This window comes from Triticum aestivum, chromosome 3D (genome assembly GCF_018294505.1).
Source record: "Triticum aestivum cultivar Chinese Spring chromosome 3D, IWGSC CS RefSeq v2.1, whole genome shotgun sequence".
NCBI lineage: Eukaryota > Viridiplantae > Streptophyta > Magnoliopsida > Poales > Poaceae > Triticum > Triticum aestivum.
In genome coordinates this window covers 496,077,133-496,149,221 of record NC_057802.1, presented here as the reverse complement: position 1 = coordinate 496,149,221, position 72,089 = coordinate 496,077,133, and positions in this window count along the sequence as shown.

Genomic DNA, 72,089 nt, shown 5'->3' with positions numbered 1-72,089 from the left:
TCTTGACCTCTCCTACCCCACCCCAAACCCTGGACCCAATAGAGGATGAATGGAGATGAACTCACATTTCCGGGACCGATAAGTCAATTGGAGACAGACCGATGGATTTAGAACATGGAGGATCATATGGAGAATAACACTATAGCCGGAAGGGATATGACCCAGCATGCTCTTCAGTGCTTTGAAAGAGGTGCTGCTACTTGGTGGAGGATGTACCAAACCATCAATGGATGGAAAGGAGTAACCACTTGGGAAGAATTTAAGATGACTCTGCTAAAGTCTCGGTTTGTGTCCCAGAAATTGAAGCCTTATGGAAAGGATATGAAGAAAACTTGTGCATGCAAGCTTTGTGGAGAAATAAGACACAACCATAAAGAACACAAGGATGAATGCCCTAATTGTGAAGGAAGTCACCCAGCTAAAGAATGCCCAACTAGGCAGATCACTTGTTTCTTGTGTGAAGGGACTACCCACTACCCTGCTCAGTGTCACATTTACCCCATGGTACAAAGAACCATCCAGCAGAAGAAAGAAGCAATGAAAGGAGCCCTCATGGAAATTTTACAAGAACCTGTGATGAAGGAAGAGGTGGAGGACACACCCAAAGAAGACCCAATTAAACCTTGCACCAAGTCATGCTATTCATGTGGAGAAGAAGGACACATCTCCCAGAATTGTTTGAATGGGGATCTAGTAGAATTCCTGACAGAGGAAGTAGAGTATGATCCACAGGAAATAGAAGCCCTGATTAGAACGGAAAAGTCCAGGAAGAGAAATAGATTGGATACCAGGAAGGACCTGAGTCATATCACCTGTTTCAGGTGCAAGGAGTCAGGGCACTACCTCAGCGGTTGCCCAAAAAGAAAGCCGACGACCCAAGGAGGCTATGTAATCACAAGGAAACCTCGAGACTTGTCAGCAGTAATATGTTTTCGCTGTAATGAAGCAGGGCACTTTGCCAGGGATTGTCCCAAAGAGAAGGAGGCTAGTGTTAAATAGATGAGTGTGTAAGAAGTATAGTAGTAGCAGTGGGAGCATTCCTTATATTATTAAGGTGATGAGTTGAGGCATGTAATGGAAATGCAGGAGATTGTAATAATTGGGAAATCAATAAAGTTAGCCTCGTTGGTACTGATTTGGATTTTATGAGTTGTTACTTTATGAAGAAAGATTTTGACCATTTTCGAGGATATGAGAAATATGGTCTATGGAAGATTGGAGCATTCTAAGGGTGGTAGTACCCTGTGAGGAGATTTGACCCTTGGAAAATATAATGATATTCCACGGAGTGGATTTCAGACAAAATAAGTGTGAGTTTTGTCTCGATATGTTGGATACCCCAAGAATATGAAGGGATGAAGTACTATTGGATATAAAGGCGGTATGATGTTGGTAATATGGAGCAATTGTAACTCCATGATGAGTCTGAGTAATCACGTCTTAGTTTGGTGCAAATAGAAGGAAGGGAGACAATACAATTGGAAGGATTTTAGGTATGCTTGGAAGCTGGAAGTTGGATGTGGGAATAACGATCAGCTGCCCCGAGGATGAGTTCAAGGTTTACAAGTGATGAGATGGACCATAACCCACAGGCCCCAGGACCTGCCAAGGAGCAATCACAATCTTGCTGAAGGAAAAACCCTGGAAGAAGATTACGACTATACCAGCAGACGGTCTTATAGGAGTAACGCAAAACCTAAGAGTTGTGAAGGAACAATAGATATTTGTTTGGCTTGCAGAATCAATGGATTTATCCGAACTTGGTTCGTTGACAAGAGAAATTCTGCAATGCTTGTGAGGATGACCGAGTGTTAGAATACGAGATTCGCTAAATCATATACAAGGTAATGATTTGGGTGTGGGATGGATTGATCACCATACCGACTTACTCTTATTATTCGCCTTGCTATGTGGGATGGTAAATCTGAGTGACTTACCTATAGTAGAGAGACGACGAATATCAAAACCTTATTTAAACCTTAGAATGGTATGACAATTTTCCCTTGTACTGGGCAGTTGTTGCCAATCATAGGATATACGGTGAGGTTCAACCCAGACCCATTTCCTGCAGGAGAAAACCATAAATTGTTGACCACCATGAGATATCGATAGTTGTTTAGTATTGGCGCCAGACCCGTCAGCTAAGCAGACCCAATCTCGGAATAACCTTACCAAGATGAAAGGATAGAAGAATTGAGGAAAAGGTTATGCCACTACCGAAAGAGCCCAGAGAAGGAATTTTCCCGAGAATCTGCGGAAACCGACACTGTCAAGAATAAGGATGGAGTATACACGGTTATGATGAAACCGTATCAATGCTTCTAAGGGTGGTAGCCCCGAGACCCCGGAGATGATCGATGGATTTTGAGAAGACCCCGAACCTAACCTATTTCTTTCTAGCCTCTCCGAATCTCGAGGACAAGATTCATTTTAAGGGTGGTAGGTTTGTAACATCCCAAAATTCTAAATTTTGGAATGTTATAATAAATAGATAGATTTGATTGTTTGCTTGTTTGTGGTGTGATTGATTGACTGAAAGTGAGTGAATTCGAAATTTTTGAAAGTTAAATGAGAGGGAATAAAAGGACTTTCCCAAACTTTCATTTTTGCTTTTATGATCTTCGTGAATTCAAATTATTTTCACCACAAAACCCTGGAGAGAAGATGACATGACTTCTTCCATTTATTTAAATGACAAGGGGTGTCGAAAATATTTGAATTTCATTGGAGAATATTTCCAATTTTGAAACTTTATGCAACTCAATGATTTTCATGAGCGAAGATAAAATGACTTCTTCAAAACATATGAAATATGAGTTGGGAGTTTCAAAGGATCAAATTCAAAGTCCTTTTGGAAATTGTTTTAATTTGGGGTTATCTGGGTTTTATTCAAATTATTTTTCTCCAAAAATAAATTACATGGAAATAGGGTAACATGATTCCCTACAATAGAAAATTGGAGAGAAATAAATTTGAATTCATTTTGGTATTTTTTAAAATGATTTTTGTTGGATTTTATTAGAGCAGTAGCACTCTTGGCTTTCTTTAAATTTGTGTGGATTTTATTTGACTCTAGAAAAATGTTCAACTTGTAGGAAATGTTTTTCTGAAAATTTTGATATATTATATGCCTATATTAATTTTATTTATTTATTTTGTTTTATTTATATTTGTTGTCTGGAAAATCTTTATTTAAAAAAAATAAAAAAAAGAATCCCCGCCGACTGGGCCGGCCCAGCTCCTCGGCCAGGCCTAGCCTAGCTCGCAAACCGCCTGCGTCTCCGAGCTCGGGACTTCGTCCCGAGCATGGCCGACTCCGCCGCCGCCGCCGAGTCCCGGTCGGGCACGCCTCCCCTTGCCCCTCCTCCACGCCTTGCGCCTCCCCTCTCCTACGATAAAGCCGCCGCCCCGGGCCCCGTTTCTCTCTTTGCTCGCGCCGCCGCCTCCTCTCGCAGCCGCCGCCGCCGTGGTCAACCGCCGCCGCCGCCTTACCACGCCACCGTATGCTGCTCGCCGCCGCGCCGCCGCTCGCCGCTGCCGCACCACGCCGCCGCCCGCGCCACCGTAGCCGCCGCTCGCCGCTGCCCCCTCGCCGGAGTCCGCCGCCTCGCCGGAGCCGCTGCCGGTTTTCCCAGCCAAACCGCCCCGACAGGTAAAACCGTTGCCCCGGTTTGATTCGGTTTAGTGCGGGTTTCTAAAAAACCCTGGATTTGTTTTTTTTAGGTTTATTACTTAACAAACGTTTTCTGTTTAGTTAGTTTTAGTGAACGTTTTCGTTCTGTAGATCTGTGTAGCGAACGTTCGTTGTTTAGTATTTTTCTTTTTTTTATTTCGGCCAGGGACCTATCTGTGATGATTTTATTTACAGATTAGTCCCGGATTTTCAAACGATCACTACTTTTTACTCGTTTGTCCAAATCCAACGAAACCAACGCCCACGTCTTCGATATGATCCCCTCTATCCAGATAAACAACTTCAACATGTTTTTGAAAGTTTTAAAATTTAATTTCAAATAGATTTGTATTTGAACTTCGTTTGATCATAACTTGAGTTTTATAACTCCGTTCGAGTTGATTCTTTTTGCTATTCGAAGCTCTTGACCTAAACTTTCTGATAAGGCCAAATTCACCTAATTTTGGTACTGTTAGAAATTGTTTTATGTTGCAAGAGTTATTTGCTTGGTTTTGATGTTTTCCAAATTGTTTCTTCGCTCTTTCCGATCTGTTGAGTGATTGCTTATGTGTGGTTACTATTACTTGCTTACGATAGATTGACCGGAGTGTGGCGAGTAGAACTATCAAGAGTTTTGAGTGCGAATCATCTTCATCAACATTGCAGGCAAGTTCACACTTTGATCATATCCCTTTCATACCTAGTTTTTATGCATTAGTTCCACCCTCAAACATTGCATGGTTAGGAATTGATAACATGTGGGTATTGGGAAGTAGATGATGAGGTAGGAACCTATTGCCCTTTTATATCAAACCCTTGGGAGTTACTTCTACGTTATGCTTATACTGCTATGCTATGTTCGTAGACGTGGATTGGGTTTGAGTGAATTCATGACAGATGTGAGAGTTGTTAATTAATGGTTAACTTAAGGTGGCTACTTGAATACACATCTGGGTGGAATGGTTGGGGCACCCTAGAGCACCCAGTGGTTTGCCCGGGCACCTGGAGAACCCAGTGCTTGCCCAAGGGGATCCCGGAGGACCTGTTTGATCACCCAATGGAATGCCACCCAGGCTCAAAGGGATCATGAGATTATTCATGCTAGAAGATATTATGGGCTCTATCATAGTTGAGTAGGTTACAGGACCTCTTGAAGAGGTGGGCTAGCAGATGTAGGGGAAAGTAGGTGTAACTGTCCACCCGGAGTAAAGAGTTATTGTTTCTGAAAGACTGTGTCTCGGTCATCCGTTTCTCAAACACCATGTAGTGCGAGAAATCAAACGGAGGAGATCGAGTCTTGTGGGGAAAAGTGCGCAAACCTCTGCAGAGTGTACAAACTAAGAATGGTTAGCCGTGTCCCCGGTTATGGACATCTTGAGTATCTAGTTCTTGGATTATCATGTGAATCTCATCATCATGTTACTTAATTTAATTTGATTGGGTTAATCACGTTCTTAATTGGGATTGAGTTGGAGGTACCTTCTCAATGTTCAACAACCACCATGATAGTTAAATAAAATTTATTCCTTTGTTGTAGGGAAAAATTGGCTTTTCACAAAAACATTAAAACCATAGAGCTTTTCCACCAGCCATATATGCATGTAGTGATAGTTATTATTCATCATTATCCTATGGTGTGAATTTGCCAGTACATTCAATGTACTGACCCTTTGTGGCTGCAACGTCTCATGTTGCAGGATTCTTACGACGAGTAAGTGATACGTTAGGGTTATGATTTCTACACTCAACTTTGCCATTGGTGTTGATGGGAATCCACAACCTTGTTGTTACTTCCGCTATTTGGATTGAGGTAATAGTATTTACGTTATTTTATACATGTGATTTACCTCTGTTATAAATCCTCGAGTATTGTGTGTGTCAACATACCGATCCAGGGATGACACTTAAGCACAGAGACTTGACCATCTGTGGTCGGGTCGCTACATTTTAGCAATTATTTTCGTGAACAGAAAGTTTCTGGAATTTTCTGCAAGATCAAATAACTATCATCCAAGAAGATCCTATAGGTTTAACTTGGTACAAACACTAATTAAAACATAAAAACACATCTAACCAGAGGCTAGAACAAATATTTATTCCTAAACAGAAGCAAAAAGCAAAAAAACTATAAATAAAATTGGGTTGCCTCCCAACAACCGCTATCGTTTAACGCCCCTAGCTAGGCATAATAGCAAGGATAGATCTAGGTATTGCCATCTTTGGTACGCAAATCTTTAATAAGACATCTATCACTTTGGATGTTTCTTTATTTTTATTAATTATCAAACTCCTAGGCATAAAATTAAAAAAATTCATTTGTAGCAAATGGTTCGTTAATGATAGCAAAAAGATTGGGATGAATACTTATAGATTTGAGATCCGCAGTTTCCTTACTAGAGGATTCACCCTTGTTTTTAGGAACATACATAAGCTTGGCAATTTTAGTTGGAGGACTTGGAGTATTCTTTACGGAAGAAAAAGCGGTTCCCAAGTTGGTAATGACACCCTCAAGTTTATCGATTCTAGTGGAATCTTGATTTATTCTTTCATTAAGTAAGGGTTCCTTCTCCTTAATATTTTTCAAAGTGACTCCTACTTTAGATCCATATTGGGTAATTTGGTTGTGGATCTTTTTATCTAAATTTTCAATTAACTCTACGGTAGCAACTTTATTTTCAATAATTTCAAGTCTTTGCATTACATGCTCCAAAGTTAACGTAGTTCCATTAACCAAAAGAGGTGGTGAGCCAAACAAATCTATCATAGCATTAAAAGAATCAAAAGTATGGCTACCCAAGAAATTCCCTCCGATAATGGTATCAAGGATATATCTGTACCAGGGAGTAGCGCCTACATAAAAATTGCGGAGAAGAACGGAAGTACATTGCTTCCGGGTAGATCTATTTTGAGCATTGCAAACTCTATACCAAGCGTCTTTTAGATTTTCTCCCTCCCTTTGCTTAAAATTTAGAACTTCATTCTCGGGAGACAATGGAGAAGATAGAGGACTAGCCATAATGACAAGCAAATGGAAAAGAGGCAAACGTAAAAGAGAGGGCGAATAAAACGGCAAAGGTGAAGTGGGGGAGAGGAAAACGAGAGGCAAATGGTGAATAATGTAATGCGGGAGATAAGGGTTTGTGATGGGTACTTGGTACGTTGACTTTTGCGTAGACCTCCCCGGCAACGGCGCTAGAAATCCTTCTTGCTACCTCTTGAGCACCGCGTTGGTTTTCCTTTGAAGAGGAAAGGGTGATGCAGCAAAGTAGCGTAAGTATTTCCCTCAGTTTTTGAGAACCAAGGTATCAATCCAGTAGGAGGCCACGCACGAGTCCCTTGCACCTACACAAACAAATAAATCCTCGCAACCAACGCGATAAGGGGTTGTCAATGCCTACACGGTCACTTACGAGAGTGAGATCTGAATAGATATGATAAGATAATATTTTTGGTATTTATATGATAAAGATGCAAAGTAAAGAAAACAAAAGAAAAACGGTGCCAGAAATAGCTTGTTGTCGGGAGATTAATATGATGGAAAATAGACCCGGGGGCCATAGGTTTCACTAGTGGCTTCTCTCAAGAGCATAAGTATTTACGGTGGGTGAACAAATTACTGTTGAGAAATTGACAGAATTGAGCATAGTTATGAAAATATCTAGGTATGATCATGTATATAGGCATCACGTCCGAGACAAGTAGACCGACTCCTGCCTGCATCTACTACTATTACTCCACACATCGACCGCTATCCAGCATGCATCTAGAGTATTAAGTTCATAAGAACAGAGTAATGCTTTAAGCAAGATGACATGATGTAGAGGGATAAACTCATGCAATATGATATAAACCCCATCTTGTTATCCTCGATGGCAACAATACAATACGTGCTTTGCTGTCCCTACTATCACTGGGAAAGGACACCGCAAGATTGAACCCAAAGCTAAGCACTTCTCCCATTGCAAGAAAGATCAATCTAGTAGGCCAAACCAAACTGATATTTCAAAGAGACTTGCAAAGATAACCAATCATACATAAAAGAATTCAGAAGATTCAAATATTGTTCATAGATAATCTTGATCATAAACCCACAATTCATCGGTCTCAACAAACACACCGCAAAAGAAGATTACATCGAATAGATCTCCACAAGAGAGGGGGAGAACATTGTATTGAGATCCAAAAAGAGAGAAGAAGCCATCTAGCTAATAACTATGGACCCGAAGGTCTGAGGTAAACTACTCACACTTCATCGGAGAGGCTATGGTGTTGATGTAGAAGCCCTCCATGATCGATGCCCCCTCCGGCGGAGCTCCAGAACAGGCCCCAAGATGGGATCTCACGGGTACAGAAGGTTGCGGCGGTGGAATTAGGTTTTTGGCTCCGTATCTGGTAGTTTGGGGGTACGTAGGTATATACAGGAGGAAGGAGTACGTCGGTGGAGCAACGTGGGGCCCATGAGGGTGGAGGGCGCGCCCAGGGAGGTAGGCGCGCCCCCTACCTCGTGGCTTCCTGGTAGCTTTCTTGACGTAGGGTCCAACTCCTCTGGATCACGTTCGTTCCAAAAATCACGTTCCCGAAGGTTTCATTCCGTTTGGACTCCGTTTGATATTCTTTTTCTGCGAAACTCTGAATAGGCAAACAACAGCAATTCTGGGCTGGGCCTCCGGTTAATAGGTTAGTCCCAAAAATAATATAAAAGTGTATAATAAAGCCCAATAATGTTCAAATCAGAAGATAATATAGCATGGAGCAATCAAAAATTATAGATACGTTGGAGACGTATCAGAATGCATCTAGAGTATTAAGTTCATAAGAACAGAGTAATGCTTTAAGTAAGATGACATGATGTAGAGGGATAAACTCATGCAATATGATATAAACCCCATCTTTTTATCCTCGATGGCAACAATACAATACGTGTCGTTTCCCTTACTGTCACTCGGATCGAGTACCGCAAGATTGAACCCAAAGCTAAGCACTTCTCCTATTGCAAGAAAGATCAATCTAGTAGGCCAAACCAAACTGATAATTCAAAGAGACTTGCAAAGATAACCAATCATACATAAAAGAATTCAGAGGAGATTCAAATATTGTTCATAGATAAACTTGATCATAAACCCACAATTCATCGGATCTCGACAAACACACCACAAAAGAAGATTACATCGAATAGATCTCCAAGAAGATCGAGGAGAACTTTGTATTGAGATCCAAAAAGAGAGAGGAAGCCATCTAGCTAATAACTATGGACCCGAAGGTCTGAGGTAAACTACTCACACATCTTCGGAGAGGCTATGGTGTTGATGTATAAGCCCTCCGTGATCGATGCCCTCTCCGGCGGAGCGCCGGAAAAGGCCCCAAGATGGGATCTCACGGGTACAGAAGGTTGCGGCGGTGGAAACAGGGTTTTGGCTCCGTATATGATCGTTTGGGGGTACATAGGTATATATAGGAGGAAGAAGTACGTCGGTGGAGCAACGTGGGGCCCACGAGGGTGGAGGGCGCGCCCAGGGGGGTAGGCGCGCCCCCTGCCTCGTGCTCTCCTGGTTGATTGCTTTACATAGACTCTAAGTCCTCTGGATCACGTTTGTTCCGAAAATCACGTTCCCGAAGGTTTCATTCCGTTTGGACTCCGTTTGATATCCTTTTCCTTCGAAACACTGAAATAGGCAAAAAACAGCAATTTGGGCTGGGCCTCCGGTTAATAGGTTAGTCCCAAAAATAATATAAAAGTGTATAATAAAGCCCAATAAACATCCAAAAGAGAATATAATATAGCATGGAACAATAAAAAATTATAGATACATTGGAGACGTATCATCCACGCGCGCACTCATATGATGGGCACCAAAGGACAGCAACATAAGCACAAGCAAATTAAACCAATCATAGCAATTCACCAATTACCGATAGGACAACGAAAATCTACTCAGACATCATAGGATGGCAACACATCATTGGATAATAATATGAAGCATAAAGCACCATGTTCAAGTAGATGGTACAGCGGGTTGCGGGAGAGTGGACCACTGTAGATAGATGGGGGAAGGTGATGAAGATGTTGGTGAAGATGACAGAGGTGTTGGTGTAGATTGCGGTGACGATGATGGCCCCGGCGGCGTTCCGGCGCCACTGGAAGAGAGGGGAAGAGAGCCCCCCTTCTTCTTCTTCCTTGACCATCTCCCTAGATGGGAGAAGGGTTTCCCCTCTGGTCCTTGGCTTCCATAGCATGGGAGCGGCGAGAGCCCCTCCGAGATTGGATCTGTCTCTCTGTCTCTCTCTGTTTCTGCGCTCTCTGATTCTCGCCTTTCACCGTTTCTTATATTCCCGGAGATCCGTAATTCCGATTGGGTTGAAATTTGAACATGATTTTTAGCCGGATATTGGCTTTATTGCAGCAAAAGAAGGGCACCATGAAGGAAATATGCCCTAGAGGCAATAATAAAATTTTTATTTATATTTCCTTATATCATGATAAATGTTTATTATTCATGCTAGAATTGTATTAACCGGAAACTTGATACATGTGTGAATATATAGACAAACAGAGTGTCACTAGTTTGCCTCTACTTGACTAGCTCGTTGAATCAAAGATGGTTATGTTTCCTAGCCATAGACATGTGTTGTCATTTGATTAACGGGATCACATCATTAGAGAATGATGTGATTGACTTGACCCATTCCGTTAGCTTAGCACTTGATCGTTTAGTATATTGCTATTGCTTTCTTCATGAGTTATACATGTTCCTATGACTATGAGATTATGCAACTCCCGAATACCGGAGGAACACTTTGTGTGCGACCAAACGTCACAACGTAACTGGGTGATTATAAAGGTGCTCTACAGGTGTCTCCGATGGTACTTGTTGAGTTGGCAGAGATCAAGATTAGGATTTGTCACCCCGATTGTCGGAGAGGTATCTCTGGCCCCTCTCGGTAATGCACATCACTATAAGCCTTGCAAGCAATGTAACTAATGAGTTAGTTGCGGGATGATGCATTACGGAACGAGTAAAGAGACTTGCCGGTAACGAGATTGAACTAGGTATTGAGATACCGACGATCGAATCTCGGGCAAGTAACATACCGATGACAAAGGGAACAACGTATGTTGTTATGCGGTTTGACAGATAAAGATCTAAGTAGAATATGTAGGAACCAATATGAGCATCCAGGTTCCGCTATTGGTTATTGACCGGAGATGAGTCTCGGTCATGTCTACATAGTTCTCGAACCCGTAGGGTCCGCATGCTTAACGTTCGGTGACGATCGGTATTATGAGTTTATGTGTTTTGATGTACCGAAGATAGTTCGGAGTGCCGGATGTGATCACAGACATGACGAGGAGTCTCGAAATGGTCGAGACATAAAGATTGATATATTGGACGACTATATTCAGACACCGGATGAGTTCCGGGGGTCACCGGATATTTATCGGAGTGCCGGGGGGTTATCGGAACCCCCGGGGGATATAATGGGCCAACATGGGCCTTGTGGGAGAGAGAGGAGAGGGCCTAGGGCTGGCCGCGCCCCCCCTTGGGAGTCTGAATTGGACAAGGAGGGGGCGGCGCCCCCTCTTTCCTCCCTCTCCTTCCTTCCCCCTTCCCCCTTCCTAGTAGGACTAGGAAAGGATGAATCCTACTCCTACTAGGAGGAGGATTCCTCCTCTCCTTGGGCGCACCAAGGGCCGGCCGGCCTCCCCCTTGCTCCTTTATATACGGGGGCAGGGGGCACCCTAGGACACACAAGTTGATTGTTCCAAGCCGTGTGCGGTGCTCCCCTCCACCATATTCCACCTCGGTCATATCGTTGCAGTGCTTAGGCGAAGCCCTGCGCCGGTGGCTTCATCATCACCGTCATCACGCCGTCGTGCTGATGAAGCTCTCCCTCGAAGCTCTACTGGATCGTGAGTTCGTGGGACGTCACCGAGCCGAACGTGTGCAGATCACGGAGGTGCCGTACGTTCGGTACTAGGATCAGTCGATCGTGAAGACGTGCGACTACATCAACCGCGTTGTCATAACGCTTCCGCTTACGGTCTACGAGGGTACGTGGACGACACTTTGCCCTCTTGTTGCTATGCATCACCATGATCTTGCGTGTGCGTAGGATTTTTTTTGAAATTACTACGTTCCCCAACACACCAACCGCCTTACGGGGTTGCCAGGAGGGTCAGGGGCACGCCCCCCTGCCTCGTGGCCCCCTCGGGCATCGTCTCACGTTCATTCTTCTTCCCAAAAATCACATATATTCCAAAAAAGATCTCCATCAGTTTTTATCCCGTTTGGACTCCGTTTGATATGGATTTTCTGCGAAACAAAAAACATGCAACAAACAGGAACTGGCACTGGGCACTGGGCACTGGATCAATATGTTAGTCCCAAAAATAGTATAAAAAGTTGCCAAAAGTATATGAAACTTGTATAATATTGGCATGGAACAATAAAAAATTATAGATACGACGGAGACGTATCAACAAGCAATAATCCTATCTGGGGCATTTCTGTGATATTGAAAATTCCTCAAAGTTCTAATGTGAAAATCTCTAAGTGCATCTTTGAACTCATAAACATTGGTGAAGAATAGTCTCTTAGAAAACTATTCTCGTGGTTCTGGAAGTTTGTATCAAACCATGCACTTTCCTTCAACTTATTATTCCTTCTCTTCCTACCACCTGGTAGTTTATAGGCTCCTTCAGGCTCATCTTCTTCATCAGTGATGCCATAATCACTAGGAAAACATGAAGGAAATATGCCCTAGAGGCAATAATAAAGTTGTTATTTATATTTCCTTATATCATGGTAAATGTTTATTATTCATGCTAGAATTGTATTAACCGGAAACCTAGTACATGTGTGAATACATAGACAAACAAAGTGTCCCTAGTATGCCTCTACTTGACTAGCTCGTTAATCAAAGATGGTTATGTTTCCTGACCATAGACATGTGTTTTCATTTGATGAACGGGATCACATCATTAGAGAATGATGTGATGGACAAGATCCATCCGTTAGCTTTGCATAATGATCGTTTAGTTTTATTGCTATTGCTTTCTTCATAACTTATACATATTCCTCGGACTATGAGATTATGCAACTCCCGATTACCGGAGGAACACTTTGTGTGCTATCAAACGTCACAACGTAACTGGGTGATTATAAAGATGCTCTACAGGTGTCTCCGGAGGTGTTTGTTGAGTTGGCATAGATCGGGATTAGGATTTGTCACTCTGTGTATCGGAGAGGTATATCTGGGCCCTCTCGGTAATGCACATCACTATAAGCCTTGCAAGCAATGTGACTTATGAGTTAGTTGCGGGATGATGCATTACGGAAGGAGTAAAGATACTTGTCGGTAACGAGATTGAACTAGGTATGATGATACCGACGATCGAATCTCGGGCAAGTAACATACCGATGACAAAGGGAACGTATGTTGTTATGCGGTTTGACCAATAAAGATCTTCGTAGAATATGTACGAGCCAATATGAGTATCCAGGTTCCGCTATTGGTTATTGACCAGAGATGTGTCTCGGTCATGTCTACATAGTTCTCGAACCCGTAGGGTCCGCACGCTTAACGTTCGATGACGATTTGTATTATGAGTTATGTGATTTGATGACCGAAGTTTGTTTGGAGTCCCGGATGAGATCAAGGACATGACGAGGAGTCTTGAAATGGTCGAGAGGTAAAGATTCATATATTGGAAGGTTATATTCGGACATCGGAATAGTTCCGAGTGATTCGGGTATTTTTCCGGAGTACCGAGGGGTTACCGGAATCTCCGGGGAAGTTAATAGGCCTTAGTGGGCTTTAGTGGAGAGAGGGAAGAAGGGCCACGAGGTGGCGTGCGCCTCCCCCTGCCCAAACCGAATTGGACAAGGGGTGGGGGCGCGAGCCCCTCCTTTCCTTCTCCTTCTCCCGTCCTTCCTTTCCCTCAAGTGGAAGAAAGGAAAAGTGGGGGGGGGGGCGAATCCCACTTGGACTGGGAGTCCAAGTAGGACCCCCCCTTGGTGCGCCCCTCCTGGCCGCAGGCCTCTCGCCCAGGGGGAACTGAGGGAGTCCTGGACTAAGGGGCCCTCGGGCGTCCGGCCTGTTAGCCATGGGCCGGACTGATGGGCTGTGAAGATACGAAGACCGAAGACTGCACCCGTGTCCGGATGGGACTCTCCTTGGAGTGGAAGGCAAGGTTGGCGACCGGATATGTAGATCCCTTTCTTTGTAACCGACCTTGTGTAACCCTAGATCCTCCCGGTGTCTATATAAACTGGAGGACTTAGTCCGGCAAGACAGATACTCATTACCATAGTCATACAGGCTAGACTTCTAGGGTTTATCCACTACGATCTCGTGGTAGACCAACTCTTGTAATACTCATATCCATCAAGATCAATCAAGCAGAAAGTAGGGTATTACCTCCATAGAGAGGGCCCGAACCTGGGTAAACATCGTGTCCCCTGTCTCTTGTTACCATCGACCTTAGACACACAGTTCGGGACCCCCTACCCGAGATCCGCCGGTTTTGACACCGACATTGGTGCTTTCATTGAGAGTTCCACTATGCCATCGACGACAGGATCGATGACTCGCCTCGTCCTTAAAGACAATATCACCGCCGGAGGAGAACTGGCCTCAGGCCAAACCCTCCGGCTGGACGGCTTTACCATGACCGTCCGTTCGGCCGCTAAGCCGACGATGACCTCTCGGGCCACCGAAAATCCCCTTCATATCGACCCCAAACACTCCAAGCAGATGGATCCGGCGGAGTTTTCATCCTTAAACGAGCTCCTTGATCACATCGCCGCCCTGGGAATCACCACAGATTACGATTGGATTGGGCTTAAACCCGACCAAAGAGAAATCAAATCTCCACCGGTCACCCACCAGATAGCGGTAGTCGAGGAGCAAGACGGCGACTCTTCCCCTATACTAAAGATGGACTATGTCCGGGTCGCCAACCCTGCAGAGCTAGACACCCACTAGCAAAAGGAGGTGACCACCCTTCCGAACATAGAATCGGACGGCAGGCACAGGCAACCAGAAGATACTCCGGAGGCTGGACTCTTGAGTCTAGAAAACCTTCAGACTCTGGATCATCGACCGGGTCAGGGTCCGAATCCAATTCCACCCACCCACCCAGACATAAGCGCTCTCATGAGCATACAACAGCGGTCTCAGGAAATGGTCCACCACTTCTGGGCCAGATTCCTCCTTGTCACGGACAAGGTTAAAGATTGCCGTGACGAGGACGCGATATTTGCGTTCTGCAACAATTGCACGAACCAAGGAATCCTCAACGCCATTAATCGCCGCCGTATACTGCACTTCGCCGACATGGAAACTATCGTACAGAAGTACATCGCAATGGAAAGCGCCTGGAAAGATAAGGCAGCTTGTTGGGAGCCATCGGTCCCAACTCAACCGCTGGTCCAGACGAAAAGGGCACATCCTCGTGACACGCCCAGTCTAATAGCCAAGAAACATAAACCCATTACGCAGCATGGAACCGTTCTAGAGGGATGGCTCGATGGCCCATGCAAAATACACACAACACCGGACACCATACCAACCCACAGCCTTAGAGCATGTTGGATACTCTGGCAGGTAGCCAAGAGCGGCGAGGGCATCCTTACCAAAAACGCCCCAGAGCTACACCCTCCAGAAGACGACGACCCCAGAGTATTGACGGTCTTCGAGACATTCGCGTCAAACAGTAAGCGCAAAAGGGCACTCCGCGACCTCGCCGAAGTCTGCCAAATCGCCGCGATAAACCCTTGGAACGACACGGCTATAACCTTTAATGCCGGTGACGAAGCGCAATACAAGACAGGCTGAGCGCCAGCCGCATTAGTCCTCAGTCCCATCGTGGACAGCTTTAGACTCACCAAGGTCCTCATGGACGGCAGCAGCGGACTAAACCTCATCTATGAGGATACACTCCACAAAATGGAAATAGACAGGAGCCGCATCAAGCAAAGCAGCACGACCTTCTGAGGAATCATTCCTAGTCGGGAGGCGCGGTGTGCGGGAAAAATCACACTTGACGTGGTATTCGGCACGCCGGAGAATTATCGGTCTGAAGAGATCACCTTCCAAGTGGCTCCTTTCAGCAGCGGATACCACGCCCTGTTGGGGCGGGGCGCTTTTACACACTTCCAAGCTATACCTCATTACGGGTATATGAAGCTCAAAATGCCCGGACCAAATGGCATAATCACTCTTGTTAGTGATCCGGACATAGCACTCCGCACCGAAAACAAAACCGCATCCTGCTACCTCTTGAGCACTGCGTTGGTTTTCCCTTGAAGAGGAAAGGGTGATGCAGTAAAGCAGCGTAAGTATTTCCCTCAGTTTTGAGAACCAAGGTATCAATCCAGTAGGAGGCCACGCACGAGTCCCTCGCACCTACACAAACAAATAAAATCCTCGCAACCAACGCAATAAAGGGGTTGTCAATCCCTTCATGGTCACTTACGAAAGTGAGATCTGATAGATATGATAAGATAATATTTTTGGTATTTTTATGATAAAGATGCAAGTAAAATAAAAGGCAATAAAAATAGCTAAGTGTTGGAAGATTAATATGATGGAAAATAGACCCGGGGGCCATAGGTTTCACTAGTGGCTTCTCTCGAGAGCATAAGTATTACGGTGGGTGAACAAATTACTGTTGAGCAATTGACAAAATTGAGCATAGTTATGAGAATATCTAGGTATGATCATGTATATAGGCATCATGTCCGCGACAAGTAGACCGACTCCTGCCTGCATCTACTACTATTACTCCACGCATCGACCGCTATCCAGCATGCATCTAGAGTATTAAGTTCAAAAGAACAGAGTAACGCTTTAAGTAAGATGACATGATGTAGAGGGATAAACTCATGCAATATGATATAAACCCCATCTTGTTATCCTCGATGGCAACAATACAATACGTGCCTTGCTGCCCCTACTGTCACTGGGAAAGGACACCGCAAGATTGAACCCAAAGCTAAGCACTTCTCCCATTGCAAGAAAGATCAATCTAGTAGGCCAAACCAAATTGATAATTCGAAGAGACTTGCAAAGATAACCAATCATACATAAAAGAATTCAGAGAGGATCAAATATTGTTCATAGATAATCTTGATCATAAACCCACAATTCATCGGTCTCAACAAACACACCGCAAAAGAAGATTACATCGAATAGATCTCCACGAGAATCGTGGAGAACTTTGTATTGAGAACCAAAGAGAGAGAAGAAGCCATCTAGCTAATAACTATGGACCCGAAGATCTGAGGTAAACTACTCACACATCATCGGAGAGGCTATGGTGTTGATGTAGAAGCCCTCCGTGATCAATGCCCCCTCTGGCGGAGCTCCGGAAAAGGCCCCAAGATGGGATCTCACGAGTACAGAAGGTTGCGGCGGTGGAAATAGGTTTTTGGCTCTGTATCTGGTAGTTTGGGGGTACGTAGGTATATATAGGAGGAAGAAGTATGTCGGTGGAGCAACGTGGGCCCCACGAGGGTGGAGGGCGCGCCCTCTGAAAGAACATGCGGTGCCCCCATGTTTGGTTTTGGTAATTGATGACAATCTCTATGGACTAATGGTTGCATTGAGTTATATTTGAAGGATTTGTCCATGGGCTTTTCTTGAAGTCCATGTGTTGGTTTCAAGGAGTTTATGAGTTGACCAAGGTGCTATTAAGGAATTATCCAAAGATCGGTCATGTGAGTGTTGAGCTTATTGCAAGCATGTCTTGAAGAAGAAGATTGTGTGATCATTCATGTCTACCTTCAAGACATCATCCAAATGAAGAGAGTTGGAAATATTCAACACACAAAGCGCACAAGATGTACCGAGGGATCAAGTGATCCCATGGTATGGTAAGCATTATCCATTACGCTTTGTGTGCTAACCCATGGTCTTCGTGAGAGTTCTTTGTGGGGTTAGGTTGCGGTGTGCAAGTTCAAGTGGAGCATCACGAAGAGATCAAATGCTTGAAGCTTGCCGTCCATTGTGGTGACAATGGATTTGTGAAGATGTGCGGAAGAGTGGCTCACCCATAGTGGAGTATGGGGGAGCAATCAACTAGTGTTCATCGAGCAAACGCAATCAAGAAAGGTGGTCCAACTTGAGGGAGTCAAGATCATCATCATCTAGCTCAAGTGGACCATGTGCTAGGCAAAGGTTTGCCCTTGATAGGTTTTCTATTTTACCGGTCTCATGGTGGTTATTGGGAGACCGGGTTATAGGATCGATTGCCGTACTATCAAGGGGGGCTCTCGATGAGTAGCTTGATCGTATCATTCGTAGAGAGTTCAAACCATTGCATCCTTGCATCATCTTTCTTGGTTCTTGTTTGCTTCTCTTTGTGAGTTTTGGAGCTTTTGGTCATCTTGTTGAAAAGCTCGAGTTCATCGAAAACGGAGTTCACGTGCATCTTCTTTGATGTTTTCGATGTTGGAGGGTATGCCGGTTCTTCTCTGTTGGAGGTTTCACTCCTCTGTTTCACTCCTCTGCTGTTTTGATGCTACTCATTGTCTTGTTTCCAACAAGATTGAGTTTGCTCAATTCGGAGCTCTCATGAAGAAGTTATGGCAGTTTTGGGTTTTCTCCCTGCGGTAGTACCGTGGTCGGCAGCGGTAGTACCGCTCGTCATGCGGTAGTACCGCTCCAGTACCGCTCTACTACTACCGCCTCGATTTTGGGTCTTGCACTTTTCGTGTCGGGTTTAGCAGTAGTTGCACGGCAGTAAGGCACGATAGTTCCGCCTATAATCGGTAGTACCGCCCCGATTGGGCGGTAGTACTGCTCCGGTCGGGGGGGGGGGGTAGTATCGCTACTGCATTACTGCCGCCGTACTCAGCTCTGCCCTGCCTCATTTGGTCCCGTGTTCTGCTCCTCCGGCGGTAGTACCGCTGGGGTGAGCGGTAGTACCGCTTATAAGCGGTACTACCGCCCCAAGGTTCATGTTTTGTTGCTCCTTTTTCCCTGCTTCTTTCGCCCGAGCGGTAGTACCGCTCGTGTGCGGGCTGAGCACATAATGGCTGGATTTTCCCCCTCCTATAAGAGGGGTCTTCTTCCCCAATGAACCTTATCTCTTGAGCTCGTGTTCTTCCCCCATTGTTGACCTTCATCGAGCTTCCTAACTCTCAATCCCTCCATGGTTTCTTGCTAGTTTTTGGGGGAAAGGAGAGAGGAGATCTAGATCCACATTTCCACCAATCACTTTCTCCTTTATGTGAGGGGAACCCCTTGGATCTAGATCTTGGGGTTCTTGGTGTTCTCCTTCTTGTTCTTCCTCTCAGTTTCCTCCCTAGCATTAGTTGCTTTGGTGGGATTTGGGGGAGAAGGACTTGGGCACTCTGTGTGCCCTTGACATTGCATTTGGTGCATCGGTTTGAGTTCTCCACGGTGATACGTGGAAGTTACAAGTTGAGAAGCTTATTACTCTTGGGTGCTTGGTACCCTTGAGCTTGCTCCTCTTGGGTGCTTGGGCGCCCTAGACGGTTGGTGGTGTTCGGAGCTCAATCATTGTGGTGCAAAGCTCCGGGCAAGCGTCGGGGTCTCCAATTAGGTTGTGGAGATCGCCCCGAGCAATTTGACGGGTACCGGTGACCGCCCCCAAGGGTTGCCAAGTGTACGGGTTCGGTGACCGCCCCCAAGGGTTGCCATTTGTACGGGTTCGGTGACCGCCCTCAAGGGTCCCTTAGTGGAATCATGGCATCTTGCATTGTGTGAGGGCGTGAGGAGATTACGGTGGCCCTAGTGGCTTCTTGGGGAGCATTGTGCCTCCACACCGCCCCAAACGGAGATTAGCATCCGCAAGGGTGTGAACTTCGGGATACATCGTCGTCTCTGCGTGCCTCGGTTATCTCTTACCCGAGCCCTTTACTTATGCACTTTACTTTGTGATAGCCATATTGTCTCTTGTCATATATCTTGCTATCACTTAGTTGTTTATCTTGCTTAGCATAAGTTGTTGGTGCACATAGGTGAGCCTAGTTGTTGTAGGTTTTGTGCTTGTCAAATTAACCGCTAGGTTTATTCCGCATTTGTTCAAGCCTAAACCGTAATTATTTTAAAGCGCCTATTCACCCCCCTCTAGGCGACATCCACGATCTTTCACCCTCCTACCTTGTGCCTTCCTGGTAGCTTTCTTGACGTAGGGTCCAAGTCCTCTGGATCACGTTCGTTCCAAAAATCACGTTCCCGAAGGTTTCATTCCGTTTGGACTCCGTTTGATATCCTTTTTCTGTGAAACTCTGAAATAGGCAAAAATAAACAGCAATTCTGGGCTGGGCCTCCGGTTAATAGGCTAGTCCCAAAATAATATAAAAGTGTATAATAAAGCCCATTAAGCATCCAAAACAGAATATAATATAGCATGGAACAATAAAAAATTATAGATATGTTGGAGACGTATCAAGCATCCCCAAGCTTAATTCCTGCTCGTCCTCGAGTAGGTAAATGATAAAAACAGAATTTTTGATGTGGAATGCTACTTAGCATAATTTCAATGTAATTCTTCTTATTGTGGCACGAATGTTCAGATTTAATATGATACAAGATAAAAGTTTAATGTTGACATAAAAATACTAATACTTCAAGCATGCTAACCAAGCAATTATGTCTTATCAAAATAACATAGCCAAAGCAAGTTATCCCTACAAAATCATATAGTCTGGCTATGCTCCATCTTCCCCACACAAAATATTCATATCATGTACAACCCCGCTTTTAGCCAAGCAATTGGTTCATACTTTTTAACGCACTTCAGCCTTTTCAACTCTTACGCAATACATGAGCGCAAGCCATGGATATAGTACTATGGTGGAATAAGGTATAATGATAGGGGTTATGTGGGAAGACAAAAAAGAGGAGAAAGTCTCACATCAACGAGGCTAATCAACGGGTATGGAGATGCCCATCAATTCATGTCAATGCAAGGAGTAGGGATTACCATGCAACGGATGCACTTAGAGCTATAAGTGTATGAAAGCTCAAACAAAAAGAAACTAAGTGGGTGTGCATCCAACCTGCTTGCTCACGAAGACCTCGGGCATGTGAGGAAGCCCATCATTGGAATATACAAGCCAAGTTCTATAATGAAATTTCCCACTAGTATATGAAAGCGACAAAATGAGAGAATCTCTATCATGAAGATCACGGTGCTACTTTGAAGCACAAGTGTGGTAAAAGGATAGTAACATTATCCCTTCTCTCTTTTTCTCTCATTTTGTTATTTGGGCCTTTTTTTATGGCCTCTTTTTTAGTCCGGAGTCTCATTCCGACTTGTGGGGGAATCATAGTCTCCATCATCCTTTCCTCACTTGGGACAATGCTCTAATAATGATGATCATCACACTTTTATTTACTTACAACTCATGAATTACAACTCAATACTTAGAACAAAATATGACTCTATGTTGATACCTCCAGCGGTGTACCGGGATATGCAATGAATCAAGAGCAACATGTATGAAAGAATTATGAATGGTGGCTTTGCCACAAATACAATGTCAACTACATGATCATGCAAAGCAATATGACAATGATGGAGCGTGTCATGATAAACGAAATGATGGAAAGTTGCATGGCAATATATCTCGGAATGGCTATGGAAATGCCATAATAGGTAGGTATGGTGGCTGTTTTGAGGAAGATATAAGGAGGTTTATGTGTGATAGAGCGTATCATATCACGGGGTTTATATGCACCGACGAAGTTTGCACCAACTCTCAAGGTGAGAAAGGGCAATGCATGGTACCGAAGAGGCTAGAAAATTGCGGAAAGGTAAGTGTGTATATAATCCATGGACTCACATTAGTCATAAAGAACTCATATACTTATTGCAAAAAATTATTAGCCCTCGAAGCAAAGTACTACTACGCATGCTCCTAGGGGAAGGGTTGGTAGGAGTTAACCATCGCGCGATCCCGACCGCCACGCAAAGGATGACAATAAATAAATACCTCATGCTCCGACTTCGTTACATAATGGTTCACCATACGTGCATGCTACGGGAATCACAAACTCCAACATAAGTATTTTTCAATTCCACAATTACTCAACTAGCACAACTATGATATTACCACCTTTATATCTCAAAACAATTGTCAAGCATCAAATTTCTCATGATATTATAATTAAAGAAAATTGCCATGCTATTTTAAGACTCTCAAAAATAATATAAGTGAAGCATGAGAGATCAATAGTTTCTACAAAACAAATCCACCGCCGTGCTCTAAAAGATATAAGTGAAGCACTAGAGCAAAACTATATAGCTCAAAAAATATAAGTGAAGCACATAGAGTATTCTAATAAGTTCCAATTTATGTGTGACTCTCTCAAAAGGTGTGTACAGCAAGGATGATTGTGGTAAACTAAAAAAACAAAGACTCAAATAATACAAGACGGTCCAAGCAAAACACATATCATGTGGTGAACAAAAATATAGCTCCAAGTAAAGTTACCGATGGAAGTAGACGAAAGAGGGGATGCCTTCCGGGGCATCCCCAAGCTTTGGCTTTTTGGTGTCCTTAGATTATCTTGGGGTGCCATGGGAAGCTTAGGCTCTTGCCACTCCTTGTTCCATAATCCATCAAATCTTTCACCCAAAACTTGAAAACTTCACAACACAAAACTCAGCAGAAAATCTCGTGAGCTACGTTAGCGAAAGAAAACAAAACACCACTTAAAGGTACTGTAATTAACTCATTATTTATTTATATTGGTGTTAAACCTACTGTATTCCAACTTCTCTATGGTTTATAAACTATTTTACTAGCCATAGATTCATCAAAATAAGCAAACAACACACGAAAAACAGAATCTATCAAAAACAGAACAGTCTGTAGTAATCTGTAACAAACGCAAACTTCTGGTACTAAAAAAATTCAGCCAAAATAGGACTTCCTAGAAAATTTGTTTATTGATCAGCAGCAATTGGAATCAATATTTTATCCCGTTCTGGTGATTTTTAACAATTGTTTTCGTGAACAGAAAGTTTCTGGAATTTTCAGCAAGATCAAATAACTATGATCCAAGAAGATCCTATAGGTTAAACTTGGCACAAACAGTAATTAAAACATAAAAACAAATCTAACCAGATGCTAGATAAAAATTTTATTCCTAAACAGAAGCAACAAGCAAAAAAACTAAAAATAAAATTGGGTTGCCTCCCAACAAGCCCTATCGTTTAACGCCCCTAGCTAGGCATAATAGCAAGGATAGATCTAGGTATTGCCATCTTTGGTAGGTAATTCTTCAATAAGACACCTATTACCCTTAGGAGTTTCTTTCTCTTTATTAATTATCAAACTTCTAGGCACAAAATCAAAAAAATCATTTGTAGCAAATGGTTCCTTAATGATAGCAAAGAGATTGGGATGAATACTTATAGATTTGAGATCCGCAGTTTCCTTAGTAGAGGATTCACCTTTATTTTTAGGAACATACATAAGCTTGGCAATCTTAGTTGGAGGACTTGGAGTATTTTTTACAGAAGAGAAAGCGGTCCCCAAGTTAGTAAGGAGACCCTCAAGTTTATCGATTCTAGTGGAATCCTGATTTATTCGTTCATTAACTATGGGTTCCTTCTCCTTAATATTTCTCAAACTGACTCCTACTTTAGATCCATATTGGGTAATTTGGTTGTGGATCTTTTTATCCAAATTTTCAATTAACTCTACGGTCGCAACTTTATTTTCAATAATTTCAAGTCTTTGCATTACATGCTCCAAAGTTAACATACTTCCATTAACCAAAAGAGGTGGTGAGCCAAACAAATCTATCATAGCATTATAAGAATCAAAAGTATGGCTACCCAAGAAATTCCCTCCGGTAATGGTATCAAGGATATATCTATACCAGGAGTAGCGCCTACATAAAAATTGCGGAGAAGAACAGAAGTAGATTGCTTCCTGGTAGATCTATTTTGAGCATTGCAAATTCTATACCAAGCGTCTTTTAGATTTTCTCCCTCCCTTTGCTTAAAATTAAGAACTTCATTCTCGGGAGACAACGGAGAAGGTAGAGGACTAGCCATAACGACAAGCAAGCGAAAAAGAGGCGAACGAAAAGAGACGGCAAATAAAACGGCAAGGGTGAAGTGGGGGAGAGGAAAACGAGAGGCAAAAGGGAAATAATGTAATGCGGGAGATAAGGGTTCGTGATGGGTACTTGGTATGTTGACTTTTGCGTAGACTCCACGGCAACGGTGCCAGAAATCCTTCTTGTACCTCTTGAGCACTGCGTTGGTTTTCCCTTGAAGAGGAAAGGGTGATGCAGTAAAGCAGCGTAAGTATTTCCCTCAGTTTTTGAGAACCAAGGTATCAATCCAGTAGGAGGCCGCGCACGAGTCCCTCACACCTACACAAACAAATAAAATCCTCGCAACCAACGCAATAAAGGGGTTGTCAATCCCTTCACGGTCACTTACGAAAGTGAGATCTGATAGATATGATAAGATAATATTTTTGGTATTTTTATGATAAAGATAAAAAGTAAAATAAAAGGCAATAAAAATAGCTAAGTGTTGGACGATTAATATGATGGAAAATAGACCCGGGGGCCATAGGTTTCACTAGTGGCTTCTCTCGAGAGCATAAGTATTACGGGGGTGAACATATTACTGTTGAGCAATTGACAAAATTGAGCATAGTTATGAGAATATCTAGGTATGATCATGTATATAGGCATCACGTCCGCGACAAGTAGACCGACTCCTGCTTGCATCTACTACTATTACTCCACACATCGACCGCTATCCAGCATGCATCTAGAGTATTAAGTTCAAAAGAACAGAGTAACGCTTTGAGTAAGATGACATGATGTAGAGGGATAAACTCATGCAATATGATATAAACCCCATCTTGTTCTCCTCGATGGCAACAATACAATACATGCCTTGCTGCCCCTACTGTCACTGGGAAAGGACACTGCAAGATTGAACCCAAAGCTCAGCACTTCTCCCATTGCAAGAAAGATCAATCTAGTAGGCCAAACCAAATTGATAATTCGAAGAGACTTGCAAAGATAACCAATCATACATAAAAGAATTCAGAGAGGATCAAATATTGTTCATAGATAATCTTGATCATAAACCCACAATTCATCGGTCTCAACAAACACACTGCAAAAGAAGATTACATCGAATAGATCTCCATGAGAATCGTGGAGAACTTTGTATTGAGAATCAAAGAGAGAGAAGAAGCCATCTAGCTAATAACTATGGACCCGAAGATCTGAGGTAAACTACTCACACATCATCGGAGAGGCTATGGTGTTGATGTAGAAGCCCTCCGTGATCAATGCCCCCTCCGACGGAGCTCCAGAAAAGGACCCAAGATGGGATCTCATGAGTACAGAAGGTTGCGGTGGTGGAAATAGGTTTTTGGCTCCGTATCTGGTAGTTTGGGGTACGTAGGTATATATAGGAGGAAGAAGTACGTCGGTGGAGCAACGTGGGCCCCACGAGGGTGGAGGTCGCGCCCCCTACCTCGTGCCTTCCTGGTAGCTTTCTTGACGTAGGGTCCAAGTCCTCTGGATCACGTTCGTTCCAAAAATAACGTTCCCGAAGGTTTCATTCCGTTTGGACTCCGTTTGATATCCTTTTTATGCGAAACTCTGAAATAGGCAAAAAAAAACAGCAATTCTGGGCTGGGCCACCGGTTAATAGGTTAGTCCCAAAATAATATAAAGTGTATAATAAAGCCCATTAAACATCCAAAACAGAATATAATATTGCATGGAACAATAAAAAATTATAGATACATTGGAGACGTATCACATCCCTGGCCCTTGAGGCATTATCTGAAGCCCTCGCGGCCAAAGAATTAACCGCACTGCGCTCTATGGTGGATAAGGACGATGTGATCTTAGACAAACGACCCAAATCCACCTCCTTCAGGCCGGCAGAAGAAATAGTCAAATTCCAGGTCCACCCAACGGACCCCAAAAAGACAACATCTATTGGAGCACAACTAGACCCAACGGTCGACGCCGCACTATGGGATTTCCTTCGCGAAAAATGGGATATATTCGCCTGGCACCCTTCTGATATGCCTGGAATCCCACGTAAACTGGCCAAGCATAGTCTCAATATATTAAAGGGATACAAACCAGTCAAACAAGCACTGCGGCGCTTTTCCGAACCCAAACAGCAAGCCATGGGGGAGGAGTTAGACAAGCTAATTGAGGCCGGATTCATTAGAGAAATAAAGCATCAGGACTGGCTGGCAAACTTGGTGATGGTACCAAAGAAGGGCAAATCCTGGCGCCTGTGCGTCGATTTCAAAGACCTCAACAAGGCTTGCCCTAAGGATCCCTTCCCTCTCCCCCGCATTGACCAAATCATCGATGCTACCGCAGGACACGACTCACTGTGTTTCCTTGATGCATATTCCGGATACCATCAAACCAAAATGAAGGAGTCCGATCAAGCTGCAACAACATTCATTACCCCATATGGGCCATTCTGCTACAACACCATGCCCTTCGGGCTTAAGAACGCTGGTGCCACATACCAACACATGATTCAAACATGCCTGGAGAAACAGATCGGCAAGAAAGTTGAAGCTTATGTCGACGATGTCGTCATCAAAACCAGGCACGTCGAGACACTAATAGACGATTTACGTCTCACATTCGACAACCTCCGCGCGTATGACATTAAGCTCAATCCGGAAAAGTGCGTTTTTGGCGTCCCCGCTGGAAAACTGCTGGGCTTCATCATTTCCAACGGAGGAATTGAAGCAAATCCAGCCAAAATCTGAGCTCTGTCACAATTGGCTACACCAACAGACCTTAAACAAGTCCGAAAACTCGCGGGTTGTGTGGCAGCTCTAAGTCGCTTTATCTCCAGATTGGGAGAAATGGCACTGCCACTCTATCGCCTTCTACGGCGAACCGATCACTTCGAGTGGACGGACGCGGCAACAGCCGGACTTGAGGAAATAAAAACCCTTCTTGTGAGCAACCCAATCCTGGCCGCGCCAAACGGCGGTGAACCGATGTTATTATACATATCGGCAACACATCAAGTGGTGCGCCGTGCTCGTCGTTCAACGAGAACAGGACGGACACGAATTCCCGCTTCAGAAGCCAGTATACTACATATCCACTGTCCTCACACCATGTAAATCCCGGTACCCCCATTATCAAAAGATAGCATATGCGGTGTTCATGGCATCCCGAAAGCATCCGTCACTACTTCCAGGAGTGCTCGATTACGGTGGCTTCCGAAGTACCACTCAACGACATAATAAACAACCGTGATGCCACGGGCCGGATTGCCAAATGGGCCATTGAGCTCCTTCCATTTGATATTACATACAAACCACGTCGAGCTATCAAATCCCAAGTATTGGCTGACTTCGTCGCCGAATGGACAGAGGCCGAACTCCCTAAAGAGTACGGCACATATTCCAATTGGGTTATGTACTTCGGTGGCTCCAAAATGCTGGCAGGGCTAGGAGCATGCGTTGTTTTAACGTCCCCTACTGGAGACGTCGTTCAATACGTACTCCAAATACTATACACAGACTCCAACAACGCAGCTGAATACGAGGCCTTATTGCACGGTCTCCGGATGGCTGTCTCCGTGGGCATACAACGCCTGGAAGTGCGCGGGGACTCAAACCTCGCAATATCTCAAATAAATGGAGACTTCGATGCCAAAGATCCGAAGATGGCAGCTTATCGTAATGCCGTCATAAAAATGTTGACTCGGTTCGAGGGGCTCGAGTTCCATCATGTGGCTCGAGAGAGTAATCAAGCGGCGGACGTTCTTGCTCGTATCAGCGCTAAGCGCGACCCCGTCCCACCTAATATCTTTCTGGAAAGGCTTTTTAAGCCATCCATGGTGTGGCAGGGAAAAAACGACAACACTAGTCCAGATCTGAACATAACCCCAGATTCCGAAAACACCGACATCATCGGAGGCTCAGCCACCGAAATAACACCGCCGGCGCATCTCATCATGGCAGTCATTGCCCCGTGGACCAAACCCTTACTGGCCTACCTTAACAGGAAGGAGCTTCCCAAGGACTAGAATGAGGCCCGCCGCATTGTCCGGCGTTCGAAGGCCTACAAGGTTCACGACGGAGAGCTCTATAAGAAAAGCCCTACCGGAGTCCTTCAAAGATGTATCTCTGAGGAAGAGGGGCGACAGCTACTGGCTGAGATTCATGCCGATCTCGGCGGGCACCACGCCGCAGCTTGGGCCCTTGTTAGTAAGGCCTTCCGTATAGGATTCTATTAGCGGACGGCCCGAGCGGATGCACAGGACCTTGTCCAATGTTGCGTTGGATGCCAACTCTTCGCCAACCAAAGCCATATGCCCCCACCACCCTACAAAGAATCCCCATCACTTGGCCTTTTGCGGTCTGGGGACTGGATATGATTGGACCCCTTAAAGGGGGAAGCAATAAGAATAAATATTTGCTAGTCATGGTGGACAAATTCACCAAGTGGATAGAGGCTAAGCCAGTTAAAACAGCCGAGTCCGGGACAGTAATAGACTTTATATCCGGCGTTGTACACCGTTACGGTGTTCCGCACAGCATCATCACTGATAACGGCTCCAATTTCACAGCCGACGAAGTGAAAACCTGGTGCGCTAATCTGGGCATCAAGCTCGATTACGCCTCTGTATATCATCCACAAACAAACGGTCAAGTCGAAAGAGCCAATGGTCTTATTATGAGCGGCATTAAGCCTAGACTAGTACGGGCTTTGAAAGAGTCAGATAAGCACTGGGTTGAGGAGCTCGACTCCGTACTCTGGGGGCTGCGGACCACGCCCAATCGCACTACCGGATTCACACCTTTCTTCATGGTGTACGGCGCAGAGGCAGTACTACCCTGCGACATTATTCATGACTCACCTCGTGTGCGCACGTACGAAGAGAGAGAGAGGCCGAGCTCGATCGGCAGGACAGCTTAGATGCCCTGGAGGAGGAGCGCGACGTCGCAAAAGCCCGTTCCGCATTTTATCAACAGCAGGCTCGCAGGTATCAAAGCAGAGAGGTGCGGGCCAAAACTTACAACGTCGGCGAACTCGTTCTGCGCCTACCGGAGAAGAAAAAGGACAAACTCAAGCCCATGTGGGAGGGTCCCTTCATCATCGACGAAGTTCTTACCGGAGGGGCGTACCGCTTGCGTGATGCGTCGGACAATCGATTAGAGCCGAACCCCTGGAACGCGGCGAGACTCCGAAGATTCTATGCCTAGCGCGGAAATCTTTGTTCGTCTCCTTCCCCCTATTGTTTCCATTATTTTTTCTCTCTCTTTTCGTTTTTATTTTCAGCTTTAAAAGCTTTCGTGCGGTTAGATCATACACCCCCGATGCATACGTCTTGAAGTATGTACGTCTATTATACCTGGGGGCTTCTTGGACAGAAGCTTGGTATTGTTATTTCCCGAGCATCAAGCTCCTCACATATGCGTTTTCTCCCATATGTACCTTTTCTTCGCCATTATATGCATCAATATGACTTAAGTTTTGGCCAAGCTGGGTTGCCTGGCTCCTGTGCTTATGCCCTACGTTCCCGTTAATTCGGCTAGGGCATAAAGGGAGCACCTCTGCGATTGTTACTGCCGGGTCATCTGGATGTGTACCTCAGACTGGGTGAAGCCAAAAGCTACTTAAGGGAATAATCGGTTGGTGAACTAAAGATGTTTTTGCATTCGTCCCATCATGAACCCCTAGAAGCTATACACATTGTGATTTCTTCATCACAGTTCGGACATGCACATCGATGCATGCACACCCAGGGAAAGGAACCCTTAACGGAACTATTCTCTCTGGAAGATGTTTCTTACACTTTTAATGTAATATAACATAACTAGCCGGATAATTGTCTGTTCAAGCAACTATGACCCCTACGCCTGGTTTCCATGCATACCCGGTCTACTGGCCGTTCTGGTATTCGGAAACACTCCACACCTTCGGGTCGAGAGGTTAAAGCGAAAAGGTCCGCCATGAAAATCGTTTTTAGCTAGAGCTACATATACAAAGGAAAGTACATCGTCACTTGGACTCAAAAACTTCCTCCTCTATGCCGTCCCGCAGGCTATTTAACTTACAATCCTGCTGGGAATACTTGGCGGCTACTTCTACTTGGTTATATACTAAACTAACGGGAATTTCTTCCCCATTTGACCCTAGCGGTCCGACCCGGGCCATGTGATTCGGATCCAGCTTGGTATATCGTGTTTTTACCATGGCCCAGGTGAGGGAGTCCTGGACTAAGGGGTCCTCGGGCGTCCGGCCTGTTATCCATGGGCCGGACTGATGGGCTGTGAAGACACGAAGACCGAAGACTATACCCGTGTCCGGATTGGACTCTCCTTGGCGTGGAAGGCAAGCTAGGCAACCGATTATGAAGATTCCCTCCTATGTAACTGACTCCATCTAACCCTAGATCCCTCCGGTGTCTATATAAACCGGAGGGCATAGTCCGGATAACACAGATTCATTACCATATACTCATAGGCTAGACTTCTAGGGTTTAGCCATTACGATCTCATGGTAGATCAACTCTTGTAACACTCATATTCATCAAGATCAATCAAGCATGAAGTAGGGTATTACCTCCACAGAGAGGGCCTGAACCTGGGTAAACATCGTGTACCCCGTGTCCTGTTACCATCAATCCTGGACGCACAATTCGGGACCCCCTACCCGAGATCCGCCGGTTTTGACACCGACATTGGTGCTTTCATTGAGAGTTCCGCTGTGCCGTCGACAAAAGGATTTGATGGCCCCTTCGATCATCAGTAATGACATGATCCAGGGAGAAACCTTCCTCCCCGGACAAATCTTTGTATTCAGCGGCTTCGTACTGCGGGCCAACTCGCTAGGCTATCTGGAGCAGATCGATAGCTATGCCCCTGGCCATCAGGTCAGATTCGGAAGCCTGAACTACGTCGCGGACATCCGTGGAGACTTGATCTTCGACGGATTCGAGACCGCGGCAACCGCTCCCCTTCGCCCCGATAAACATGGCTTAAACCTGTCATCGGGCCGCATCCAGGAGATAGCTCCTGTAACAACTCTAGCCTTAGATACGGAGCAGATCAAGTCATCCGAAGATGGGAAACTCAACCCCATCATGGGGGCTACCAACTCGGCGGCGGTGGAGCCGCATGCAGATTCCACTTTGTACGATGCTTGCATCAACAGAACCCCGGACTTGTCTCCGATATCGAGTTCCGAACCATGCGAGCCCGCGGATACCGAACTCGATCGGCTAAAGTTCAGCACCACGGATATCTTCCAACACTCGCCCATGGGCGACCTACTAAACTCACTAAAAAACCTATCCCTGGCAGATGGCTCGTCGCCGAACTAAGTTCGGTTTGACCTTACGGCGGATGATGGAGAATTTTGCTTCCCACCCGCCACCCACTCCATAGCCACCGTCGAAGAACCAACCAACACACTTGACCCCTGCTCCGAAGACATCGACGGTTTGGACGACGATGAGGGGCAAAACCAGAGCTTCCTATCCGCTAAACATGGGGAGACCACTTCCTGGTATGACGTATGTATGGTGGACACACCCAACGACGATTTCGACGATGACAAGGAGGATCTAGTCGAGGATAAGCCTCCTGGTACACAGTCCGAACACCGGTGCCCCCGGGGCCACTCAAGGGAAAACAATATTAGCATCGGAGATGATAGTACTTCGGACAACAAAGACCCTGTTAAGATAGGATCCGAACAGGATGAACAGGAAAGCGGGCAGGATAGCCCTGATGAACAGGCCACATACGGAGACTCGGAGGATAGTAATTATCTTCCACTCTCCGAGGAAGAAGAGAGCCTCGGCAACGAGGAATTCATCGTGCCTGAGGAACCTCTAGAACAGGGGCGCTTTAAACGCCGGCTCATAGCCACTGCAAGGAGCCTAAGGAGGAAGCAGCTGCAGCTTCAAGTGAGCCAAGACTTGCTCAACGATAGATGGACCAAGGTCCTGGCCGCCGAAGAATATGGCCTTAGCGTCCCAGACAAAAGCCACCACTACAGTAGGTGGCTCCCTCAATACGATGGCAAGGCTTTGGAGCCCACATCACCATCGAATAAGCTGGTAGGCCGACCACAATTCGGTTCGGGCAAAGCAGCAGCCCCAGCAGAGCACCATACCAACCCATCCGGCCGTCCAAGCAAGAATAAAGAGGCTCGGGGGAACACTCGCGACATCCAACAAGACCCGGAGGGTAGAACTGGACACAACAGACCCGAGCACGCTCGGTCCGAAAACTGTAAGCGGAGTCCACCAGATGTGATTCACAGTGTGGCCCAACATAGAGGAGCCGCACACCCTCTTTGCTTCACCAACAAGGTAATGGAGCATGAATTCCCAGACGGGTTTAAACCCATCAACATCGAATCATACGATGGAACAACAGATCCCGCAGTATGGGTTGAAGACTTCCTCCTCCATATCCACTTGGCTCGCGAAGACGACCTTCATGCCATTAAATACCTGCCTCTCAAGCTTAAGGGGCCAGCACGGTACTGGCTAAACAGTTTGCCAGAAAATTCTATTGGCAGCTGGGAAGATCTTGAAGACACCTTTCGTGACAACTTCCAAGAAACATATGTCCGACCACCAGATGCCGATGACTTAAGTCATATTGTCCAACAGCCCGGCGAGTCAGCCGGGGAACTCTGGACTAGGTTCTTAGTCAAAAAGAACCAAACTGTCGACTGTCCGGACGCGGAAGCCCTAGCGGCCTTCAAACATAGCGTTCGGGATGAATGGCTAGCACGTCACCTTGGCCAGGAAGGACCTAAATCCATGACCGCCCTTACCGCTCTAATGACTCGCTTTTGTGCGGGAGAAGACAACTGGCTCGCTCGCAAAAGCAACAACGCCAGCGACCCGGGCACTTCCGAAATCCGAGGCGGCAACGGCAAGCCACGACTAAACGAGCATAACAGTCGCAACAATAACGAAAGATTGCGTGACATAGCGGTCAACGCCGGATTTCACAATCCGAAACCCGGTCAATGGAAGAAGCCATTTAAGGCCAAACAGGATGGACCATCCGCCCTTGACAGGATATTGGACCGACCTTGTCAGATTCACGGCCACCCTGATACGCCAGCTAATCATACCAACAGAAATTGTTGGGTCTTCAAGCAGGCAGGCAAGCTTAATGCCGAATACAAGGGGAGAAGGCCACCAAGCGATAAAGACGACGGCAAGGCTCGCCAGCCGAACACCGGGAGCCAGAAGCAGTTTCCCTCCGACGTTCGACCACTACCGGAGCGGAAATAGCAGTTCAGCTTCCGCCACCCACCCACTATGATGGCAGGATTTACACCACGCGTACATCACTACGCGCTCAAGATACCATGGGCATCGGCGGAAGCACAATACGGACAACCCTGCAAGCACTCCCGTAACCTTTTTTATCCATTCTTCTTTACTTTTCTTTATTATAAACAGGTGACCAATAGGACTGCATATACAACGGACTCTGTCGGAGTTCGGATCCGCACACTCACCTAAGGGGTTACTTCGGATAAGGACTGCCCTCCCAGAGGACGGGCGGCGCAGACGTGCGACAGGAGGTCCAAAATAGTTTTTGTATACCGCACTATTTATTTTGAGCCCGTACTATGCCTTTTTTTCCTCCGTTCCTGACCCTGAGCATGTCAAATGGCGGGGTTGTGGATTTTTCCTTTTTTATATATGAATTTATCATTGGCTTATTGCTCCACTCCCAGTAAACTTCATCCGAACTAATCTTCTATACTCCTTTTACAATGAGTACGGCCGCAATGGCGGTGTTACAAGACGCACCTCGGCATAACTGGCCAGGGGCTCGGTTTGGGAACAAATGAGTCACCAATAAAAGCCCGAACAACTCTATAGCATACTTCGGCGTCGCAAGTTTGGCCTTATATGCATCAGCTCCGAATCATTGTCTTTGGTCAATAGTTGGGTTGCCCGGCTCCTGTGTTTGCTACCCTACGTTCCGCTTTATCGGCTAGGGTAGTAAAGGGAGAACTACTGCGATTGTGCCCTGGCTTCGACCGGATGAGCACCTCAGTAGAGATAGCCAAAAACTGACTGTCATGATGCGGCGAGAGCTGGTCAACCACTTGACGACTTATTTGAATCTTTAGCGATTCTCCGTGTCACATGAAGGGTCTTTTTCAGATCAAAACATGTACGGCACAATATTACGATACCCCGCATACATACTAGGGGCTATGTCGTAGCCCCACCATAAAACTCCTATGCCTAAGTGAAAGTGTTAACGCCCTATAGTCCGATTGCCTGGTTCGCCGCATTATCACCTCCTTTATGGACCAAGACGTTGGATAAAGAGTGATTCAATGCTTTTCTGAACACCCCCGTATTTCCTACGAGGGGGCTGAAGCCGACGACTAGAAAACTTTCAAATTACATTAAAACGGCCACACATGAGGAATACAAGCTTTCGCGCAAAAAAATAGATTAACTATAAAGGTTGTCTGTTACAACCCTTGTACACATCACTCGAATATTATGTCTTTTGAGCATTGACCCTCTGTCAAGCGGGCGGCCTCTAGGACGTCTCCAAAATAATGCTCCGGTTCCGGACGGTCCTTGCCTTCGGGTGGACTCTTCATCGCAATATTGATGGCCTTCATCTTCCCCCAGAACGTCTTGACTCGGGGAAGGCCATCCGTGCACCTTCAATGCACGCCGACCGCTTCATAGCGTCGATACGCGGCACCGCGTTAGCAAGCCGCTGCACCAGGCCGAAGTAACTACTTGGAAAAAGGTTCAGTCGGCCACAAATGGACTATGACGTTCTTCATGGCAGCGCCGGATATCCTATGTAGCTCGGCCCACTGGGACATCTGTTCATTCAGCAACAGAGGGCGCTTCGACACGCCGAATTGCGACCAGAAAAGCTTCTCCGTTGCATACCCCTCTTGCGCCTGATAAAACTGCACCGCATCGGAAGAACTCTTCGGCAAGTCTAAAAAATTGTCCGGAGAACTCCATACTTGGTTAAGCTGAGCATAGTTCGGATCGCCGAACTTAGCCTGTAGCAAAAAGGGCTTGCCAGCCACAATAACCCCAGCTTGCCGGATTTCCTCATGGGCTGCTCTGGATTCAGACCGCGCCTCTCTCGCCTCTCATAAGGCCTTGTCAAGTTCAACCATTTTGGCTTCATTTTCCTTCTCAAGAAGTTTACAGTGGCCAGCTACATTTTCTAACACGCGCGCCATGGTGGACATGGCCTCCTTGTCCTGGCGCCGCGCGGCTTGTTCGGCCTTCAACTCGGCCGATGCCTTTTCGGCGGCCACATTACTAAACCGGGCCTACTCCTTGGCCCGGGCTAGCTCCGCCCGAATTGCTTCCACGGCGGCAGCACCATCTGCATTCATGCATATTCCATATAAAACTCTTTTCAGAGTCAGGCTTAAATTACAAGGACACTGGTGTAAGGAATGCCCACAAAACATACCTTGCGAGTCGTCAAGACGCCTGTTGATCAATGCAATGTCATCCTCCGCAGTATCCAGCTTTTGCTGCAGTTCGGCCACTTCCATACCACGGGTAGCCGCAGGAAGCGAGACAGTCTGTATTCCAAGTTAAACCAAAGTCAGTACCTGAGCGTGTCTTTTCGATCCTCTGATCGCTTCTTTTGGAAGGCAATCCGAGTCTCAGGGGCTACTGCATATACAACAGGTGCATTCGGTCAATAATATTCCATTGACAAAATTACATCACAAACCTCAAAACCCCTTAGAAGGCTCATGAAGGCCTCATTCAACCCGCTCTTCGCGGAGAGAACCTTTTCGACCACTGTAACCATTAAGGCACGGTGCTCCTCTGAAACGGATGCCTATCGCAGCATGTCCGTCAGCGTCTCCGGCACTCCTGGGTCTTCGGACACCGTTGCCGGAGCACGACATTCCTTTAAAGGAATCCGCTTACCTGCCTCTAGAATCATCTCCGGTTGTAAGCCGGACAGTTCGGGGACGCCATTCTTGACCCCCGAACCCAGAGTGACAGAGGCACCACCTTCGGGTAACTCCTTCCTCGTTTCCTCTGCTACTTGCCGGTCGGGAGGGGCCCTCCGGGACGACACCTCAAGATTATCCGCCCTATTGGGCGAGGAGGCCGGAGAAGGTGTGTCACTCTCCATCATCTCTGGAAGAAGGTCCCCCGAGGAGGAGGACGATTGAGAAACACCAGGCGTTAACCTGCGAGGACGTGCACATGTCGGAGAACTACTTCAGTAATAAGAAAAGAATGAGGTATGGTTAAAGTACCCCGCTTCACTTACGGTTTGGCCGGAGGTTCGTCCTCATCATCAGGCTCTACATTGACATCCCTTGTATGGCTCAAGCCGACCGATGATGGCATTTTTCCTTTCTTGGAAAGTTTCCCCTCCTGGCCTCCAGATGCAGCCCGCTTCTTGCCGTGGCAGGCATCTCCTTTGGGCTCCCCGCTCTCACCCCCCTCTGCAGACACCCGGTACGGTGTCGGAATTAACATCCGCGTCAGCAGGGTGGACGCGGGATCTTCGGGAAGGGGCGCCGGACTCCAGATTAATACCGCTTTCTTTATACAGTCCTGCGTAGGGACGGATTGCTCAGTATCTTGTCAAAAGATGTTGGAATAAAAGGTGTTGAATACTTACCGAAGTGTCCGGATGATTGCAGTCGAGGCCAACATCTTCGGTGGTGTCCGGCCATTGCTCTCGCTCCCCGAAATATAATTTCCACATTCCTTCGTGCATAGTGCCGAAGAAGTGCTGAAGAGTCCGCCGCCCTTCTGGATTAAACTCCCACATACGGATAGGCCGCCGCTGACATGGCAGGATCCGGCGGACTAGCATTACTTGAACAATGTTCACAAGCTTGATGCCTCTCTCGGTAAGGCTTCAGATGCGACTTTGCAGAGTCTGCACCTCATTAACGGATCCCCAGTTCAATCCCTTGTTGATCCATGAAGCGAGTTGAATTGGAGGGCCGGGTCAGAAAGCAGGAGTAGCCATCCACCTGGAGCCCCGTGGCTCGTTGACATAAAACCATCCCTGCTGCCATAGTTCAGAAGACTCGGCGAAAGATCCTTCAAACCAAACCACGCTGGCAAGCTTGCTTATAGCAATGGTGCCGCACTCTGCCTGCTCCTCCTCTGTCACCTGCGGTCTCACATGAAAAGTCTTGAGCCACAAACCAAAGTGCGGAGGAGTCCGGAGGAAGGACTCACACGTGACGATGAATGCCGAGATGAGAAGAATGGCGTTCGGGGCCAGATCGTGAAAGTCTAGCCCATAGTAGAACATGAGCCCCCGGACAAAGGGGCTAAGTGCGAACCCTAGCCCATGAAGGAAGTGGGACACAAATACTACCCTCTCGCCAAATTTGGGGGTGGGAATAATCTGCCCCTCGGCAGGAAGCCGATGAAGGATTTCTGGGGCCAGGTACCTCGCTACGCGGAGCTTCGCAATATCCTCCTCCGTAACGGAAGAGGCCACCCACCGGACTGAACGGCTGGGCCCGGACATGATTGGGGCAGCTGGTGATTGGAACTCAAGGGCTAGAACTCGAGGTGGCTGAGATTGAGGAAGAAGCAAGTGCAGAAGAGAAAGACAAGTCCGGGTCCCTATAAAGGCCCAGAATATCGGGCGTCCCCTCCTGGGTCTCAAAACTTACCTAACCTCAAAGAGTTGTACCCAGGGGACGGTTGGGTTACCCATGCCAACATTATTGAAAATCCCATGAATAAGGGGACACGATCTCTGCTTTGACAAGACGTGCCAATAAAACCGCTTCCCGAGACGTGGGGCGATAGGATAGCCAACGGTTGGAAATAATAACCGGGCAGGCGTGATGCAATGTCGTAACAGTTGTCGACCGATGGGACTCGTGGAGTATTGTATTTTCTGCAATTATGTACACAGGTCCGGATACAATCATCACATCCGAAGACTATATTGGAGTTCGAAAGAAGGGGAACCCGCCTTGCAAAGCCGAAGACAATCTGCGCGCCGGACTCGTCATTGAAGCCAGGTTTAGGGGCTACTGAGGGAGTCCTGGACTAAGGGGTCCTCGGGCGTCCGGCCTGTTATCCATGGGCCGGACTGATGGGCTGTGAAGACACGAAGACCGAAGACTATACCTGTGTCCGGATTGGACTCTCCTTGGCGTGGAAGGCAAGCTAGGCGACCGACTATGAAGATTCCCTCCTATGTAACCGACTCCATGTAACCCTAGATCCCTCCGGTGTGTATATAAACCGGAGGGCATAGTCCGGATAACACGGATTCATTACCATATACTCATAGGCTAGACTTCTAGGGTTTAGCCATTACGATCTCGTGGTAGATCAACTCTTGTAACACTCATATTCATCAAGATCAATCAAGCAGGAAGTAGGGTATTATCTCCACAGAGAGGGCCTGAACCTGGGTAAACATCGTGTCCCCCATCTCCTGTTACCATCAATCCTGGACGCACAGTTCGGGACCCCCTACCCGAGATCTGCCGGTTTTGACACCGATACCAGGCCTCTCGCGCACCCTCTCGGCAAGCCGATATCTTCCAATGTCGGATACGCCTCCGCGCTCCCTTGAACAGCTCTACAAGCTTCTCCATACTCCCTGGAGGGGAGTCGGATGGCCATAAGGCCTTGGCTACACTCCGCATTGCCTGTCGAGCTTGCTCGTGCAAGTGCGACAGCCCTTGCAGGAGATCACTTGATGATCTGGACACCTCCTCTTCTGGACGGCCCGTCAACATACCTGCAATCACAGCTATATCAGCTACTTTTACCTCCAAACCGTTATAAGGTCAATTCGGCCACGTACTGAATATGCCGCCTCGCAGCCTGTTGTTCTCCTTCACGGAGTCGGCTAGCCGGGCTCGTACATCATTTAGTTCTTCGCCCAGTTTGGTGTTTGAATCTTGGAGTTTGTTTTTCTCCTCTCTGACTCGGGCCAGGATACGGTCGCCTGCGGCATGTAGTCTTTTTGCCTCTTTCTCTCCCGCTTGAGCGGTTTTCAACTTCTCTTCCAGTTGACCTAATGATCCTATTATGAGATAAGCAACAATATTAGCACAACTACTATATAATTGTTATTCCTCGATGGAGGGGATCCTTACCAGAAGATGCCTTCTTGGACTCTTTCAGTTCGGCGGTAGAAGCATTTAGCTGCGTCTGACACTGCTCCAGCTCTTGAGCTAGCAGGTTGTTCCTCTCCGTCAGAACCTGGTTATACATCGATCCTTAAATCACTTGTGCCAACTCCTTTCAGTCTCGGGGGCTACTAGCACATGCTTATCCTTTTCGGACAAAATAAATCTTACCCGCACATCCGTTAAATGCTGCTTTGTGGCTCTGCTAATCCCATCTCGAGCAGCTCGGATGTATGCGTCAGCCGAGCTGAAGGCATCAAACGCCTCTTTCGAACAGCGGGGGTCTCGTAAAATGGCCCTCCAGCGCCGATGATTCATGGTGCTCTCCACTTCCGAGTTGGTGACGGACATATTCTCCGAGCCCTCGGACGAGGGACAGTCCGGTGTCACTCCCATATCGGCCCCCGCCCCCTCGGCTGGGGCTGGATCCTGGCTGCTGGGAGTATTACTGCCCGGACCCCCGGACACAGTCCGGCGGACTCTTTTCCTAATACGGGATGAACATGAAAGTCACAGTTGGATGCGACTATTAAAAAACATATTTGCAAACCCATACCTCTTTAACGAGGGCCCGACCGTGTCTTCACCTGCCTTCCTCTTCGAAGGCTTGCCCGGTGCGGGAGCCGCTCTCTTTGGAGTCGCTCCTGGAGTAGCACGTTATGTCGAACGCCTCCCCTTCGAAGCACGAAATAGTGTGGTGGGTAAGGCGGAACGAGGGAATCCTTTCGGGGAATATGTCTCCTAACTACTTACGTGTGAAGCGGGGAGAAGACCAGGGTAATCGGCGATGATGGCCACTTCGATGCCGTTGTAGCTCGCCTGGTAAAACACGCCATTCTCTAGCACCACAAATATATCCGGATCCTCTTCGAATCTGGGGTCAAGGTCCCGATTGTGGCCCTCAGGCTGCGGGGCGGGGTTGTAAAGCCCCTCAGACGTCTTTCGCTAGTGCTGTTATAAATGGATGGGTTAATAAAGCTCAGGGAGAGGAATGAGTGGAGAAAAAAAGTTGGGGGCTCACCCAGCTCGGAGGATTGTACATGGAATATCCTTCTCTGTGCGTGATGCGCAGGAACTCCTCTTCCTCACCCTTGAACAGTTCGGCCAATATTTTGGCTAGGGCGGCAGGGGTGTCTGGACCTTCCTGCCGCAGCGGGAGGCGGCATCTTCCCCATTGTAATTCCACATGGGAAGTCCTCTGTATTGGAGTGGCCGAACTCCCCGTACTATGGAGGTCACCATCACTTCGACTATCGTATGCCCGGACTAGGCAAGCGTCTTGATCTTGCTCAGGAGTTGGCGAACTTCCGCACTATCTTCCTCCTCGGGACTTCGAGGGCACCAGCTGTGGCGCTTCTTCAGAGGAACACTCGCAAACTCGGGAGACCTCTCTGGACTGGATCTGGAAGTACGACGTCATCTATGTAGAACCACTCGGAGGTCCACTCTTCGGAAGCTTTCTCCGGTGTACCGGATAGGTATCCGGTCTCAGCAATATGCCATATTTTGGCCCCGGCCACTTCGAATATCGATCCCTCATGGTTGCGCGGGACAAGGCAAAACAACTTTCTCCACAGATCAAAATGGGCCTCACAACCCAGGAATAGTTCGCATAAAGTGACATAACCTGCAATGTGCATGATCGAGGCTGGGGTAAAATTGGGCCATAATACTCCAGAAGCCCTCAGAGGAATGGGTGAATGGGAAATCCCACACCCCTCAGCAGATAGGGGACGAAGCACACTCGTTCCCCCGCGGATGGATTGGGAAAATCCTCCGCCTGGGTCTTGCCGTTGAAGGAAGCCAACCCTGCCCGAACAGGGACCAGATCTGCAGGAGGGAGAAACCCCTGCGTTTGCAGCTTCTCTAGCTGGCCATGAGATACGGAACACCTCTCCCACTTGCCTTTCTCTGGGCCGGAACGGGAGGAGGAGCACGGGATGCTAGCCATGTTGGAATGGTCTTTCCTAGCAATCTCTGAGGATTTTCTCCACGTGGTGCTGAATGGATCTGAGATCCAATCTCTTTAAATAGACGCTCTTCCTTGCATGGCCGGGGTGTTATTTGCAAAAAATACCCTGACCTTCCGCTTTCGCCCGACACGTGGAAGCTGAAGACATAGATTCACAGAAGCCGAGGGGTGCGGCATTGAATTATAAGCCGAATACATTAATTGGTAGTCGTCAGAGGAGGAACCAGCCTTGCAATGCCGAAGACAATCTGCGCGCCGAACACCTCGTCATTGAAGCCCGGTTCGGGGGCTACTGAGGGAGTCCTGGACTAAGGGGTCATCAGGCATCCGGCCTGTTAGCCATGGGCCGTACTGATGGGCTGTGAAGATACGAAGACCGAAGACTGCACCCGTGTCCGGATGGGACTCTCCTTGGTGTGGAAGGCAAGCTTGGCGACCGGATATGTAGATCCCTTTCTTTGTAACCGACCTTGTGTAACCCTAGATCCTCCCGGTGTCTATATAAACCGGAGGACTTAGTCCGAAAAGAAAGATACTCATTACCATAGTCATACAGGCTAGACTTCTAGGGTTTAGCCATTACGATCTCGTGGTAGATCAACTCTTGTAATTCTCATATCCATCAAGATCAATAAAGCAGGAAGTAGGGTATTACCTCCATAGAGAGGACCCGAACCTGGGTAAACATCGTGTCCCCTGTCTCCTGTTACCATCGACCTTAGACGCACAGTTCGGGACCCCCTACCCAAGATCCGCCGGTTTTGACACCGACAGGCACCCCAAAGTACAACAGACAATCTCTTAGCCGTGTGCGGTGCCCCCCTCCATAGTTTAACACCTCGGTCATATCGTCATAGTGCTTAGGCGAAGCCCTGCGCCGGTAACTTCATCATGACCGTCGCCATGCCGTCATGCTGACGGAACTCTCCCTCGTCCTCAATTGGATCAAGAGCTTGAGGGACGTCATCGTGCTGAACGTGTGCTGAACACGGAGGTGCCGTATGTTTGGTACTTGGATCGGTTGGATCGTGAAGACGTTCGACTACATCAACCGCGTTACTAAACGCTTCCGCTTTCGGTCTACGAGGGTACGTGGACACACTCTCCCGTCTCGTTGCTATGCTTCTCCTAGATAGATCTTGCGTGATCGTAGGATTTTTTTTGAAATACTACGTTCCCCAACAGTGGTATTAGAGCCAGGTCTATGCGTAGATGATATATGCACGAGTAGAACACAATGAGTTGTGGGCAATATTAGTCATACTGCTTACCACCAACGTCTTACTTTGATTCGGTGATATTGTTAGATGAAGCGGCCCGGACCGACATTAGATGACCGCGTTCATGAGGCTCGTTCTACCGACGTGCTTCGCACACAGGTGGCTAGCGGGTGTCTGTTCACTACAAAAAAATACACTTCCGTGATGATACGTGTTTGTCATAGTAGGTCGCGTTTTTGTCATGCATGTACATCCATGACAAATTTATGACAGAATCAAGATAGTCATACCTGTGCTATCGTAAAAGTGTTCCATGACATTCCCAAAATTATCATCACGGAAGTGTCCACTTCCATGACGATAAATCGCGCGTCACAGAAGCGCTTTCATCAAGGGTGACCGACACGTGACATCCACCGTAACGGAACGCCGTTAAGCTATCGGGTCCGGTTTTGGATCCGATAACCCGTTAACAGCCCCGACCAATGGGGATTTTCCACGTGTAAAATCATCATTGGCTGGAGGAAACACGTGTCGGCTCACCGTTGGGACAGATGTCATCCACTCATTGGACCCAAAGCGCCTATGATACGTCGTCACGTGGCACGGCCCAACAGAGGCCCATTCCTGTGAAAAGGCCGGCCCGTTTGACTTGGTCAAAAGGTGGCGGGCCAGCCCATGGCAAGCCTGTTAATGACCTGTTCGCATATAGCCCATTTACAGCCCGCTAACCCAGGGCCCGTTTACAGCCTATCCGAATTAGGCCCAGTAGCATCATCTGGGCCGTCCAATATAATTCTAGCCCATTTTAACTTCTGGCCCATGTATGGCCCATGACGTCTTTTGGCCCATCTGAGGCCCTTAGTAACCCTCGGCCCGTTAACGGCCCGTGGTAAAACCGGCCCGTAATGAATAGTATATCACTTTATACCCATTAACGGCCCATTATTCCGTTGGGCCGTTTCCAGCCCATGTTATCTTTCGGCCTTCTCAGGGCCCATTTATTCTTGGGCTCATTTCCAGCATTCGGTTACTTACGGCCTGTTACTGTCATTTTCTGCTTGTGGGCCAAATTCAGCCCGTGCTTACAGTCGGCCCGTTTGTGGCCCGTTAATACGTTGGGTCGTTTTCATAGCGTCATCAAATATGGCCGATTAACGACGGCCCATTATGGTCGGCCCATGAACGGACGATTCCAACTCTAGCCCGTTTACGGGTATAAAGCGGTATGTTATTGGCCCATGTTTGGGCAATCGATCATACGGCCCGTAGAAGGCCCATTGATAATACGGCCCGTAGAAGGCCCATTGATGATACGGCTCGTAGAAGGCCCATTGTTTCTATGCCCCGTAGAAGGCCCTTTGTTTCTACGGCCCGTAGAAGGCCCAGTGTCACTACAGTAAATATGTAGCCCATGGTTATTGTGGCCTAGTTAAAAAAAGGTTATTGCAGCCACTAGCAAACCGCGGAAGAAGAACAGCACCGACTACAAGCAAACAAATAAACAAGACAACAAGGAAATAAATAAGCAAGCAACTTATGCTAGGCTATCACGGCTATTACACATATTACATCCACTGGGCATCAAAGTTCGCCACCAGTGCAAATATAGGGAACAAAGCAGCATATCATATACACTAGTTGTCAAAGTTGGCGACCAGTGCAAATAAACGCCGCAACAAAACATGTCCAGAACTGAAACCACTTCAGAAGATCTCAAGAAACAATATCCTGGGTACCCATAATGTTGGCAAGATGCTTAGCAAGCTTATTAACTTTCTCTTGTTTGGCGCTTAAATCCTCTAGCGCTTGCTGTTGCACCAGAAAGTATGCATCTGAATTCTGCAGGGACTTCCTCAGTCCTTCAGCTTCCTGTCGCAACACATCTGATCGATGTCTTTCAACTTGAAGCTGAGACTCAAGAAGACAAACTGATTCAGGCAGCGAGTTAGAAGAGCTTGTGCCAGCTGTAGCGCCAGTAACTCGAACACTACATCAAGACAGGACTTCTGGGTTCTCTCACTGTCGTCAAGGTAGTTTTTATCAGCTTTCTTGGAGACCAACAGGGATGTCTCACTATCTTGAACCTTATCTGTATTTCTTCCTTCACCATTGCATAACGGGGTACTGTTCTCCAATATTTTGTCCGCATTCTAAAAGAGAAACAAGTAGACACATCACAGGTTTACCATGTTGTATATGAAACTCATTTTGGTAAATCAGTTCAGTAGTAAAGTGCACAGGATAACATCATGAAACAAACATATATCTATGTACCATGGTCACTTTATGGTATATATCATTCTAGTTTTTGTTGCCAAATCAAGATAGAGACACAGTTCAAATAATATTTGTTCAAGACAAAGCAGAATAGACAGAATATAAGTGTGGGAAACTATAGAGACACTTGTAATGTGCATGACATGAGAACATAATTGTTTATTCAATTGAAACTGAAATCAACATAGAGCAAGTTACAACAGCAAACCACTTAAAGAAACAAGTTTAAAACATACCTGTTGCACCATTGGAGTTTCAATTCCATCCTTCAAATTTGAAAATAGTTGGTCTGAGTAAACACAGTGATGCAAGAGCAAAGGAGTATGAACCATAGCTACAAAACTTGACCTGAGAACAATTCTTCTTCTCCTTTAAGCGTTGAGTTGGGATTCGGAGTGGTGGTCCTCGTGCTTTGAGCACTGCAGTTCCCTTACTAACTGCTCATGTTTGGGTGCTCTATGGTGGAGACGGTGCTGTGTCAACTGGAACTGGGTTACTGTCTGCTGGGGTTGGGGTTAGAAGGGGTGTAGCTGGTTCTCTGTCCAACTGGGTAGGGGTACAATCTGCGAGAGTCTGGTCCTTTAAGCGTTGAGTTGGGATTCAGAGTGGTGGTCCTCGTGCTTTGGGCACCGCAGTTCCCTTACTAACTGCTCGTGTTTGGGTGCTCTATGGTGGAGACAGTGATGTGTCAACTGGAACTGGGTTACTATCTACTGGGGTTGGGGTTAGAAGGGGTGTAGCTAGTTCTCTATCCAACTGGGTAGGGGTACAATCTGCGAGAGTCTGGGTTATGCGTGGTGGGGCTGGTTCTTGGGCAAGTACAACCGTGGTTCTATCTGCATCAACTGGTAGCACTATCTTTTCTGAAGACCGTGTTGTTACTCCCTTAGATACTGTCATCACCCTCTCCAATTCAAATGGCTGATAAACAAGAAAAGTAATTGAATGTACAGACATTGTATGATAGACAGGTGCAATGGATAATGGGGAATAAAAGAGGGCATTAAATAATTCACATTTATGTTGTCTAACCAAACAGGATAGCATGAGACAATTTCACATGTAAGATGGCTAACTAAACAGGATAGCATGATACAATTTCACATTATGATGGCTAACTAAAGAAGATGGAAAGACATAGTTCAATATATAATGTGTTTATTAAATAGGTTGGCATGCCAAAATTCACATACATGCCGCCTATGGAAACATGATAGCATGATATAATTCCCGGATAGAATGACATAATTCAAAATATGATGACTGTAAACACTAAACAAGATGAGATGATATAACTATATGATGTCTTTATTAAATGGGTTGCCATGCCATAATTCAGATAGATGTTGTGTATGTAAACATGATGGCATGATATAATTCAAATATATGATTTATATAGTAAGCAAGTAAGAAGATGGCAATCCATATATGATGTAAAAACTAAGCAATGCAAGACAACATGCATGACATGGGTAATATAACCCTGCCAAGTTTGAGCATAGACCTCAGGGGGGAAATAGGACTGGTCATCAGTCTCTGAATCCTCCTCTGAGGAGCTCTCTGTATCCAGCAAGATGTCTGCTTCAGCAGGTAGCATTGTCTGCTCTGAATACCTTGTTTTCACTCCAGATACTTCCATCACCGCTTCAAATGGCTGATGCATAGGAAGAGTAGTTGAATATACAAACGTTGTCGACAAATGGAACACGTAATACAAAAAAATGATAGCATGATATAATTCACATACATGATGATTGGCTCAACAGCATGGCATTGCATAATTCACATGTATAATGCCTTTGCAACAAGATAGGATTGCATAATTCGCTTATATAATGCCTTTGCAACAAGATAGCATTGCATAATTCACATATATAATGTCTTGCAACAAGATGGCAATGCATAATTCACATATATGGTAATTAGACACTAAACAGGTGGCATTCACACAAAGCATGTCTAAACTAATCAAATGATATCGCAATGCAAGACACCATATGCACGATATGAGCAACATAACCCTGCCAAGTTAATTAGAGCATACACCTCGGGGGGGGGGGAATAAGACTGGTCATCTGTCTTTGAATCCTCCTCTGAGGAGCTATCCGTAACCAGCGAGATATGCGCTTCGTTAGATAGCATAGTCTGCTCTGAAGACCTTGTTTTCACTCCAGAATTTTCCATCACCGTGTCAAATGGCTGATGCACACGAAGAGTAGTTGAATGTACTAACATTGTTGAGAAATGTAATACGTAACAAAAAAAAGGATGGCCTGATATAATTCACATATAAGATGACTGGCTAAGCAGGATTGCATTGCAAAATTCACATTTATGATGCCTGGCTAAACAAGATGGCATTGCATAATTCACATAAACGATGAATAAACTAAACAGATGGCATTCACACAAAGCATGTCTAAACTAAGCAGTTGACATATTTGATGTATAAAGTAAGCAATGCAAGGCACCATATGCATGATATAACCAACATCAGCATGCCAAGTTAGAGCGAAGACCTCATGGGGTAAAGAGGAGTGGTCTTCTACTTCTGAATCGCCCTCAGAACAGTTATCTTCCTCTTGATTACGATCCGAAATGGGTGGAGGGGGGCTGCCTTTGCGCCCACCATGGAGCGACGTCTTCATGAAATTTTATTCCCATGCAAGGCTCGTCTCTTTTGCTATACATTTTCAGTTCCACTGTGTACAATAACTGACATGCATAGGAATAAAACATAGTGAGATTATGTAAGGAGTGCATGCACAAATCGAGAGTGATGGTAGCAAACTGTGGATAGACCCAAAACCAATGATAGCAGGCAGATAATAGCTTTAGTTAAAAAATACAGATAATGGCTCCTTTAATGTTTGTTTGCACCCAACATGAAACTCATAGTAGACACCCGAGATTAACCAGATAGTAGACAGATAGTACTGATTGCTGCCCCAATATGTACCCCACAACCATTTAAAAACTCAAGTTTCAGCATAAGTTTGGACCTGACTCAGAGTCTAATAGGTGAACACGACGATAAAGTAGCATGTCATCATATTAAGCGATGCATAACGTAAGTAGACACGGAAGAGTGCGACCTCTCTTGCGTGTAGTCCTCAAGGTCACCTGCTCAGTTGATGATGGTAATGCAGTTGTCGTGGCTGCCGGCGGCGGTGAAGAAGATCTAAGGCGGCGAAAGACAGTCTGGAGAGCGGATCCCTGCTGTGGTGAACCCTTCCGTCGTTGGAGCAGCTGAGCTGGGGTGGAACACAGCACCGCAGGAGCAGGACAAACCACACAAGGTTTTCTTTGACACATATCTGTAATAGAAGTAATTGTGTAAGGGCTTGTTTGAATTTGAGGATTCTAACAATGCAGGGATAGGAAATAGACAGGAATAGGATAGTAATGCACGTGCAAAACATAGAATTTAAAAACACATGATTTCTGCCAATCTGGGTGTTTGGTTCACAAGAATTGGAAGATCACAGGATGCCGAGAAGCATGGTGAGATTAAGTCAAACCACAAGAAAATGTACGGTTATAATTCTATTATGCTACTATCTCTTAGTCTTGTGCTTCATGAATAGGAATTTGAAAAGGAGGACAAGTGGAAATTAAAATTCCTACGGTTTTTCTTTCAAGGAGACACTAAAGGAACAAATCCTACAGTTCCCTTTGCTCCATTCCTTTGCACCAAATTCATGAAAAGTAGTACCATACGAAACTTTCCAATTCCTATGTCTTTCATTCACTTTTCCTTTCAAGCACTGGCGATTCCAGTAGGCAGGCTTGAGCAAGGAATAGCCTACACTAAAAAAATGTTTTTCTGCTACTTCTATTACTTTGGACCCAGGCCACTGCCCTACTAGCTCAACTCCCAGGGCCATCGACAAATGCACAGCTCAAACGCGCAGAGATAAATAATGATGGCGTTCAAGAGAGTCCATCACGGATAGCTAAGTTGCTTGGTACCTCACTGCTTGTCATATAGTAGGATAAAATAATCGTATTTCCCGTTACTCCGTGTGCTCAGTGGACAATATATATAACAAGTAGAGTAAAAAAGATATGCAACAAGTGTACAACCTCTTTGGCGAAGCCATGTCGATCTCAACGTGATTGGGTTGGCCGGTGAGGATGCTCCGGCTGACTTGGTTGTCGGAGGAGGGGAAGAAGATCTTAGGCGTCTGGAGATGGAGCCCGATGTACTGGTCCGCTGTGATGGAGGGTTTCATCGTTGGAGTAGCTCCGGTGAGTTGTACGACACCGAGGCTGAAGCAGGACAAGAGAGACAGCGTTAACCTGAGTGGAATTCTAATAGCATCTCCAATAGATGACGTAAAATCATAACCACAAAGTGCTAGATGTATACATCAGCCGCTCATCTCTGAACTTAACTGTCGAAACTGAATTTAACCGTCGAAACTGAACTTAACTGTCGAAACTGAATTTTGCTGTCGAAACTGAATTTTACTATCGAAACTGAACGCACTAGAGGTGAGGCTACACGTCAGTCGACTGACTTTTTCATCTCTGGTCAGTCGATCTTGCAGCCGTTGGATACGAAATCAAGGGCCTGCAGTTCATCTTCAACCTCCACCCCCCTGAGCCGCCAGCCACCACCGGCCAAACAGCCGCCCCCCGCGGCCCGCGGCCGGCGGTGCGCTGCCCCGCCCGCCCTGAAAACACTCCCCACTGCCGGTCCGCCGCCGCCCCGGCCATCCCTCTATGCCCCCCCGTGCCGAGCTTTTTCTCCGGTGATCCCCAAGCCACCGCCCCACCACCGCTGGCGACCACCGCCCCCACCCTGAACCCTAAGATAGATAGTGGGGTACTTCTCCGGCGAGCCCCCCTCCCCGCTGTGGCTGGTTCTTCCTTAACTCCAGCGAGCCCCCCCACCCCCTGAAAATTGACTGACCCAAAAGTCGATTCAATTGACTGAAGTGTAGCTAAATCGGAGCAGCATCGCAAGCAAGAGCAAGAGCGAGAGCAGCAGCGCGAGCAAGAGCGAGAGCAAGAGCAGATCAGGTAGGGGACCGAGAGCAAGAGCAGAGCAGCAGCGCGAGCGAGAGCTAAAGCAGCAACAGCTCCTACTGATGTGGATGTCGCCGCCGAGGGAGCGACACCGTGGAGGAAGTGGCCGGCGACGCCGCGGTGGATGGAGCCGCGCCGTGTCGGCTCGGGACCGAGCGCCGGCAGCATCGTGAGATCGAATCAAGAAGAAAATGCGGTGATTAGTGTACAACCTCTTTGGTGGCGCCGATTAGGCCGCAGCTTCATCCGAGGAAACGGTGATGCTGATGCTCTTCCACTGGTGCAGGTGAAGACGGTGGTGTGGGAATGGAGGTGGCGCGAAAGATGTGGGGAACGTCGGGGCAGCTCCTTGGAGGTGGAGGACGGGGTGGCTGAACCGGTGGGACGACCAGATCGACGACGGATCCTCATCCGGTATGGTGGATGAGGGACGTCGAGGTGTTGTTTTGGACGACGTTGTCGGGGAAGAGGCTCTGGCTGGGTGGCGGACGGAGGAGGGTGTGGGGCTTCGCGGGTTTTCCCGGCCTCGGTGTACGAATGGGTGTGCGGATGGGATGGGAGTGGGGAACCATGGCTTAGGGACGCGCTTGTCCGAAATGTGGGGTAAGTTACGAAAGTACCCCCACCCATTTGAGGCGGTTCTTTCGGTTCAGGGGTATCACGGGCATTTCGCGTGTCGGGATTTCACAGGAGGTGGGAGTTTTCGCGCGCGTTGTAATTTTGGAATAGCAAGGCGCGGGTTGAGATGGAGGGAGTTGTCAGAGCACAATGAGACAAAGATATATCTTAAATATTTCTGGCTAACAAGGCGCAGGTTGAAGAGGCGGGAGTTTCGCAGCACGATAGACAGAGACGCTAGCTTGAAATTTCGGCATAACAAGGCACGGCTTGAAATTTTGGGAGAACAAGCTTAACGTGTACCCAAAAGAAAAAAAGACAATTTAGACTAGTATGATATACTACGTACAATGTGTTTAACACGCACAACACACACACAGACACCATTTAGACTAGTAAGGTACGCGTGCATTGCACGCATGAGATTTGGCAACCAAATTATGAATAAATACCACATTATAGCATGTAAGCTTTGAGTCATATATGCATGATGTAGATGTTCGTTTAATTCTTATAGTTCATTTCATTCAAAATCATCTAGTTTTTATAAGAAAGCTAATCTATTTTAAGATTCATGGAATTGTGCGTTCTAAGGCATAAAGTAAAAACAAATCATGTAGAAAAACATTTGGGCAATTCTGATACGGAAGATTCTAGAACAAAGAAGAAGTGCTTTTGTTTTGAGGTTTGTGCATTATGCTTAAGTTCAACCATAGAGTCTTCTAGATTGTACATGTGGCAAAATCTGGTGGAATCTAGATGATATCCAACGGCCAGTAGTGCTCAAATTTGCCAGCTCTGCTCCATCGGATTGGCCTCATCCAACGACCATCTTTCAAAGTTAAAGTTATCCGCACACTATATAAAAAAATTTAAAATATAATATATATATATATAGGGGTATAGATATAGATATGTGATGCGAAAGCCACCCATCATCTCCAATTAGAATAGTGTGTCCATGCACGGATGCAATGTGGCCAAACGATGTCTGCCATCGGTATCTCAAATTCAAACCAGTCTGACCTTGTTCAATGTGTATACATTACAACATGCTCATTTCCAAACCACACCGCGCAGATCTCCGTTATATTCATGCATGCATGGATTTCAAACATCATGATCTCTTATTCAAATATTTGAATTCAACTTTACATTGATTATGACCTCACCTAGTCTTTTACACCCACACATTGGTCTTCTCTTTATAATTGTACCACTAACTTTCTCTCGGCATTATCCATCGCACACATGAAATCTTTTTCTTAAGGTCGGTCTCCCATGAAGGCACGCACACACACATTCCCCTCTCCATCATATCGGGCATTCTTTATCTCTCACGTGCATGCGCAACGGTCGATGTTCTATGTGTGTGTGTATATAGCTAGGTCTTTCATAGTTTTCCACATAAACCGATCAATCTATATATCTAGTGAGGTCTCACCCTCTTTCCCACGTCCACATCGATCAATCTATACCTCTCTATATAGGATTACATATATAGCTAATACACCCACATTAATTATATATCCAACGCCCCCTCTCATCATCCATGCCTTCTGCTTCATCTCTCAGACGCGCGCACAATGGCAAAGACAGGGGGCAGCAAGGCCCTGCCCCCCCTAACATCACTATATGTCGAGGCTAATATGAATGTGATCATTAGACAATTGCTGGTAAAATGGTTTAAGTTGATGAATTGACCCTCCTTGTAAAGGATTAGCAATGCTTGGCCCCCTATCTCATGGGACATTTTTATGGCTCCGCCACTGCGCGCAACAGCGCACGTTCTCGCCCCCTCTCTCTAAATATCGATCTCGCAGTTGTGCACTCCTTGATAGTCTCCCTCCACTCGGCCCCTCGCACCATCTTGTAGCCATCACCAGATTTTGCCACATGTACAATCTAGCAGACTCCATGGTTGAACTTAAGCATAATGCACAAATCTCAAAACAACAGTGGTTCTCCTTTGTTCTAGAATCTTCCGTATCATAACTGCCCAAACTTTTTTTCTAGTTGAATTGCCATTATTTGTTTTTACTTTATGCTTTACAACGCACAATTCCATGAATCATAAAATATATTAAGGGCTTCTTTGATTCAAAGGATTCTCGAAGGAATTTGGAGGATTCTAATCCTTAGGGATTTTTCCTATCTTGGTTGTTTGATTCGTAGGATTGTAAACCATAGGAATTTTTCCATATGATTCATTTGCACTAGATTTCATAGGAAACATCCCATCCACTCAAACCTCTTTGAAAGAATTCTGCGTTTTTTCTATGCACAATCAAACACTCGTACCATCCTATAGGATTCAAGACGACATTCCACTCTAATCCCATGTTCTTCCTATTCCCACGTTTTTGAAATCCTACGAATCAAAGAGTCCCTAGGTTTTTTATAAAAACTAATTGATTTTGAATGAGATGAACTATAAGAATTAAACGAAGGTCTACATCAGGCATATATGACTCAGAGCTTACATGCTACAGTGTGGTATTTATTCATAATTTGGTTGCAAAATCTGACGCGTGCAATGCACGTGTGCCTTACTAGTACTTCGAGTATGTGCAAAACACAATGGCACGCTACACAGTGTTTCTCTTACAGTTCATGAAGCCACGTGGCACATGTGGAGGCGTTGTCGCGACATCCTTGTGTGGATTGATCACAGTGACGTGCTGCTGGTTCCAGAAGAATGTACTCGTCCTCCCTGAGCCGCACTGGCGGTACATGCACGAAGCGAAGATGTGCACGCACGCCATGCACGCACTCATTCCCTCGCACGCACACGCGAGTACACGGGCAGACGCAATTTTGTACCAAGATCCACCCTATGTGATAATTTGACGCGTGTAAAGTCCTTCACTTCATTGATGGTCAATTAATACAACGCATGCAAATTGAGTGGACGTGAGGGCGGAAGAAAGACATTACTACTCCACTGCGTGCATGCGAGTAGTTAAATCATGGGTTGCTAGTAGTACTTCCATTGGTCTCCTTCGTATTTTGTGCCAATTTTTGACAGTAACATAATATTTACGCATCTGAGCAGTGTAGTCTACTTGAAATTTATGTTCCGATCAGTGACTCCGGACGCGCTCTCTAGGCTCTCTCTAGACGCTCCCCGCCGGTGGCCACTCCGGCCCCGGTGGCCACCCCTCCTCCCACCGGCTACTGCTCCGGCGCCGGCGGCCACCATCCATCCGTCCACCTGGCTATCTCTGGGCCCTTTGTGGGAAGTTTTTGGCCCTTGCGTGGCCATGGATCCTCCCTCTCTCAACTTTGCTCGAGGTAAAGAATTTCAGCTCTCAATGAGACAAAACTTTGGTCATCCGGTGGTGTTTTCCCCTGGTTTTCGTCAACGTGAATTCACTTTGGTGGTTTCCTTTTGCCGTGCTCGATTTCGGTTGGATTGTCACACAGTCAGTGTCACGTTGCAATCTTGTTTTGGCGGTTATCCACAGGGGTTTCGTGTGCTACATCTCAAGGACAGATCATTCAAGTTTTCGGTTGCCTCCAAAGCAGTGGGTTTTGAAATTTATAATCAGGGGCGGGTGGTTGAGAAGGATTTTGAGTTAGTGTTCAATCTTTGGGGTTTTGGAGGACCGAACTGGTTACGTGAAGAACAACTTTTTTATCGCGAGGAAGAAGCTTCTTGGAGTTTGGTCAGTTCTGGATTACGCCCACGCTCCGCCGCCGGTAGATTTTCCGGTGATCAACCACGGCAGTCGGTTTTTGCTAGGTTAGCGAAGTTTCCGACAGTCAGCAGTAATGTGGCCTCGGGCAATAATGTGCACTCATTGCCCAATATTAATTCCTCGGGCGAGGATCTCGCTGCGGGTTCGTCGGGCGGGAATCTGAATCACTCTAATTTCTCTTTTCAGTGCTACGCGTGTGGCAAGTTGGGCCATTTTGCTAAGGAGTGCAATGCCAATCGCCTACCTGGGCTTTTTCCTTATCTCCGGTTTGACACTTTCCCCAGCCCATCGCCTGAGGCCTGGGACCTAGACGCGGTACATGACTGGTTTCAGTCAGTTGGCCCAGCCCGCGAGCCTCCGCTCGTTTCCTCTTTTAGTGAGCTTTGTTTGGGATCTTTTCCTAATTTCCAGCCTCGTCGTCCCCTTGCCTCCTCAACTTCTCCGCTCTGTTCCTCTGTCTCACCTCTGTGCACAAACTCTGCTTCTAGTGCTTTGCGCCTCACTTCGCCAGTGATCTCGCGTTCTTCGGCGACGCCGATGGCCAACATCCCGATCGACCCATGCCCCTTTGTGCCACATGGCTTCAACATTCAGCAGGTTCCTGGGCGCAATGGTGTGGATCGGGTGGTGCTACAAAAGCGCCCTCGCCGCCATGAGGACTGGGCGATTGCGAATATTCACCCTCTCCCTGCAGATGCTCCATTCCCCAATGTAAGAGATGTTCTTGAGGATTTTATTGTTGAACATAGACAGCTGGGGCTACGAGATATCCAGCGTTGTCCGTTCGGTGAGGCATATGTTCGTCTCGCGCGGGTTAGGGATAGGGACAAGTTGGTCCTTGATAGCCCCCACGAGTTTGGAGATGTGTTCATTAGTTTTGCGAGGCATGATGAGGGAAGGAATCACAGGAGGGTTCATCTTAACAGAGTGGTGTGGTTGCTTCTGACAGGACTCCCTTTTGATTTCCGCACCACTGAAGATCTTGCTTGTGCTGTTAGTAAATTTGGCCGCATGATTTCCTGGGACAAGGAGGATGACCACATGGGTCGCATTGTGGTCAAGGCAAGAGTTCTGAACTTGGATACCATCCCAAAAAGTTTGCGCTGGTCTGAAGGGGATGAATTTGAGGGGGACGGCTGGTCTTCCTCCATCGAAGTGCTGGCCAGCAAGCTCCTTGGTGGAGGACCTGCAGATGAGGACCCTTTTCCTCCTGCTAATGAGGACCCACACCCTCTACCTGAGAATGTTGTGCCTGCTGAGGGTTTTCATGTTGTTGCAGCCATCAATAATGAGGTGGATGTTCAGGTTGCTGCAAACTGGGATAACTGGGACGATAACCATCAGCACGTCCATAATGCTGAGTTGGAAGATCTTCTGGATGTTGTACAACAGGAGGAAATGGCCTGGGCAGATGGTGAAGAGCTGCTTCCAGCTCCTAGTAATAGCAGTTTCTCTTCAGACATGTCCTTTTCTGAAGGAGACAATTCTCACATGGTTTCGCCTTCAGTTACTGTGGAAGCCACTCATGCTAGGGCTGCAATTCCTGCAATTGCCCAACCTGCTGCTGTTGTGATGGCTACTGGACTGCAGAACATAATTCAAGCATACCAGTCAGATGATGAGGAGCCTCCTGTATTGCAGGAGCAAACCCAGGAGGTGGCTGCTTTGCATGATCAGCCTCCTGCAGACCCACTGCAACATGTTGCCTCAAACCCCCTTGCAACACACGCTGCTCCTGATGTTTCTCCTCCCTTGGAGGTGGCTTCTGACCAACCTGCACTTCTGGAAGCAGCTTTGGAGCCTGTCATGTTTTCTGATCTTCCTATGACAACTACTGGGTTTTCAGCTCAAGACTTGAATGACACTACTGAACATGTTATTACTGCCAGAGGAAGTTTACAGCCTGTGGAGAATTTAGAGGACCTCCAGTCAGGTCTCCAAGGTAACTGGGTTAATCAAATCAATAAACACTTTAACATGGCACCTTCCCTCCTTGGTCTGAAAAGTATTCAGATGGCTGCCACTACTAACACTGAACTCTCTGTTTCTGAAGAAGGCATGTTACTGTGGAAGCAGCACTTTAAAGAGAAAGCATTGGACAACATGAGCTCTTTCTCTACCAACATTCCTGTAAGTTGGTTTAATTTTATTGTCCACTTGCTCCTGTCCCCTGATAAGTTTTCCTGGACTATCAATATGTTAAAATCTGGAATGTGGGATCTATTCACTGCTGTGGAAAATTTGGACCAAGCTTTTCTGTTTCATATACCTGACAAATGTCCTACCTCTCATGCACCAATCTGTCAGGTCATGGAGGAAGGTGAGAAGGACAAGGGTAAAGAAAATATTGGGGTAGCTGCAAATTTGCATGATGTGGAGTCACAGGCCTTGCTGCAACCTTTTGGCCAGGAAAATTTGAGGAAGAGGAGAAGTGGAAAAACTCCACTTGTGGAAACAGAGGTAAGAAGAAGTGACAGAATTAAGAAAGACAATGCTGGTTACAAGAGAAATTCCTTCCCTAATAATAATTGTTTACCTTGCAATGCTGTCCCTCCCACCATCAAAAAATCAGTTGTTAAAAACCTCACTGCCTCTTTCTGTAAGGTTTCGGAGGGGGAACTGGAGGACATGCTGGCCAAGAAGCCCAAGAGAATGCAAGAGGAGGTTTTGGACAAGGTGCCCTTGGCCAAAGGAGAAGGACATGCTACCACCTCTTCTTAATGTTTAGGGACCCTTCTTGGAGTGCTGTGTGGTGGGATTGTGTTTGTAGTTCCACACCACTTAGTTTGTTGCTGCTTTTGCCAATTGTAAGACTTGGATCTTGGTGCTTTCTGAACCTTGTATGCATGTGGCTGTGCTTTCCTGCTAGTCCTTTCATGTGTCATCTTTGGATGCTCTGCAGGAATTATGTTATGTTGCAGACCAGGGCATTATGCCAGCTTCTTTCCTTTTTGGATGATGATCAAGTGATGGTGCTTGCTCTCTGGTACAAAATCTCAATTTGTTTCCATGAATAACAATAACAGAAACTGGAATATTCTAAATTGGAACATTAGAGGTATGAATTCTGAGGACAAATGCCTGGCTTTAAGGCAGAAGATTGATGCGAGTGATTGTAATATTGTGTGCCTTCAAGAAACCAAAAGAGAGACCTTTGACACAGCCTACTTAAAAAAATTCTGCCCCTCTAGAATTACTAATTTTGCCTTCCTCCCCTCTGTTGGAGCTTCTGGGGGGCTCCTAGTGGCCTGGAATGGCTCACAATTCTCTGGAGAAATCATTGCACAAAACAGGTTCTCACTTTCCATGCAGTTCACCAGTTTGCTTGCCAATCAGTCTTGGATTCTTTCAAATATCTATGGTCCATGTGACCCTCAAGACAAAATGGAGTTTGGTTTCTAAATATTCACATGCCTGATGATGTTGACTGGATCTTAATGGGAGATTTCAACCTTATGAGGGCTCCATCAGATAAGAACAGACCTGGGGGAGATGTTAATGATATGCTTATGTTCAATGAGGCAATTAGTAACCAAGGTTTGGTTGAATTACCTTTGCATGGTAGAAAGTTCAGTTGGAGTAACATGCAGCATGATCCTTTGTTGGTCAAACTTGACTGGTTTTTCACTTCTGCCTCCTGGATGACTTTTTCCCTAATACAATTGTACTACCACTTGCAAAACCTATATCTGATCACTTGCCCTGTGTAATTAAAGTTGGTACTTCTATCCCAAAGGCAAGAGTATTCAGGTTTGAGAACTATTGGCTGCATCATTCTGATTTCAAACAAGTTGTTGCCTCTGCTTGGAGCATCCCAGTGGGAAACCTTGATTCTGTTAAGTCTTTGAATGCTAAGTTCAAGATTTTAAGAAGAGCTTTGAAGCTGTGGGCTAAATCTCTGTCCTGTCTGAAAACTACAATTGCAAAGTTAAATGAGCTCATCTTCATGTGGGATTTCTTTTGAGGAATTTAGAGAGTTGGATACTCATGAATGGAGCTGCAGGGCTATTCTGAAAGAACAACTACTTATATTACTGAGGAACCAACAGATTTATTGGAAGCAGAGAGGAAAAATCAAGGGGTGAAGTTTGGAGATGAAAACACAAATTTTTTTCACACAAAAGCTTCCATCAATTACAGGCATAACCATATTGCTATACTTCACAATGGGGACCAAATGGAGATCTCAGATCATGCTGGCAAAGCTGCTATTCTCTTGGATGCTTACAAAAAAAGAATGGGCACATCCCAAGAAACCACAATGCACTTTGATCTGGTTTCTTTGTATGGGCAGAGACAAGATTCATATATTTTTGCTAATCTGGAACTGCCTTTTACTGCTGAAGAAATTGAAGCTGTTGTTCATGATCTCCCAAATGACAAGTCTCCTGGCCCTGATGGTTTTAACAATGAATTCCTCAAGTCTTGTTGGGATATTATAAAAGAAGATGTGCTCAAATTCATTTATGATTTTCATGCAGGGCACATCTCCCTTGAGAGCTTGAACACTTCATTCATAACTCTCATTCCAAAGGGGAGTTCTCCATTGACTGCAAATGATTTTAGGCCTATGTCTTTACTGAACAGCTGTCTGAAAATTGTTACTAAGCTGCTGGCAAATAGATTGCAAAAGGTGATTTTGAAATTGGTACACATCAACCAATATGGATTCCTTAAAGAAAGATCTATTCATGACTGTTTGGGGTGGGCTTATGAATATTTACACCAATGTCATAAGTCAAAGGAGGAAATCATTGTTCTGAAATTGGATTTTGAAAAGGCTTTTGACACCATTAAACATCAGGCTATGTTGGATATTTTAAAAGCAAAGGGCTTTGGGGACAGATGGCTTACATGGATCAAATTATTGTTTACTTCTGCATCCTCTGCTATATTACTAAATGGTGTTCCTGGAAAAAAAAATTATTGCCTTAGAGGTGTAAGGCAGGGGGATCCTCTGTCCCCTCTTCTCTTTGTGCTGGCTGCTGATCTACTTCAGACAATTCTCAATAAGGCAATGCACCTGGGTTTGGTAACTTCTCCCTTGCAAGTAGAGTCATGCCCTGATTTTCCAATTGTCCAGTATGTTGATGACACCTTGGTTATTCTGCAAGCAGATGCAAAGCAATTACATTGCCTCAAAGCCCTTCTCAATACTTTTGCTGATGCCACAGGCCTTAAAGTTAACTACAATAAATCAAGTATGATTCCAATAAATGTGCCAGAAGAGAAGATGGAGATTTTAATAAATACTTTTCATTGCAAGAAGGAATCTTTTCTTATTTGGGAGTACCCCTAGGCCTTCATAAGCCTACTGTTGAGCAATGTTTTCCTCTTGTCACAAGACTGCAGAAGAAGATTGTGGGATTGTCCACCTTTATGACTTTTGCTGAGAGATTGTTGCTAGTGAAATCTGTCCTCAACTCATTATTGATATATCTCATGGGATGCCTTGATGTGCCTGTTACCATCAAAACCCAAGCCATAAAATACTTGAGACATTGTCTTTGGAGAGGCCCTGATTTGGAGGACCATAGACCTGCCATGGTGGCATGGAGTATTGTGTGTAGACCTAAAAATCAAGGTGGATTAGGAGTGATTGATCTTTTTGTTCAGAATAAAGCATTGCTTCTCAAGAACCTGCATAAGTTCTACAACAGACACAATATTCCCTGGGTCAATCTGATTTGGGAATCTTACTACAGCAATGATTCTCTACCTGGTAATAGCTGGATGGGATCTTTTTGGTGGAAGGCAAACCTTAAGCTGATTGATAACTATAAGTCCTTGGCCAGATGCAACATAGGTGATGGAAAGAGTGCTTATTTTTGGACTGATCTTTGGCACTCACATTGCTTGCAAGACATGTTCCCCCACCTATTCTCGTTTGTGAAAAACAAGGATGCTACTGTTCACACCATTCTCCAAACTGAATACTTAGAGGACCTATTTCATCTGCCACTGACTGTGCAAGCTTTCCAGGAATTTGAGGCTATGGAGGACATCTGCATTGCTTTAAGGGCCTCTGATACTTTGGATTGCACAGATACCTAGAGCTACATATGGGGAATTGAGCAATTCTCTGTGGCTAAGGCATAAAAAGTGCTGATGGGAGTTAAAGTGGTACCATAGCAGTTCAATTGGATCTGGAGCAGTTCTTCTCAGCCAAAACATAAGGTGTTCTTTTGGAGACTACTTCATGACAGGCTCAATACTCAAAATCTTCTGAGAAGGAAATCTTTTCAGCTGGGCAGCTATAATTGTGCTGTCAACAATTGTCCACAGGAAGAGACTCTTCAGCACCTTTTCTGGACTTGCCCTTTTGCTGCACAATGTTGGGATCTGATCTGCCCTTCAAGACAGGCAAATGTTTCAATCATGGAAGCTTTTCTTGATCTCAAGCAGAAACTTCATGTACCTTTCTTCATGGAGATAGTCATCCTTGCCTCTTGGGCTATTTGGATCTCCAGGAACAACATGATTTTCCAAGCAATTCAACCCAGCATTCAAAGGTGGAAAGCCATCTTCATGGAGGAGCTCTTTCTTCTCAGATTCAGAATTAAAAAGAGCTATGCTGGAGCATACTGTTTTTGGCTGGATAATCTTGTCCTGTAATCCTAGTTTCTTAGTTGTTAGTGTTTTTTTTCTTTCCTCTTTCTTTTGTCTTCCTTCTTGGCTTATCTCAAGCCTTTTGTACTTTGGTTCCTTTCTGGGACTTTACTTTTTTTAGATTAATATAAACAAAAAATTGCAGTGGGGTTTTGCCCTACTGTGTACAGTAAAAAAAATTATGTTCCACTAAACTCATCGGGGGCCGTTTCGGGCCTCCAAACCAAAAACCATCAATTAATCTTTACCTTGTTCCCATCACATTAGTGCTACAATTAAGTGCAAGCCTGCTCACACCTACCAGTACGTACCAAACCTGAACGTGTTCCCACTATGCAGGTTTTAGTACTAGTGCTAGTACTTAGGTTATAAAAAGGGGAACTACCTAACCGAAAATTACTCTACCTTCCTCCTCATAAGTCCTCTTTCTTTGTCCGTCCTTGCCATGGCCGGTGTGCAGAGCTCTAGGTCGAGAACTACTCGTAACAAGGGAGGGGCAACCAAGGCTGCGGAAAAAAAGAGAGGGCTCGCCACCACGCAGAGACCTCGAAAGATCTCTCACAGGCAGGCGATGGCTCCCAGGAGCGCCCTAGACGCGGAGGCAAACATATCGAGCTGGCGGTGCTGGAGTCGTTATCCCTCGACGGCATGCCCGATCAGCTCAATAAGCAACTCAATACGCAGAAGGAGTTCATCCATGGCTTGGTGGAGCTGCTGAAGGAGAGCCTCGACGACATGCCCGTTGAGCTCAATGAGCAGGGGGAGTTGACCGCCGGCTTGGTGATGCTGCTGAAGAAGAGCATTGCCTCGGAGAAGAAGGCGACTGGCGAAATCCTGCAACTTCAGGAGGACAAGGCGAAGCTCTGCCACGAGCTCGACCTGCTGAAGGAGGAGAACACCGGCTGGAAGAAGCTGCATGAGAATAGTAGTTCCTCGATGAAGATGTTGCAGGCCCTCGTCATGGAACAAAAGGAGGAGTTGGCGAAGCTCCGCATCGAGCACCCGGCTGCTGTGAAGGTACGTAATGCGGCCCTGGAACAGACGATGACGGCTCACGTCGAGAAATCCCGCGTCATGGACACAATGATGAAGATGGCGGAGGAGACACGCAATGAGATGGAGGTCGTGGAGGCGATGAAGAAGCCGTTACGACTCCGCGGCTAGCAACCCTTCATGTAGTGAGAGCAGCGCCCCAGACTTGTGTGTGCGTCTTCCTTATTTTTTGGGGTGATAATCCTCCTTCTTCTTTTTCTCCTGTGTTTCTTATTTTGCTTCAGGTGTTTTGCCGCACGTGTCACCTTCTCTGCAAGACATGAATAGAACAATACTAAAAATGAGATGACTAGCAAATTAGATCATTCTTTATCGCCAATAGAACAATGCCTCTTGCTAGTAATATATAATAAGAGTAGAGAGTAGAGGATATGGCACTAGGCTGCCGTGTTTCGTGCTCCTCCGTCATACTCCAGTGGAAAACTTGACTATACTGCACGGTTCTTTGCTCCTCCTCAGGTCGTCGGCACATTTATGCGAGCAGTCAAATCACAAGGCCCCGCCTTCCAGCAGTAATGAGCCATCAAATCACAAAGGCCCTCGCCTCTCGCGAAAAGGACCAAGCTAGACTGCCCCGCCCTCTAGCCTTTTAAAAAATGTATACATTTGTACAGTAGTAGTATCGATGGATTGCGCCATGGAGCAAAACTAACAAGATGTAATTAAAGAAAAAAGGTGGTACATATATAGGGCGCTCGTCGCCAAATTATGCATATACTATATGACACTACCCACTATGAAGGTACTAGTAACATAGACTAGTAACTAGTCTATGCTACTCTCCACTATGACCAGCCAAAGTCGAGGCGCGGATACCAACGAGGGCCTGGTTGTGTCTATACTTGGACAACTCACCAGACTGCATGCGCACCAGGCAGACGAAGCTCGTGTCGTGTTGGTGCCGTGTGCGGCCCGCACATTAACCAAAACCTCGCGCCTCCATCTTAGCCTCCGCGTTTTAAATTCTCAATCTCAAGGCCAAGGAGCAACGTGAAACCTATGATAGAGCCAATCGGATGGTTGAGAACACTACAAATCGTAGCTACATATGCGTGTGTGAGAGAGGATGAGTGCGTGCGTGCACCCCTTCTCAGAGTACAAGTGTATGTGGGTGGCATCGACCTAGGGAGAAGTGATGGTGCATGCGAGAAGTCTCGAGAGACAGGTGTAATGCATCTGAAAAAGATACTAGTCTATAGCTCGCCACGAGGCTATTCCTGTCGAACGCCAAGCATAAGATATGTATCCGACGGTGCCAGTTTTTGCACGTACACAGCAGTAGAAAAAGAACTAGTACCATGGCATATGCTACACAACGGCCGAGAAAACGTGCCAATGTTACGCCATCCGGGAATAGTGCCGCACTTCAAAACTAGAACCGTCAATAAATTTTGAGCGCGTCTCGTCACATTCCAAATTACTACTACTACCACGCTATATTTAATTGCAAACCTGTTCACACCGATCACAACCTAAACGGTTTCCCACTTAGGGGCGTACTAGTAGTATTCGGTTATAAATACTACTATGCTAAGATGACTGCACATTCCTCCTCAACTCCTCATCCACAAAAAACAATCAAGTCAATCAAGCCATGGCCAGCGTGAGTTCTGGGTCGAGAGATTTCCACCAGGGAGAGGTGAGCATGGAAGAGGAAGCATGAGAGATGTCCCGCCTCGCCGCGAAAGCAGCTGACATGTCCATCCACGTAGCAGTAGCAGCATAGAGGTCCCGCCGCGCCGCCGAAGTAGCATGGAGGTCCCGCTGCGCCGTCGATGTAGCAGACTGGTCCGGCCACGCCGCGGAAGCAGCAGAGATGTCCCGCCGCGCCGCCAAAGCAGCACGGAGGTCCGGCCGCGCCGCGGCGGCCTGGGAAAATTTCTCGCGGGCAGGCGAGGACTCTTACAGGCCCATGCGTGCGATGGTCCATAGCCAGATGGATCAGATCTCCGGCTGCGAGGTTGCAGTACGAGGCTACCGGCGTCATCCGGCAACTAGGGGAGGGCAATGCGAAGCTCCGGGGTGAGTCTGACCTGCTGAGGGCGAAGATCGCCAGAAGGGCGAAGCAGGCGGAGGAGACCGCTGCCTTGTTGTAGAGGACGAGCGTCATCGTCAAGAAACTTATGGACGAGAATGCCATGCTCCGCTTCGAGCACAACATGCTGGTGGAGGAATCCGTGGATGCTGCCAAGCAGCGTATTAAGGACATGAAACCGATTGAAAGAACATGCGGTGCCCCCATGTTTGGTTTTGGTAATTGATGACAATCTCTATGGACTAATGGTTGCCTTGAGTTATATTTTAAGGGTTTGTCCATAGGCTTTTCTTGGAGTACATTTGTTGGTTTCAAGGAGAGTTTGTGATGACCAAGGTGCTATTCAAGGAATTACCTAAAGATTGGTCTTGTAAGAGGTTGATCAAGACTAAGTAAAAGAGTGAATCAAGTTGATCAACACACAAAGCGTAGAAGATGTACCGAGGGGGATCAAGCGATCCCATGGTATGGTAAGCATTGTCAATTACGCTTTGTGTACTAACCCATGATCTTCGTGAGAGTTCTTTGTGGGGTTAGGTTGCGGTGTGCAAGTTCAAGGAAGCATCACGAAGAGATCAAATGCTTGAATCTTGTCGTCCATTTTGGTGACAATGGACTTGTGAAGATGTGCGGAAGAGTGGCTCACCCATAGTGGAGTATGGGGGAGCAATCGACTAGTCTTCATCGAGCCAACGCCTTCAAGAAAGGTGGTCCAACTTGAGGGAGTCAAGATCGTCTTCATCTAGCTCAAGTGGACCATGTGCAAGGCAAAGGTTTGCCCTTGATAGGTTTTCTATTTTACCGGTCTCATGATGGTAGTTGGGAGACCGGGTTATAGGATCGATTGCCGTACTATCAAGGGGGGCTCTCGATGAGTAGCTTGATCGTATCATTCGTAGAGAGCTCAAACCATTGCATCCTTGCATCATCTTTCTTGGTTCTTGTTTGCTTCTCTTTGTGAGTTTTGGAGCTTTTGGTCATCTTGTTGACAAGCTCAAGTTCATCGAAAACGGAGTTCACTTGCATCTTCTATGATGTTTTCGATGTTGGAGGTTATGTCGGTTCTTCTCTGTTGGAGGTTTCACTCCTCTATGTGTTAGGCATACCTCTGCTGTTTTGATGCCACTCATTGTCTTGTATCCAACAAGCTTGAGTTTGCTCAATTCGGAGCTCATTTGCAGAAGTTATGGCAGTTCTGGTTTTATTGGATCCATCAGTTGTCTTTAGTTGCGTTTTGAAGGCATCCAAGTGCTAAAGCCTCTGTGGCATGCGGTAGTACTGCTCAAGGGAGCGGTTTTTATTGGATCCATCAGTTGTCTTTAGCTGCGTTTTGAAGGCATCCAAGTGCTAAAGCCTCTGTGGCGTGCGGTACTACTGCTCAAGGGAGCGGTAGTACCGCAGGGGCCAGCGGTAGTACCGCTGCCTCTAGCCCAGAACGCTGGCGCGCACGGAAGTAGGCGCGGTAGTACCGCTCCTGGTGAGCGGTAATACCGCTGCCTCGCATCCTGTCGCTGATTGCGTGCGGTAGTAGGCGCGGATGTAATTTTTTACATCCGCCCTTGCACGGTAGTACCGTTCCCTGTGAGCGGTAGTACCATGCCGCCTTTTTCTCGTAGCTAGCTCCAGCGGTTGTAGGCGCGGCAGTTATTTTTACTTCCGTGGTCGCGCGGTAGTTCCGCAAGGGCAGGCGATAGTACCGCTCCTACAGTAGTACCGCCCTGTTGCCCGTTTGCAGTGTTGTTTCATTGGGCTTCTGCCGCCCTAGCAGTAGTACCGCTCGTAGGAGCGGTAGTATCGCTCGTTGCGGGCTGTGAGCATAACGGTTGGATTTCCCCCCTCCTATAAAAGGGGGTCGTCTTCCCCAATGAACCTTATCCTTTGAGCTCGTGTTCTTCCCCCATTGTTGACCTTCTTCGAGCTTGCTAACTCTCAATCCCTCCATGGATTCTTGCTAGTTTTTGAGGGAAAAGAGAGAGGAGATCTAGATCCACATTTCCACCAATCACTTTCTGCTCTATGTGAGGGGAACCCCTTGGATCTAGATCTTGGAGTTCTTGGTGTTCTCCTTCTTGTTCTTCCTCTCATTTTCCTCCCTAGCATTAGTTGCTTCGGTGGGATTTGAGAGAGAAGGACTTGGGCACTCCGTGTGCCCTTGCCATTGCATTTGGTGCATCGGTTTGAGTTCTCCACGGTGATACGTGGAAGTTACAAGTTGAGAAGCTTATTACTCTAGGGTGCTTGGTACCCTTGAGCTTGTTCCTCTTGGGTGCTTGGGCGCCCTAGACGGTTGGTGGTGTTCGGAGCTCAATCATTGTGGTGTAAAGCTCCGGGCAAGTGTCGGGGTCTTCAATGAGGTTGTGGAGATCGCCCCGAGCAATTTGACGGGTTCCGGTGACTGCCCCCAAGGGTTGCCAAAGTGTACGGGTTCGGTGACCGCCCCAAGGGTTGCCATTTGTACGGGTTCGATGACCGCCCTCAAGGGTCCCTTAGGGGAATCACGGCATCTTGCATTGTGCGAGGGCGTGAGGAGATTACGGTGGCCCTAGTGGCTTCTTGGGGAGCATTGTGCCTCCACACCGCTCCAAACGGAGATTAGCATCCGCAAGGGTGTGAACTTCGGGATACATCGTCGTCTCCGCGTGCCTCGGTTATCTCTTACCCGAGCCCTTTACTTATGCACTTTACTTTGTGATAGCCATATTGTTTCTTGTCATATATCTTGCTATCACCTAAGTAGTTTTTCTTGATTAGCATAAGTTGTTGGTGCACATAGGTGAGCCTAGTTGTTGTAGGTTTTGTGCTTGACAAATTAACCGCTAGGTTTATTCCGCATTTGTTCAAGCCTCAACCGTAATTATTTTAAAGCGCCTATTCACCCCCCTCTAGGCGACATCCACGATCTTTCACTGATGAAAGAGATCATCGTCCGCCACGAGAACTAGTCTCCGCGACCTGCAGCGCATAAAGAAAGTAGAGATCAGCGAGCCAGATCGTTGTATGCGTCTTCCTTCTTCTTTTGCCCTTGTGTATTTCGGGCATAGCCGCATGTGGCTTTTTTAATTATCTTCCTAATTATGTAAGACAATTATTGTCCACTCTCGTCGTCCTTGTATATATTCATCAGTCTTGCTATAAGTCGCAGTAGATGCTATATAGGTCCGTCGGATCTTACATCAGGATCCGTGCAAAATTTTCTTTTCAGATTTTCTTTTTTCTCTCTTAAATCTCAGTCGAGTGAGACATTGCCACGCCATTAAATAGAGGCTCGGGTGCCATTAATGGAGACCTTGGGAGAGAGGTGGACGACAGATGGAGGTCAAAGGGCTCTCCTCCCGATAAGCACGCGCAGGGGTCTGATCGCACGCCTCCCGTACCCAAATAGCTACCCTGCACGACGCCTCCTAGCTAATCAAAAAAGGGGACGAGTGGTGGCACGTAAATGGTAAATAGAACGCCCACGGTTTCAATAATACTTGTGTTTCCGATTGTAACGTCACAGCACTTGTTCCAAAATGACTTTGTTGATTGTTAATGTGTGCGCCTTCGCAAATCGGACAGCAAAATTACCACAGCATGTTGGTGCCATGTCATGACACCAAGCCAAGTTTCATGATTTTCATGCGTGTTTCGGATTTACAGGAATTAAAAAACCAAGTTCCAGCCGAGCCATGATGCCCAGATGTTTGAATTTCATTCCCATTTCTGGCATGGGACCTAGAAATTTACCCGAGGACACACATGTGATTTTTCAACCAGCTTTGGTGCACTGGAGCATGTGCTTGTATTTAAAATTTGAATTATGCACACAAAGGTGACACGTTCCCTCTCAGAACCACGAGCCTTCTTGAGAGAAGCTCCGGTTTGCAAAAAGCTTATACCAAAATTTGTTCCTATTATGCAATTTTTTTACCACAGCATGGTAGTACCATGACATGACACCATGCCAAGTTTCATGATTTTCATGCGTGTTTTGGATTTACAAGAATTTTAAAACCAAGCTTCTCAATGTTCTCAGCTGAACCACGATGCCCAGATGTTTGAATTTCATTCCCATTTCTTGCATGGGACCTAGAAATTCACCCGAGGACACACATGTGATTTTTCAGTCAACTTTGGTGCACGGGAGCATGTGCTTGTAGTTCAAATTTGAATTATGCACATTAAATGACCAGAAACTCAATTAATGTATAAAAAAGGCCAAACGAACCCAGAATAATTCCAAAATTTAACAGGGCACTCATATAGTTCTATGTTGCCTCTTTAAAGAAAATCTGGGGGGAGGCAGCGTATATTGTTTCGCACACAAAGGTATAAAGAAATAAAGAAATTACCATACTGCTACCTCTTGAGCACTGCGTTGGTTTTCCCTTGAAGAGGAAAGGGTGATGCAGAAAAGTAGCGTAAGTATTTCCCTCAGTTTTTGAGAACCAAGGTATCAATCCAGTAGGAGACCACGCTCGAGTCCCACGCACCTACACAAACAAATAAGAACCTCGCAACCAATGCGATAAAGGGGTTGTCAATCCCTTCACGGTCACTTACGAGAGTGAGATCTGATAGATATGATAAGATAATATTTTTGGTATTTTTATGATAAAGATGCAAAGTAAAATAAACGACAATAAAAATAGCTAAGTGTTGGAAGATTAATATGATGGAAAATAGACCCGGGGGCCATAGGTTTCACTAGTGGCTTCTCTCGAGAGCATAAGTATTACGGTGGGTGAACAAATTACGGTTGAGCAATTGACAAAATTGAGCATAGTTATGAGAATATCTAGGTATGATCATGTATATAGGCATCATGTCCGCGACAAGTAGACCGACTCCTGCCTGCATCTACTACTATTACTCCACACATCGACCGCTATCCAGCATGCATCTAGAGTATTAAGTTCAAAAGAACAGAGTAACGCTTTAAGTAAGATGACATGATGTAGAGGGATAAACTCATGCAATATGATATAAACCCCATCTTGTTCTCCTCGATGGCAACAATACAATACATGCCTTGCTGCCCCTACTGTCACTGGGAAAGGACACTGCAAGATTGAACCCAAAGCTCAGCACTTCTCCCATTGCAAGAAATATCAATCTAGTAGGCCAAACCAAACTGATAATTCGAAGAGACTTGCAAAGATAACCAATCATACATAAAAGAATTCAGAGGAGATTCAAATATTGTTCATAGATAAACTTGATCATAAACCCACAATTCATCGGATCTCGACAAACACACCGCAAAAGAAGATTACATCGAATAGATCTCCAAGAGAATCGAGAAGAAATTTGTATTGAGATCCAAAGAGAGAGAAGAAGCCATCTAGCTAATAACTATGGACCCGAAGGTCTGAGGTAAACTACTCACACATCATCGGAGAGGCTATGGTGTTGATGTAGAAGCCCTCCGTGATCAATGCCCCCTCCGGCGGAGCGCCGGAAAAGGCCCCAAGATGGGATCTCACGGGTACAGAAGGTTGCGGCGGTGGAAATAGGGTTTTGGCTCCGTATCTAATCATTTGGGGGTACGTAGGTATATATAGGAGGAAGAAGTACGTCGGTGGAGCAACGTGTGGCCCACGAGGGTGGATGGCACGCCCAGGGGGTAGGCGCGCCCCCCTGCCTCGTGCCTTCCTCGTTGACTGCTTTGCGTAGACTCCAAGTCCTCTGGATCACGTTTGTTCCGAAAATCACGTTCCCGAAGGTTTCATTCCGTTTGGACTCCGTTTGATATTCTTTTCCTTCGAAACACTAAAATAGGCAAAAAAACCAGCAATTTTGGGTCGGGTCTCCGGTTAATAGGTTAGTCCCAAAAATAATATAAAAGTGTATAATAAAGCCCAATAAACATCCAAAACAGAATATAATATAGCATGGAACAATAAAAAATTATAGATACGTTGGAGACGTATCAAGCATCCCCAAGCTTAATTCCTGCTCGTCCTCGAGTAGGTAACTGATAAAAAGAGAATTTTTGATGTGGAATGCTACTTAGCATAATTTTTAATGTAATTCTCTTATTTGTGGTATGAATATTCAGATCCGAAAGATTCGAGATAAAAGTTTAATACTGACATAAAAATAATAATACTTCAAGCATACTAACTAAGCAATTATGTCTTCTCAAAATAACATGGCCAAAGAAAGTTATCCCTACAAAATCATATAGTCTGGCTATGCTCTATCTTCACCACACAAAATATTTAAATCATGCACAACCCCGATGACAAGCCAAGCAATTGTTTCATACTTTTGGTGTTCTCAAACTTTTCCAATCTTCATGCAATACATAAGCGTGAGCCATGGACATAGCCCTATATGTGTAATAGAATGGTGGTTGTGGAGAAGACAAAAAAGGAGAAGATAGTCTCACATCAACTAGGTGTATCAACGGGCTATGGAGATGCCCATTAATAGATATCAATGTGAGTGAGTAGGGATTGCCATGCAACGGATGCACTAGAGCTATAAGTATATGAAAGCTCAACAATGGAAAATAAGTGGGTGTGCATCCAACTCGCTTGCTCACGAAGACCTAGGGCAATTTGAGGAAGCCCATCATTGGAATATACAAGCCAAGTTATATAATGAATAATTCCCACTAGTATATGAAAGTGATATCATAGGAGACTCTCTATCATGAAAATCATGGTGCTACTTTGAAGCACAAGTGTGGAAAAAGGATAGTAGCGTTGTCCCTTCTCTCTTTTCTCTCATTCATTTTTTTTCTTTTTTTTCGTTTGGGCCTTTTCTCCTTTTCTTATGGCCTCTTTTTTTTATTTAGTCCGGAGTCTCATCCCGACTTGTGGGGGAATCATAGTCTCCATCATCCTTTCCTCACATGGGACAATGCTCTAATAATGATGATCATCACACTTTTATTTACTTTACAACTCAAGAATTACAACTCAATACTTAGAACAAAATATGACTCTGTGTGAATGCCTCCAGCGGTGTACCGGGATATGCAATGAATCAAAAGTGACATGTATGAAAGAATCATGAACGGTGGCTTTGCCACAAATACGATGTCAACTACATGATCACGCAAAGCAATTATGACAATGATGAAGCATGTCATAGTAAACGAAACGGTGGTAGGTTGCATGGCAATATATCTCAGAATGGCTATGGAAATGCCATGATAGGTAGGTATTGTGGCTGTTTTGAGGAAGGTATATGGTGGGTGTATATATAGGCGAAAAGTGCGCGGTATTAGAGAGGATAGCAATGGGGGAAGGATGAGAGTGTGTATAATCCATGGACTCAACATTAGTCATAAAGAACTCATATACTTGTTGCAAAAATCTACAAGTTATCAAAGCAAAGTATTGCGCGCATGCTCCTAGGGGGATAGATTGGTAGGAAAAGACCATCGCTCGTCCCCGACCGCCACTCATAAGGAAGACAATCAATAAATAAATCATGCTCCGACTTCATCACATAACGGTTCACCATACGTGCATGCTACGGGAATCACAAACTTTGACACAAAAATTTCTTAAATTCATAGCCACTCAACTAGCATGACTCTAATATCACCATCTTCATATCTCAAAACAATTATCAAGTATCAAACTTCTCATAAGATACAACACACTCATAAGAAAATTTTACTAATCTTGGATACCTATCATATTGGGACTAATTTTATGATTAAAGCAAATTACCATGCTGTTTTGTAGGACTCTCAAAATAATACAAGTGAAGCATGGGAGAACAATAGTTTCTATAAAACAAAACCACCTCCGTGCTCTAAAAGATATAAGTGAAGCACTAGAGCAAAACTATATAGCTCAAAAGATATAAGTGCAGCACATAGAGTATTCTATTAAATTCTGAATCATGTGTGTCTCTCTCAAAAGGTGTGTACAGCAAGGATTATTGTGGTAAACTAAAAAGCAAAGACTCAAATCATACAAGACGCTCCAAGCAAAACACATATCATGTGGTGAATAAAAATATAGCTCCAGGTAAAGTTACCGATGGATGAAGACGAAAGAGGGGATGCCTTCCGGGGCATCCCCAAGCTTTGGCTTTTTGGTGTCCTTAGATTACCTTGGGGTGCCATGGGCATCCAAAAGCTTAGGCTCTTGCCACTCCTTGTTCCATAATCCATCAAATCTTTACCCAAAACTTGAAAACTTCACAACATAAAACTCAACAGAAAATCTCGTGAGCTCCGTTAGCGAAAGAAAACAAAACACCACTTCAAGGTACTGTATTGAACTCATTCTTTATTTATATTGGTGTTAAACTTACCGTATTCCAACTTTTCTATGGTTTATAAACTATTTTACTAGCCATAGATTCATCAAAATAAGCAAACAACACACGAAAAACAGAATCTGTCAAAAACAGAACAGTCTGTAGTAATCTGTAACTAACGCAAACTTCTGGAACTCAGAAAAATATTCCAAAATAGGACGACCTAGAAATTTGTTTATTGATCAGCAGCAATTGAAATCAGTATTTTATCACGTTCTGGTGATTTTAAACAATTGTTTTAGTGAACAGAAATTTTCTGGAATTTTCAGCAAGATCAAATAACTATCATCCAAGAAGATCCTATAGGTTTAACTTGGCACAAACACTAATTAAAACATAAAAACAAATCTAACCAGAGGATATAACAAATATTTATTCCTAAAAAGCAGAAAAAAGTAAAAAAACTAAAAATAAATTGGGTTGCCTCCCAACAAGCGCTATCGTTTAACGCCCTTAGCTAGGC